At 35.8% G+C, this 67,680-nt stretch overlaps 1 protein-coding gene across 1 annotated transcript; it reads left to right on the top strand.

Moving 5' to 3' along the window:
• Nucleotides 1-18,073: 18,073 nt before the first annotated feature.
• LOC121729813 (homeobox protein B-H1-like) lies at nt 18,074-55,037 on the top strand. Its single transcript, XM_042118444.1, has 4 exons — nt 18,074-18,206; nt 37,852-38,077; nt 53,266-53,490; nt 54,171-55,037. The coding sequence occupies exons 1-4, from the start codon at nt 18,074-18,076 to the stop codon at nt 54,412-54,414; spliced, it is 828 nt and encodes a 275-aa protein (XP_041974378.1). The 3' UTR covers nt 54,415-55,037.
• Nucleotides 55,038-67,680: the final 12,643 nt, after the last annotated feature.

Raw genomic sequence — 67,680 nt, 5'->3', positions numbered from 1 at the left:
ATTTTATTTAATAAACGTTATCACTTATCACCAAGTACTACAATCAGATATTTCACATTAATAGGGATATTAGACTGTCCAATTGTCCACCTGCCATGGTAGATATAGTTAATAGTACAGTAGCTGATACCTGTTGTACCACTTTGAACTTTATTACCAACTTATAAGGTAGAGTGTACAGCAAACATTGGTATACAATCTGAGCAATGAGCAGGTGCTGTTATCACTAAAGCCCTATAACGAATAACATTATTAGCAGAAGTTGTGAAATAACAAAAGTATGTTTAACAATAATTTATTTGAAAGAAAACTACCTTAGCTTTATTTCAAAATATGGTATGCTATAAAACCTTATGGTCTCTTTACATATTTCTGTATTGTGTAGCCAGCGGGGCTAAAATGGTCACATTTAGCAATTCCTCTCAATCAGTTAACAAATCAATTGTCAAAACTGTCAAACTGACAAATGTCAAATCAGTACAAAAACACAGAAATGAATTGCAAGCAGAGTTGCATTTTGCGATTTTAGAAAAATGAATCATAATATTATGATTCATATCATGATTCGTCAAAGCGGCCATTTTAGCCCCGCTGTACATGGTTTGCCTAATCTATAGTTTTTAATATTATAATTTATAAGGATAAAGAGTTTGTTTGTTTGAACGCGCTAATCTCAGGAAGTACTGGTCCGATTTGAAAAATGATTTCATGTTAGATAGCCCATTTATCGAGAAAGGCAGGCTATATTATATTATCAATTTATCACTCTAAACTCTAAAGTCTAAGGTCCCGGAAAATACCGGGAAAATTATTCGAAAGTGCGTATGTCACGAACTACTGGATGAATTTTTAAGTTATTTGGCACACATGTAGAGTAGACCACGAGACGTAGACTATTTTTTACGGGGAAAATGTACGGTTTCCGTACATTTTCCCCGTAAAAAGCGGCGAAGCCGCGCGCGACATCTTCTACTATAAAAGTTAAGAAGAATAATGTTTGCAAGAAACTAAATAATTTGGTAAAGTTAATAAAATTATAGCCATCTGCACTTCGATCACTAGTGATTGAAGCATCTGCAGCAGTTTAAATCAAAGTGAATTTTTAAATCAAGCAATATGCACATCTTACAATATTAAGACAAACAGATTATTTAAAACTGGATGACGAGCGTGAAGAGATGACAGACAGACAGACAGACAGACAGACAGACAGACAGACGGACAGACAGACACACTTTCGCATTTATAATATTAGTATGGAAGTATGGATTGCTCTACTTAATTTGTAGGTGAACAACTTTTTGTGCAGCATACTTTGATTATGTTTATGATAAAAATACTTTTTGTTGATAGTCATTAGAACAAGTAGAATCAATTACAACTAGATATTAGCGATCTGCTGATTAATTATTAGATATCTATCTATGAAGCTTCGCGCATATAGTGACAGGGCGCAGCGGTGCGGGCCTCATTTTTCATACACTTTTTAGGGTTCCGTACCCATAGGATAAAAGTTCGACCCTCTTACTTCGATGTCTGTTCACTCTGCTGTCCGTTGGTCTGTCTGTCTGTCTATCTCCAGGCTGTATCTCAAGAACCGCTAAAGCTAGGCTTCTGTCACAGATTGTATATCTGTTGCCGCTATAACAACAAAGTATACTAAAAACAAAAGTTAAATATTTCATACAACAAACGTGATATTTTTGCTATTGTTTGCTCGATATCAATAATGGCAACAGGTGAACATTTCAACTTGTTGGCACTTGAAATGTTCACAAAATACTCAATTGTATTTATACTTTAATAAATAATAATAAAATTAAAATAAACTAAATAATTAAGTCATAAAAAAGCGGCCCGCCCCGTTGCGCTCCGTCAAAATGTGCGTAAAGCTTTAAAGTGTACTGGTTAGGGAAAAATACATACGATCATAACCCGTTCTAATATTCAAATAATTTTAATTACAATGTTATCTATAGTTTGTTTGTAATTAAATTTTATAATCTACTTCCGTTAGCTCACCTTTGCACAAAAAGCGTTTGACTTGAACCTACTAAACAGTTACTTGATTATAATATTATGTTTTGTTTTCTAAATTATAGAAAATGTGTGGCAAAACTTGTCCTGCTCTAGATATCTTTCTTCATCTATAGAAAAATGCACAAAATCTGTACTGAAATCACAATAACATAATTTCTTACTTTGGATATTTTATAATAATTAAAAAGTTTTATATCTCTATACGCCGCTGGGACTTTAAAAATATGTGGTACAACCAAAGAAAAATGTGAGGTTAAAATAATTCATCTAAAAGTTTCGCTGCCGACTGTACCAAGGATCAACGGCGGTAAGTGGGCACTCGTGCTTTTCGAGCCTATAATTTGACAATATTTTGTGTCATTTGGCCTTTATTATTACTTGTGGCATTACGTGTCCGGGCAACACTAATACACGGCCGATTAAGGCCGGAGTAACCATAGGGTCCCCTAATTCAATATTAAAAGCATCCTACGTGATCCGCCACTAATAATAGTCTAATTTAAGAAAATGTCCCTGAGAAAACGACGGAATGTCACCCTATTTATATGGTTTTTTTGATAAGTGAAATGAAATGGCCTTAAATGTAATTTAAAACACATGGTATCGTGCGATAGCTATACTTTGGTGTTTTTTTACTCGAAATAGAGGTTTTGTGGATCGCTTTGTTTTGTCATTTTCTAATAGTAATTTAGAGACAATAGGTTGACATAATTTTAGTCTGCTTTAAAACTTCTCAGCTATTTTTTACATTAACAATGTGAAATGTTAAAAATCGCTGAGAAGTGAAACAGGCCCTAAGTATGTGAATTTCACATACACACAGTTTTACCGCTTTCTGATAAAGTGCCTAATAGGCTATTCACAACTTTTTTGACAGATTCTCCATACTTGATATGTTAAGTTAATTGGTGGATAGCCTTATCAGGAAGTGGTGAAACAGACCCTTAGCCCTTAGCCTACAATTTTGATATTTTGGGACCGCATTCAGGGAAATTTTGTTAGTTATCCATATTAATATAATGAAGATTTTGACATAAACTACATACCTACATTTTGTGTCAAATACTTTATTAATTCGTAGATCCTCAAAATTCCGATATATTAATATAAATATACTGAATCTACGTCGCATTATGTACATTTCAATAAATATGAATCCAATTTATATTTGAATGGCATTTACGTTTGGTAATGCAGGACCGCACTCGAGTTGTTGGGCGGCAGGGCGGCGGGCTAGGGCGGCTAGGGCGGCCAACTCCCAGCCCATGCATACTAACGCGCAGTGTAATAAGTACCCTGCCATGTTTGCCCGAGCCTCGGCGGAGCTACTCGGGTATAATCGCGTTAATGTAATTTCATAGCTTCGTGTTTTCAATTTAAATGGTTATTGCCATTTCAAATCATGTATCTGCAATCTCTATTTATAAGTTTTTGTTGTTTTAAGGTATAATTATAGAGGCATAGGATTTCATTCTAATGCTAAGTACTGACATGCGGTTTTGCTCGATAGTCTTACTCCAAAGCGAGTAATAATTACTGTGTGGACCGCAAAACTAACAGCTCGAAGGCTCGCATCAAGCCGGATTGATGGAATGAAATATATCGATTTAGAATAAAACTATCGAGCAATGCTGAATGTGTGGACGAAAGCCCGAGCCGCGGGTTTCGCTCGACGTAATTGCTCGATCGAGCAAAACCGTATGTGAGTACTTAGCTTAACTTTGATATCCATAGTTACGTATCCATACTAATATTATGAATACGAAAATGTTTATCTGTCACCTCTTCACGCTCAACTCTCAAGCCTCTGCTCCGATTTTACTGAAATTTGGTATGTAATGGACAAGGACATACTTTGAGTCCCGAGAAAGGAAATAGGATACTTTATCCCGGAAAAATGTTCGGTTTCTACGCGATGAACCGGCGCAGTGGAGTTGCAGGTGTCATCTAGTCTAACATAAAGTTTTTTGCCATTTAAACTTTAGAAAATATAGTAGATTGATACAAGAAGTAGGTTCAAAAGTATAATTTGGAGATTATTTTAATATGTTAGAGCGGCCATTACACATTTACACATTTTAGTCAATAAGCCCGTAATAAAGAATTTAAATATAAGATCTCGGAAAAATGATAATTAAAACTAAAAATAACAATACAATAATTAATTCAAACATCTCCATTGAATTAATTTTGCATAATCTTTATAAATAATAATAAGTAACATAATCTCCTTTACAAAAGAGTCCTAATTCTAGTAAAAAATAATATTTTGACTTATTTATGCTAATATTAGTTAAAAAGCGAGTTAATTTAGAAAATTTGTTTATATTAACTATAATACAATATCAGGATTTTTTAAATCTAAGTGTACTACACTTACCATAATCTAAATATAATATATTATATAACTCAAAGGTGACTGACTGACTGACATAGTGATCTATCAACGCACAACCCAAACCACTGGACGAATCGGGCTGAAATTTGGCATGCAGGTAGATCTTATAATGTAGGCATCCGCTAAGAAAGGATTTTGATAAATTCCACCCCTAAGGGGATAAAATAGTGGATGTAAGATGTGTGTGATGAAAGTGTTAAATAATAGTAATACTTCTTAACGCGAGCGAAGCCGCGGGCAAAAGCTAGTCAGAAAATATGTGACATTCTTACTAGGAATGTTGATAGTTATTACTTATTATACAGTAATGGAAAATATAAAAACGCAAAATTGTGACATCTGCCCCCAAAACCATACCCCGTAACGTAACCATCTAAAAATTTGTATTTCCAACACCGTAAGGAAATATTGTCGAATATTTTCCGGCATGTATTCAGATTTCCGAGTACCTACCTAATACTCGACTTTAGGATAGAAAAGCGTTTACAGTTTTGGGAATTAAATGTTTATATATTTATTCATAAAAAAGCTACAGAAAAATTAAACGTTTATGAATGAAAAAGCTACACGTAAATAAATTTTAAAAATTACCACTTTTTAGAGAAAAAACATGAATTCTATGTAGGTTTGCCGATCTTATGTTTATTTTTGTACACACTACACATTCGTATGAATACTGCCGTCGTCAGTGTTCGTATGACGTAGCACCTGTATATCCGGTGTCATGACACAATTTCACGGTGTCGCTCGCCGTCATTAAATATGATCTCGATTCGGAAAACTAATTTCATATTTTCCACTAAGTTAGCTTTGTTAAACTCTTTACGTCATAATTGCTTTTTTGATTTACTTAAATCTTAATTTGTTAATTCCAATAATAATTTTGTATACTTACGTAAAACGAAACACATCGCTAGCGCTGTGTTTCGCCGAGTGAGTGAGTTTACCGGAGGCCCAATCCCCTACCCTATTCCCTTCCCTACCCTCCCTTATTCCCTCCCCTATTACCCTATTCCCTCTTAAAAGGTCGGCAACGCACCTGCAGCTCTTCTGATGCTGCGAGTGTCCATGGGCGACGGAAGTTGCTTTCCATCAGGTGACCGGTTTGCTCGTTTACCCCCTTTTTTCATTAAAAAAAAACTACTATATTCTTATATTTTCATACGTATTATACAGGATTAAAATTTTAAGCATACGTATTAATTATAGGGGGCGAGTGGCGACTAACCCTAAAGTGTCGATTTTATAATTCATTTTTGTACTTGAAAATAAGCCCCAAATTGTTTCATTTTCTAAAATTAGATACTACATTATATTTCCGAGAATTCAATCTGAGCAAAAACACGATATCTTAAAATTTTCTCGATAGAAAAAAATCACAAAGATGCATCTAATTTTCACGAATTTTTCATTTATTGCCATAACCGTGCATTGAACTAATTTAATATTTTAACACATTGTATAATATTCTATCATTGAGAGATCGACCTAGCAGATTTTTAAAATGTTGTATATTACATTTTAAAAATAATTACATACGAGTTATTGAGAAAAAACGAATTTGGCGATGAATCCGCGTCGTCCTTATTCACCTGGCATATGGAAGACGGGCGTGAGTGTGAAGAGAGGACAATGTTTGATTTTTTGGGTTAGTCGCCCTCTTAATATACGTGTCTAACGAATAGTTCAGACTTCAGATTGAAATTATTCGAAATATTTTTGTAGTGCTGTAGCTGTAATAACATTTTGTACTACCAGTACCATTGCATCGCGCTTAGGCGTGAACTGAGCCTAACTTTACCTCAAGTAAGGCGGTAGAGCACATAATATAATGCCACTTTGTAATCTATCTAGGTTTCAACTATTGTCTTAACTCGAGACAAAATGTCTTTAAGTACATGTTCTTTGTGAATTTGTACTGCACAAACACAATGGATGCTGCTCTTTTGTCACGCTGGCCGACTTGGGCTAGGTCACATTTAAAGTTTGTGACGTCGCTATTTAATACCTACACCTTATAATAAGGTTATGAGCAAAAATATACTAAGCTAAGCTAAACCGAAAAAGAGCTCAAGTAGACTTTACCATGGCGGCCTCTAGAAAGTTTGCGAAACATCGGGTTTAGGAAAAGTCGAGACAAAATACGTAAATGGTTAAAAGTTTAAGGATATGCTCATAAGTGCCACAAAAACGCGCTTGTTCAACCACGGAGCAGGATCAATTCTTCTTTTTGAGTTAGCAAACTACGTGATGCCTGCAAGTGATTGCCCGCTGCTTTTGCTTGCAACAAGAAGTAGGTGGGCAACTTCTAGAAATTTTTGATAAAAAAATCATCAACAATTTAGTACGTAACTTACACGATTATCTTAATATTTTCAGATTTTCACCCTGATTCGTCCATTTGCACCTGTTGATGTCTATTTTTTGTGGGCGGAACAGGACAACCCTTATTCTGCAGGTGAGTCCTCCACACCTGTCAAGTTCTATCTGTACCTATGTATTCTTAAATTTATGTATATTAACATTATAAGATATCAAAGTTCCAGATTGTTTTTTTGCCCAATAGATCGGGCAAAAAATGTAACAATATGGAACGAATGTTTTGTTTAGCAGTGTGAATTTTTTACATGTCGTAACTTTTTAAAAATTACAAAGAGAAAAATCTACTGAACAAATTCTACCTCTGAAGACTGAAGAAGAGCTCAAGTACGCTGGACGACTGACTCTATCTCTATTTCGATAATAACAATCAATTCGTTTTGATCATAATGTAAACAATAATTAGAACCGAACACAGAACTTTGTCCTTCTTTTGGAAGTCGGTTAAAAATTTAACAGAATATAAAACGTCGTAATGGCGAACAAACGGACAAATATTGATTGTACATACGTCATAGGTTGGGCAATCCGATCTCTTGGAGCGTGAAAATTTAATGGCTTCGGTGTAATGTGCATACCTGTACCACAATATAAGTATCATACAGTAGCATAACTCGGTCGGCTCTCTCCTCTATATTCAGGGGCTCTCTTTACAAAATAGAGCCAGCAATATGGATTTTCCCCCGACGGTTTCAAAACAGATATTTTAGTTTAAAATACTTCCTGCATTTCAAAAAAATCTTTTTTTTTTATTCTCATAATTCTTTTTTTTTTATGAAATAAGGGGGCAAACGAGCAAACGGGTCACCTGATGGAAAGCAACTTCCGTCGCCCATGGACACTCGCAGCATCAGAAGAGCTGCAAGTGCGTTGCCGGCCTTTTAAGAGGAAATAGGGTAATAGGGGAGGGTAGGGAAGGGAAGGGAAGGATATAGTTGAGGGTAGGGAAGGGAATAGGGTAGGGGTTAGGGATTGGGCCTACGGTAATCTCACTCACTCGGCGAAACACAGCGCAAGCGCTGTTTCACGCCGGGTTTCTGTGAGAACGTGGTATTTATCCGGTCGAGCCGGCCCATTTGTGCCAAAGCATGGCTCTCCCACGTATAAATTCACATTATTTCCAAGATGCTTTTTTACTAAAAATGTTTCTTTAAAGGTTCACATTCATGGTGAAAACCACGCAAGTCAATAATAATTTATTATCATTAGCTCGCTTATTGCTCTAAAATGTATATATTTTAGAGCAGTAAGCAAGCTTTTAAATGATGATAATTGCTTAAACGTATATAAGATTGCTACTTAAAGTTATCTGAATGTACGCTAGTTCTCTATAATATGTAAGTGCGCTCGATTCACAGGCGGCATGAAGTTAGTTAGTGGTCTACTGTTTATGTATTGTGTATTTGTGTCTGTAGCCTCATGTAGACCGTTCACATGATTGCCTCGGCATAGGCATTCTATTAAACGGCTGATACGAATTCTACAAATTATTTCACACTTTACATCGCGTCTTAATTATTTCTAAGAATATAACTGACGCAAAAACATAATCGTACCTATATACCTCCATTAATGTGCCAGTTTCTGTTTAATAAGCAATATATAATTTATTACTTGATTTCTGAGTTTTCTGACTAAATAGTAGAAATCATGTTACAGACCATGAAATTCATTATTATTATAGCGAAGGTTTGTATACTCCTATGTTTGTAAGTACATACTTTTTCATGATCTTCGACATGGCATCATTTATCTCGATAAAGTGCATCGTTCTAAATTCCAATACATATGTATTGGAATTTAAATGAAATACTACCTGCATTTATCTCGAAAAAGTACATAATTTATTATATATACATTACAATCACTCCTATGGGATAATGTTATAATAACAAGGTTAAAAGTTTTGAATTATTTCGTCATAATCCTGTCTGAAACTTCCACTGGAGATGATTAAAATTAATAGTACCATCGAGGAAGTTGATTCCTATGCAATTGACAGACCAACGTTATTCGGTCGAATATGTCAATTCAATGTTAATTGAGATCTGTCAGCTGGGTTTGACGTAACGCAATAGGTCCCCGATTTGCATAGGAATCAACTTCTCTGATAGTACATTGGAAAAACATTAAGAATTTTCGCTGATTTTTAAATTATTTTTTCTGTTGCTCTTTGGACGGGTTACTGTCAAAAATAGACATCTTATTTTCATCCTACAGTAACAGCCTAGTGCAATATTATAGGTATCCTGTTAACTTGGAAAATATTAAGAATTAGCTATACAACTCCCATTAAACGCTTAACAGCGTTTACGTAAAGTCTTTCTCTCGAGAAACTGATAAAAAGTGAAGCAAAAAGTAAACTCATTACATCTAAAAACTTGTAATTTATTAGACACTTTTCTATTCACTGGAAACTCAGCTATTACACTTTATAATCAATTTATGTTTTATATAATTACAACTTACGTGTCTATTTTATTCATTGTATATTTTTACACCTCAATTATGTTGCTTGCATTTCTAAGGGTCGGTTTATATGCCCAAATGCGCGGTTTAGCGGTTTCGCCACGAGATCACAAGTATGTAGGTAAATGCAGGTCGACCGCGCAGCCACATAAAATATAAGAAGTTGAAACACTTGAAGTTCACTTGAAATCATCAATTATTATATGTGTCTTTTAATATTAAAATGATAAATAAATAAAAATTTAAGGGGGCTCCCATACAAAAAACACAATTTTTGGCCTATTTTTTCTCTATAACGGTCCTGCACTCATCGTGCGCGAGTCCGACTTGTACGAGTAGTTAGCCGATTTTATAATTAATAAGGGTATAAAATTTTAATCTTTAAAATGTTCCTGTATTAAAATAAGTTATACGGTTATTCTTAATGTTACTTTTTCTGTGTTTTCATTCACGCAAAAAATTTGTTGCTGCCCGCAGGCAAGAACTAGTTCAGAACATTAATATTACATCACCACTATATATTGATAAAAATGTAATGAGAATCATTAGTAAGCATCGTTGAAGTTATGCATAATGGGTATGTATATTTTGTGCATATTTGTGCATAAACCGAAGTTACTCAAGTATTTCGTTACACGCTGCTAATGTGATGAATTAATCATCGAATCTGTTAAGTGGAAGTCTATTCTACTCCGCTCTACCAATTTCGAACTTTATAGCTGAGAGGTACGAATAATAAAAACTAGCTGAGAGATAATCCCCCTTACTAATAAACGTTGTATAAGCTTTGAATAGTTATACAGTGTTTTGTTCCTGTCACACATGTGACATTTTTAATTGGTTTGAAGAAGACAAAACACTGTATAACTATTCAAAGCTTATACAGCGTTTAGTAAGGGGGAATATGTCAAATACGAAGAAATTACACGTCAAATATGTAGGCCGATAAAATGCTTACTTGTGGGAATTAAGTTCTGGGTCACCATACATGAGCCATCCATTTGGAATTGCTACACGAAACGCATTTAAAAAAATCATTTGGATTTAAACGCGTCATTTTTGGCCGACCTTACCATGCCGAAAGCGCTATTGAACATAGTAACTAAAGTCAAAATAGAGATTGAGTAATAATAATTATAATTCACAAAATAAACTTTAATTGCAACTGATACATAAAATTAATACCAAAATTTCATTGTTAGTTCTATTGATGTAATTTTTACTAACAAGCCAGTAATTGGTTTGATAGCATGGTGTGTAGCAACTAGCAACTGGCAACACTGATATTCCTAACACAAATCAGATCTGATCCCCGACAGACACGCAAACTCATGCGCAACAATTATGAACACTTAAATACTTAGTTTTTACTACATCATTGTTCTTGCTACATTTTAATTGTAATGTCCCAGATGTAGCAGATTTATACTGGTAATTGGTATACGTGTATGTGCGTTTGATACCGTATATTTATTATTTAACCACTTACTAATAAAAAAAATGGATCAGCTAAACAATGTTTTTTTCTTGTTTGTTACATTGCTAAATGCGCTTGTCAGAAAAGGAGAAAGCATTATACATATTATAGTTTAGCTTATTCATTGTGCATCCTATTTTATTCGTAAGGGGGTCGATATTCTTTGAATATAAATACTTGAAACTTTGCTGGATTATAGTAAGAAAATGGGAAAGTATTAAAGAGACGATAAATAATATGATAATAATATGTTATCTGAGGCAACCGTTTTTGTTACTGTGTTTTCATTACCTATCAACTTCGGCTACTTCACATTACATATATCACATTTTGTCATGAATGTTTTCCGACAATGTAGGAAAAGCGCTAGCTGGTAACACCAGTAATCGAGTGAGTTGCACAACGATCGAAACGGTTAGATCTGTACCCATGGTTACGTCATCGTAATCTTGGTGGAACAAAGAGTGTAATTAAATAAGTATTTGTTAAGCTACGAATAAAAACGTTACTAAATTAATGTGCACCACTGACTTCCTGATAAGAGTAATTATTGCAATTAACGTACGGTCTGCAAATAAACGTTTTTGCTTATCCACTGAACTCGAGTAATTACAGTTTTTTGGGTTTTTTGGACTTTGTGCCTTGTTAAAATAATTGTTTTAATAATAGAAATATAAATTTACCCGATAGTATCTACTATGAACGGCTATATAGATGTTATGGCATGCGGAGTCCAATACACACCACACCTGCAACACCTGAAAGACATATTTTAAGTTTGAAAATTGATGCAAAATGGAAATTGAATCTATATCGAGTTTTTTTTTCAAATAGGACATATTTTGTACACCAGTTCCAAAGTACTTGTATGATTTAAAGATATTGTGTCTGTCAAGATTGAATTTGTACCGTAAACAAAATGTTGGGTCTGCCGCTGGTTCACACCACAGTTTTTCGAACCGCGGTTCAAAACAGCGAAGGATTGTTTTTAATTACCCGATTCATACCGCGGTTCGAAACAGAGAAGACCTGTTTTCGAATTAGTGGATTCGAACCGGAGTGTAGATAGTTTTATTATTACATATTCCTTTAAGTACAGTTAAGCTTAACATAATTAAGAAATCAAAAATATTAATTTTAAGTCTTAAGAGTTAAGACCAAACTAAAGTAAAAATATGAGAGATGGGCGCAAAAAATTCCTGACTTAAAAGAATAGGTAACATCATAATAAAGTTATTAGCGGGTGAAATAACCATCGATCACTGCCTGAAAAAATTAAGGGCTTAAAATTAACTATATAATAATAATAATTTTACTCCTTTTGATTGTTTTACTACTTTGTTTTTTTTATTATTTTAATTTTTCGACTAAGATTTTGTACAGTTATGTAATTTTATTTTTTTTAAATTACATTAAATATTATTCTTGTTGATTTGTTTAATTTTTTACTCAGATTTTATACAATTATAATTATAGTTTTAATTATTTTTGTAAAGATTATTTTCTTTTTGAATATTTAAAATTTGCGACTGTGATTTTATGCAATTAAAACCTTATTATTATTATTAAAGTTTCCCATTTTTTATGATTTTGAAAGAAATGTAATTTCTTTATTAAAAATGTGTTTTTATTCCTTTTTGAAACCACTTTTCTATACGTCTGTAAAAATAAATAAATGAGACTAAAAAAAGTTTGTCACAATAATTATTGGCTTAAATTCGTGGTCCGAATCCACCCACAGCAAAAAATAATTAATTAGTGGTTTCACACCACTCCAATCATCGCGGTATGAATCGGGAATACAAAATATTTCAAAAACGGTTCTTCGCTGTTTCGAACCGCGGTTCGAAATTCTGTGGTGCGAACCAGCGAAAGACCCAAAATTCTAACCAAATTGTTTAAGAATAGGAACATTTAATTTGAAATAGTAATATAATTGAACACAACAATACACGTGTAAATTATACCTAATATTTATTCAATTCAAGTGAAGTCAAGTGCGCAAAAAATATGAGCAATTAGAGTTTTTTGCAGTCGCTACTTTTTATAACGGAATGGGGGAAAATCGGTGATTTCTGATGTGGGAATTTAATATGTTTTTATTCGACGATCAACTTTACAACCAGAATTAACTGTCGGTTTGCATTATAACCAACTTAACAATTATTTTATTGTCAATCATCGTCATAACCATATAATACTAAAACGTGAGCTAAAAACCATAGATTCATGGTGACATGTGAGAGCTATACTTCGGCACGAATGGGCCGGCTCGACCGGAGAAATACCACGGGCTCACAGAAAACCGGCGTGAAACAGCGCTTGCGCTGTGTTTCGCCGAGTGGGTGAGTTTTCCGAAGGCCTAATCCTCTACCCATTTCCCTTCCTTACCCATCCTTATTTCCTACCCTACCCTCCCCTATTCCCTTCCCTACCCTCCCCTATTATCCTATTCCCTCTTAAAAGGCCAGCAACGCACTTGCAGCTCTTCTGATGCTGCGAGTGTCCAAGGGCGACGGAAGTTGCTTTCCATCAGGTGACCCGCTTGCTCGTTTGCCCCCTTATTACAGTAAAAAAGAAAGATTCTAATAAGAATTTAGATTTTTTGGGCAAGTACCTACGTTAACTATTTCCTTAAGTAAGGTTAAAGGCTATAAGTGAAGTCGTCGAAGTCGTTAAGTAGAAAGTACATATAAAATTAGGTATATTTTGTTTGTACTCGTTAATTCAAACACTCAGTTAGTTTTTGCCTTCAACGAAACTTCAGACCGTATCTAGAGTGAACCATTTAACTTCCCATTGGTCAAATTAATCGCTACAGTAATTATGTAAATAAATTGGTTTCCCAGAACTCTACAATAAACACCGCTTTGATAAGTCGGATCATAATTAAAACAATTCCATAGAAATCGATAAAAAACTGACGGAAAATACCGGGAACGGACGCGCCGATAAACGCTCTAGTTCACTGTTTCATCGCGGATAATAATTTTATTACGACTCCGTATTATCATATTTGTACCATAAATTGCAAGTCTCGAGACAATGGTCTGAATAAAGACCGTGTCGGCGACGGGCGCCGGCGCTGCTGTCTCCGGGTGCGACGACGTGATTGGTTATAACTCCAACTTGACAGCTGATCCACCAATCGCTGTCTCTCCTCTGAATAGTTCATGAGTCCGTCGTCCGACTTGTTCTTGAGCGGTCTTTACAGTTTTTCACCGATCAGCGGCGGCGGTGAGCGTGAAATTACTATCGCAACAGCAACTCGCATTTTATCGGCTCCGGGAATTGTATTCAATGGACTGTCAGTGTTCTGCGAGTACAACTATTAAAGAGTTAGGCGAGCGTGAAATGAAAAATTCTCGAACCGAACGCGAACGCCGAGAATTTTTTATTTGTTATAAACTGGGTAATGGTTATCTTGACCTGCCTTTTAATTGTCGGATTTTGTGAGTTTACTCAATTATGACTCGGCAATTACGATTTTATGATAAATAGTAAATGGAAGTGCTTATGTTAATTGTTAACTAAACTTTATAGCATTGAACAAGATTATGCGAGAGATAACAACGCTCCGTTTCCCCCGCTGACGGTCGGCTGGACTTGAGGATTTATAGGGCGACCACCGCTCGAACTTTGTATCATGCTGGTAGAGCGGTCCTTTCATATGACTCAAGAGCTAGTTAGCAGCTAGCTAGCTGAGGGCCTAGACAAGCGGCAAGCGATTATCGTAAACATGCCATAGAATGTCCTACATAGTAACTTAATATTACTTGTACTTAGTTCCAAAAACGTAGTTTATAAGATGAACGCATTGTTATACATGGGATTTTAAAGATATTGGGCTCTCCAGATTAAAATCAGCTCATTGACATAATATTATGACTATATAAAGATAAATGCACATTGTAGGTTTGTTAGGTTATATATAAAAATGTTTCTTTAAATATTATCACGGACTTTGCCGGCGCTGTTTGATTTTAATATAAATAATTAACAACACGTTTTAACGAGTGTAGATAATTTTAATTATTTAAAGAAACATTGCCGCCTGCGGCGAGGCGCGGCGCGGGCGCGCGTAGAGCGGTGGATAGCCAAGCGGAAAATACTCAAATATTTGTTTCCTTCGTCTAGTAAGTATTAAGTATATTATAACAGACAAAAATATAATACTTTTTGGACCCCTTAAGCGAATAGGCATGGTGATTATGGATCTTGTGACAGCAATTCAACTAGCGATTGACAGAAGATATTGTATAAAGGCTCATGGGCGTACCCAGGATTTCAGCTAGGGGGGGGGGGGGGGGGGGGGGGGGGGGGGGCATCTCTCACATTTGAGAAGATAATCGGTCTTTAAGTTTCCAACACTTCATTTTGCGCAGAGTAGGTAACACGTTTCTTATTCCCATTTGCCAGGAAAATGACCCCTACCGGTACACCCATATTGTACCGGTAGGTTTGTACCTTGTTTCCACTTTGATTAGTGAAGGTGCGAGTGTTAAGTATTTGCGTTAAGTGATTAGTATAAAACAAGTTAAAAACAACTCATTAGTGCGACTGATTAGTAAATAGTAAACAGTCAACTCGCACTAAGCAAAGGGAGTAGAACCGTATTCTATTTTTTGGGTGCCTTTTGCCTGCTACTAAACACGTGGGGCACGATTGTTTAGTGTTAAGTGTTTGGTGCATTCACGCATTGAATGGAAACTCACTACCGTCAACCGTTGTATAATTGCGCAGCAACTAAACTATATTGGACTGGTACTCCCACGAGCACTAAACCCTAACAACTCGCAAAAATTAATAAACACGAAACAATCGCACCTGCACTAATCAAAGTGGACACAGGCCTTAATAGCAAACAATTTCGTAAACTAAAAACTGATTAACAGTAGATATGTATTTCTGTCTGCAAAATATAGCAGCTTGCAGTGCTGATTGCCAAGCGGAGCAGTAACTTGCAGAACGGAGTGGTAAGTGCAGTGCGGCAGAGAGCAGTGTATATTGCGTTTAGAGTGGAGTAGTAGCACGCAATGGCACTAGTAGGTTACAGAACTGACTTGTGGTGTGGAGTGGTAAGTTGCAGCTATGATTATAGAGAGGTATGCTTGCAGCGTTGAAAGGATGCAGTGTCAAGTGCCAACTTACAGAGCAGAGTAGCAGATCGAAGTAAGTCAACTTCAACGACGGGGCAGCTTGCAGTATGAAGTGGCAAGTTGCAGTGATTGGCAAGCGATCTGGCAGCTTGCAGTATGAAGTGGCAAGTTGCAGTGAATGGCAAGCGATCTGGCAGTTTGGAGTATGAAGTGGCAAGTTGAAGTGATTGGCAAGTGATCTGGCAGCTTGCAGTATGAAGAAGCAAGTTGCAGTGATTGGCAAGTGATCTGGCAGCTTGCAGTATGAAGTGGCAAGTTGCAGTGATTGGCAACTGGCAGCTTGTAGTATAAAGTGGCAAGTTGCAGTGCTGACTGCTGAGTGGCAAGTGCACTGCGTCGTCCGGAGTCAGTGCAGCGTGACGTAACAGTAATAGCCGTTTACTGCAGCTTTTTGCCCGCGCCCATTAGTCGTGTTTACGAGCTGCACCGCGCATGCAATACACACATACATAACGATAATAAAACTTGAGCTGGTTACACACTATGCGTAAGTCTGACGACGGTATTATTAATATTATTTCCGCGTTTCATACCTGCTAAATCTTAGCACTGCGATAACTTCATGGAAGAACCTATATACAAGGACAGCAGGGTGTAACAAAACTACGTGATAATACTTTAAGGTGTATCTAGTCCCTATACATATAGAGTTCGTTGTGAAAGTAGCAGCGCTGAAGGAGCAAAGTTTTTTTGACTTTGTATGGGCAAGCGCCCAGCGTTATGAATTTTCCAATACAAAAGTTTAAAAAAGTTACTCTTTTAGCGCTGCTACTTTTACAGCAAAACTATATAGGAGACCCATTCACATCCTTAAGTATTATCACTTAGTATGCATGTATAATGTATATCGAGGGATGAAGCGGAGGTAACCCAAAAATTTGACCAAATCGGTATTGTTTGGCTCTTTTGACATTTGTAAAATGACACATTAACTCACGTTAATGGCGTAAGATTGACTTGCATGAAGATTTCAGACCTACGCCGCCTACGCGTTGCCAAATCCTCAGTTTTAGCCCGGCCGCACATTGTCCGAAATTTCTGATCAGAAACAGTTGAACGTCCGCGCTGTCTCTTACATTTTGTACTGAGCCGAGTGAGCTCGAACTCGCCGGAAGGATATTTCGGATAGTGTGCGGCAACGACACCCCACACGGTCGGATGGACTTGAAAAAAAAATCATCCCCGCTTGATGTGTTAGGGAGGTACCATAAAAAATATTTTTTAAGAATTTATAAACTATTTTGTCGGCATCATTAATATCTGCATTTAATGCCGACATACATTTTTGTAGGTCCTATATTAGTGATCGAAGGGTCCATAGTCTCTGGAGCAAAACCGCGGACAGACATCACAGACATATGGACAAACGGACGAACAGACCGAAACCCTTATAGGGTTCCTTGTAGACTACGGAACCTTAAAAAGTTAACAATAAATAAAACTATTACACTCAATAAATCGAATCAAAAGAACAGATACTTACAAATAAAGCACTTACAAGACTAAATTTAGGCCAAACAAACCAATTAGGGCCGTATAGAGACGCCAAGTTGGAGTAAAACACCGTCATAAAACGCGACATCCCACAGCGAGGACGGTTTATTTTCCTATAAAAGCGTTTTATCCACGTATAAAAGCTTAAATCCGCGCGGAGCTTTCTCTCAGCGAGTCGGCAAAAAGAGCATTAGCGGCCCCTCGGCCCCCGCGGCACCGGAGGGGGTCGGCGGGGGGCGGGGGGCAACATGGCAGCGCCACGCCCCCCGCCCCCCGCGCCTCGCCATTGGACGCCGCCGCGCGCGCCCACTGCCGGCGCCGCCTCCCGCCGCCCGCGCCGGCCGCGCTCAGTTCTCGCCGACACTTCGTGCCGACCGCCAGTGTAGCAGTAGCTTGGCGCACCACCGCGACTATCCCGGCGATAAATCCGCGCGACATTGACGGACCATCCCCTGTGATAGACAATCGTGTTACATGCTGCCCATGCGAGCTCGTTAGGTGGCGATTTTCGTGTGAACTTTCAGTAAAAGTGTAAAACTGTCGGCCAAAGTGCATAAATGGTTAGAACATTTTAGAGATTCCAAGATTCAGGATTGCGATGCGGGTGCGGTGACGGGCGGCGAGGTGGGGTGGGGCGGCGGGGCGGGGGCGGGCGCGATGACGGTGCAACGAGACGAGCGCGAGCGCGCGCCCCGCACGAGGTTCATGATCACCGACATACTCAACGCGCCCCGGGACCTCAGCGCGCACCGCGACTCCGACTCCGACCGCTCCGCCACAGACTCCCCAGGTCAGTTCCACAGACTCCCCCGAAAGAGAGAGAGTCCGAATGTATCTCTATCACGAGATAGAGCTAGGTAATGTCAGCCCACTATAGTAACACGCCACAGGCATCCCTAGGTCAGCTACCTAGACTATCCCGATACAGAGAGAGCCATAGGCTAATTGTATATCTATCAAGAAATAGAGTCGCACTATGTCATTTCAGCTCGCTCTAGTTAGACTCACTGTTTGTGTCGCTAGGTTATCCAACCTAGGATAAGAAGTTCACTGATACTGATTTATTTATAGTATTAATTGCACTGGACTACAATAACTTTAGTTATTTATCTTTTAGACCACAAACTTGTGTAGGTCTAAAAGATAAAGTCTAGTATGAAGTAGAAGATTTTCCTATGTTCTATACAGATTACAGAGTCTTAAGAGGCCGGGCACCATCAAAATTCTCATACATACGTAATACTAAAATCATTTTCTCATACGAAAATATTTAACATGTTTGAGTTATTTTTCAGCTTAAATTAGTAACTATGTATCTAGCCTTTCTGCGTAAAAATTTTCTACAAAATATTTAAACACTAAAAACTATTTTTAGTGTTTAAATATTTTGTAGTAAATTTACTATTATTTATATATTTCTTAGTATATTATTTTACGAAAGTTATAACTCAAGGCTGGATGTAGATTATAGAGAGCTGTATCGTTCATAGAGCTTAATCCCCTTATTAAATTAAAAACTCACTTTATAGTTTTACATTATTTAAATATTATATACCACTATTTAGAGCACACGTTATGTAAAGCCTTTCCAGAAGTTTCAGTTACTTGTTTTTATGTTTCACTAGAAAAAAATATTATTTTAGATAGAGCTTATGGTCCGAATCATAACAACTTCATATTTTAAATAATATTGTATTGTAATAATACTGTGCGCTCTCTGCACAGTAGGTACGCCCATAATTATTAAGTACATTCGATCTTTAATTTGTTTTAACTATTTTATATGTGTATCAACGTATGTACGGTGTACCTTAATAAAATAAATAAATAAATAAAAAGGGAAGAAGTATCGAAACCGATTACAAGAATATCGTGATAATATGTCGCTGGTTAGAAGAGTTCCTCTCTATGGGTTACCTTTTGTAACATCCCTTGTCTAAGGTTTAGGGAAGTGATGTAATTTTATAATTTAAGCCAAGTAAATTATAAAATTACTTCACTTTCCTTAGACTCTATGGTACTTTTCTTATTACTTTTTTTACTGTAGGTATAATACCTAAGGTATAAGCCTAAGAGCCAAAGAGATGATATGGATATTTTTTTGTATCCCTTTGGCCTTTATTACTACTTAGATGAGAGTACCATGTACAAAAGTTATAATAATGAAGTTTAAAAATTGTTAAAAAGTAACCTACAAATATCTAAAACCCTTAAAAACAGTAGATGTTTTAGTTAAAAAAACGGTTACAAGTAACAAGGCGGTTAAATTTATCCATACGTAACGTTGTGTTATTTGACAGATCAGTTTTATAATCCATATTTAATATTACAAATAAATATTATTATAGGTTTGAAATTTAATTCGTTTTTATTAATAATAATTAGGTAGCTTAAAAAAACCTAACAATCACTAATTAGGAAATTTACCTAAATAATTCATAAAACTACTTAGTTAAATCTTGATAAGAAATTAATTAATTAAATAAATATTAAATATCATAATTATTCATTTCTTGAATTATAAAAGGCTTTTAATTATAATATATTTGGATAATTTTAGAGGTAATAAAATTTTTGTCTTTGTAATGCGAGCGTGGTAGTCACATAATTAAATAACAAATACATAAAATGTGCCTAGATTTAATGTAAGCATTAAAAAATTAAACAAAAAAAAACTAAAATTTTAAACTTAAATGCGCATTGAAATATTTTTAACGATTAAAATTATTATTGTTCAAGAAAAAAAAGTAAAAATTTCAAGTTTAGAACTTTTGAAATTTAAATGTTTGAATTTTCAAGAAAAAGAGTTCAACGCGAACGCTCGGCCGCGTCTTGCCAGCCAGCTCTACGACGGGCTCGCCGCGGCAGGCCTACGCCGCGCCGCACGCCTTGACCTGAAATATCGATGACTTATCGATAATATAATAAAAACTGCAGCTCCTTAACACCCATATTTTATGTATTTATTCATCTCGATATCCCCAGTACCGAGAACTGTCGCGAACAGTACACGCGATACTCTTACACCGATCGATTATAAAAAGTACATTCCTCACCAGCCTTGTCAGTAATTATACAACAATTGCAATATTTTTTTCTGTAACAATTATTGTAATAAAATTAATTGTAATTTGTATTGTAATAAAATTGTTGTGAGAATCATTCGTCATTAATAGATATTTAGGTTATAATACCTGCTGACATGAAACCGATTTCAATGTAAGCGGGTAGAATATCTATTTGTTTTTGGAAGAATAGATTGATTCTTAAATTCTTTGACAGCAATTAATTTAATATCAAACAGTAATATTTTAATTTTTAAGTATGCATGACACATATTATTAGTCGATATCTAACGGTAAGATAAAACAAACAAAATGTGTCCTGTTGTTTCTTTATAAATGGTAGGAAAAATTACAAGAATAGAAGGAAAAAACATTAAATGTTTTTGTATTGTCTAACAGGCCTAAAGGTAAACTGTATGATAATATGATATTAATATTATGTAACACATCAATCTATTCATGCTTTTGATTAGCTAACGTCAAATTGTTAACCAATAACAATGTCATATAGATAAACTTAAAAAATGCGCAAAAATCGGTCAATAAGTAATGTTTAAGGAAAAATACGTAAGTAAGAAGCTAGAATATAAAATTATCGAACTAAGTATCACTTGTTTGTCGCTCGTTGAACAACATTATATTACTGGGAACATGAGATAGGTATGTCAGATCAGTGGTCAAAATCAAATCAGATGTTTGCTCGGTGTGACCTTAGAATCACGAGGTGTATTGATGTATGGATGATTGTGTGTATGTGTGTGTGTGTGTGTGTGTGTGTGTTCTTGTGTGTTGTGTGTGTATAGATGCAATATGATCTGTGACGGCTTTTGTCACATCAACACCACCGGTCCGCTGGACCGTCACAAATGTTATTTGACTAACATTTTTGGGCCTTCATTTTTAATACGTTCTAAAATTGGTTTAAGATTTTTTTAACTAATTAGATGAGTTATTTTGTTTTAACTAGCCTGTGGGTCTACGGTTTCAAATTGTTTATACGTATTAGTTGTTTCCTTTTTTTAAAATAACTTTGCGTTAGATAAAACTTGAACAAACTCTCCGTTAAATGAAGATGTTAAAGATTCAACAAACTAATTAAAGTTTTATTATATTAGCCAATATGTGTGTTCGACATATTTTCAAACTTGCTTTCTTTTCTTGCTAATAAGGTACAGTTCCCATGCAAAGAAGAAGTCAACAGGCTTATAAAGTGTTAATTATAACTTGTGATACTAAATAGACAGGTTGATGAACACAAATAAATTAAATAAAACGTATAATGTCAACTATAAATACAACTCCGAACCCCTGCGAGCCCTTACGAAACGAAATTAATCCTCAAAGGGACTCAAAGAAAAAAATGACGTTATAATCAGCTTTTTGTCAAACGTCAAGTTGCCCTTTTAAATTTTTTAAACAGCTTACTGAAATCATAAATGTTTTTCGATTAGAGGTGCGGAGTTTAATACATTTAAATAATCCGCGCATATTATAATTACACTGCTCGGCAGGGGAAAAAGAACAGACGATTCTATTTTTAAAACACATTTTAAACAGCCTTACGAACTTTTTGCTAAATGTTACCCAAAAATCGACCAAGTGCGAGTTGGACTCGCCCATGAAGGGCTCCGCAGCAGCAATAAGGTTTATTTTTATGAAATTAAAAGGATTTTGATTTATTTTTATATTTCAGTTGATTTAATGAAAGTTAAATTAAGTTTAACCATTTTTGACGTTCTTAGAAAAAAAAGTACTTGCTAGATCTCGTGCAAACCAATTTTCGTTGGTAGTTTTTCTAGTAATGTATATCATAATATATTTTTTTAGACTTAACATGCCCCCCCTACTTTAGAAGTTAGAGGGGGGGGGGGTTCACACATTTTACCACTTTGGAAGAGTCTCTCTCGCAAACTATTCAGGTTATAAAAAATGATAGTAGTAACTTCAATATAATCCATTTGCTGAATTGATTGAGAGGAATTGCTAAATGTGACCATTTTAGCCCCGCTGGTCACATAGAATTTTATTGTGTCTTAAGAATTGAAAAAAATCAAACAGTTGCCACAGCAAATAAGCGATTGTACATACAAATAATTGAAGGGAATTAAAACAGGTTCACAAGAGGTTATTAAAGGTTTACATAGAAAAAATACAGTAATTACTGTGTGCAAGTGTGAGTAACAATTTAACACAATTAGTGTATGTTAATAACACAGGTCGCGGCCACAGATATGTGACGCAGATCACAGATAAATTACTCCGGGGCTTTACTTAATGTACCTCCATAATAGAAAAAATCCGTTTTTTCTGAACGTTGCCCAGTGTTGTAGCTGGGTAACCAAAGACCTTAGACTAAAATAAAAGCCCCAAGCAAAAAGTCTCGCTTTCAAAAAGCGGAAGACTTAGGGCCTGTTTCACCACTTTCTGATAAGTGGCGGATAGGCTTATCTGACGGATATTAGAGTACATCCTGTAACTTTTAAAAATCTAATTATTTCTTTGCTCCCGATCTGAAAGATACCTTAGAAAAAAACAGCTACAAAACATAATATAAAAAAATCTCAAGAAATATGTTTTAAAAATATGATACAGTAGACTACAGAAATTCATTTGGATTCAAGGATGGAATTTTGCTACTTTATCTTACTTGACGCCTTATTCTGTTTGATTTTCTTTGTAACTTGTTCAATTTAATCCTTTATTTTATTCTTAGTATCCATCTTAGGGCTCTCACACAAAACTGCGGATTCGCATTTCATTTTTAGTATGTGTTTTGTCGCAGATTTTTGCGGTGCGATGCGAATTCGCAGTTTGGTGTTCCGAACCCCTAATAATTATGGAAACTAACGCCTCCGTGGTCTAGTGGTATAGAGCGCGGCTCTTGACTCGGAGGTCGTGGGTTCGATTCCCGCGTTGGAAACATGTTATTTCCAAGTTTGGTTAGGACAATGCAGGCTGATCACCTGATTGTCTGACAAGTAAGATGATCCATGCGTCGGATGGGCATGTAAAAAGTCGGTCCTGCGCCTGATCTCTCGCCAGTCGTGTCGGTCGTCCGTCCCACTGGGTTATGAGAGTAAAGGAATAGAGAGTGCTCTTGTGTACTGCGCACACACTTGGGCACTATAAAAATTACTCCTGCGTAGCTGGCCTGGTTTCAATGAAACCGGCCACCGTCACCGAAACCGGTGTGGGAGCTATTATTATTATAATTATGGAAACTACATAATATTGAGATATTTGTAACAAAGTTGACTCGTTGAGTTAAACCGCTCGGTGTTAAGTAAGCTACTATAGTAGCCTATTATTAATTGTGGTTTTATTTGAACCTTGAAACTGCGAAACAAGTGCAACACTATGTGTCGCGATGCTCAGCGTCGACATATACATTCATCCATCGAGAATGACGATCCCGCGAAAACGTGAAAGTTTCTAAAGTCTCTTGGTATTGGCAAAAGTAACAACTCATATAACTCCTGCAATATTGATGTAAACTTAATTAATAGACACTTCTCTTGTACTTCTAAATTAGACCCAGATGTTAATTGCAAACCTTAAACAAAATTTCCCTCATGCAGATTTCCAACCCTGAGCAGTTTCACTTTGTCCCATTTACAGAGTGCGAAGTTAAGAGACACGTCATAGCGACAACCTCAAGTGCAGTTGGTGATGATGGTGTCAGTCGCAGAATGATCATCCCAATCCTAGACATAATTTCACCCGTCCTCTTGCATATTTTCAATTATTGTATATCAACTTGTTCTTTTCATGGTACTTGGAAATCTGCCCACATTATCCCCTTACCAAAATCCTCTCGTCCTAAAGCTGTCACTGATTTCCGTCCAATATCCATCCTTCCTTTCCTATCCAAAGTTCTCGAGCGACTCCTACATCACCAACTTACAAAACATGTTACCGATAACCACCTCCTTAGCGCCTACCAGTCAGGATTTCGTAAAGGTCATAGTACCACTTCGGCCCTGGTTAAGGTGGCAGATGACATTCGAGCTGGTATGGATAAAAAGATGCTTACCATTCTAACTTTACTTGATTTTAGTAACGCATTCAATTCTATCGACCATGATGTACTTATTGCTTTGTTAGCGACTCTTAACTTTTCTCCCTCTGTAATCCAATTACTCCGGAGTTACCTTGGGGGTCGTCGGCAGAGAGTTAAAATTTCGGAATTCTTTTCAGACTGGACCGACACTACTGCCGGTGTTCCTCAAGGTGGCGTCCTTTCCCCATTACTCTTTGCGCTTTTTATTAATTTTATTACATTGTTTATTTTTGCCCATTTGTACGCAGATGATCTGCAAATATCTTGATGCGCTACCTGCAGCCGTGGATGTTATTAACCGAGATTTATCAATTATATGTAACTGGAGCAGAGAACATGGACTTCTGATTAACCCTGATAAGTCTCAGTTAATAATACTTGGCAGTCCGGGGCTCGTATCAAGAATTGACTGGGCCACTCTTCCCTCGGTATCAATTAACGGTGTAACTATACCATATAGTAAGGTTGTGAAGAATCTCGGCGTTCACTTTGATGAGCATCTTTCCTGGTCATATCAACTGAAGGAGATTATTAGGAAGGTGTACTCAACGTGGCATTCCCTAAAGCGACTTCGGTATTTACTGCCAGTACCTACTAAGGTAGCCTTAGCGGAATCGCTATTTCTGTCACTCCTCGACTACGCAGATGCCTGCTTCATCAACTTGACCGAAGACCAACTCAACAAACTGGAGCGCCTTCAGAATATCTCAATCAGGTTCGTTTTTGGCTTGCGGAAGTTTGATCGCATATCTGAGTTCCGCAATAAACTAAAATGGTTACCAATCCGCCTTCGACGCAATGCCCGTGCACTTTCCTTCCTCTATACCATCCTATTCGATCCTAACAGCCCTAAATACCTGAAGGACATCTTTAACTTCCGTCGCCCTGACAGACAGGAGCTGCGTTCATCCAAAAATCTCCTCCTAGATATCCCTATCCACCACACAAAATATTTCCATTCCTCTTACTCCGTACAGTCCGTTCTACTCTGGAACTCTCTCCCTACCAGGGTGAGACTCTCTAAAACTTTGAATACATTTTAGTCCTCCCTTAAGGATTACTATCTAAAGATGTGATCTTAGTATGGACTGATATGGCATGAGTCATGACATTAATTTATTTGGTACTGTATATACTTTCATGTGCCAATATATTACGTAAATTATATTATGTATATTATAGTATGTATATAATATTATATAATCATATGTATTATATTATTAATTATTATATAAAATATATATTTTTGATAAATAGTTATTTTATTATAATATTTTGTATGTATGTATTGTGTGTATGTATTTATTTCATAGGATAGTATTTATATGTAATGTATTAATGTTAAGTCTTTAAGCTTTATTTTTAATTGTAATTAGATAATATACTTTAAGCACAACGCCCTTTCTCCAGCAACTTTTTGTTTCCCTTCTTTCCAAAGGTTGTCTGGAAGAAATTGCTATTTAGTAATAAGACCGCCTTTGTGTACTCGTCATTTTATGTGTTTTTGTCGTATGTTTGTTGTTACTGTAACTGTGTGCACAATAAAATATATTCATTCATTCATTCAGATTGAGGTGCTCTCAGAACTAACCAGCCAGTTATTTTCATATTATGTTCGTCACTACTTGGTCGTTCTTAAGCTTCTATAGAATACTATAGAAAAATCTATTTTGTGAATAAAAAGATAGTGTTCATTTTCTAAATCATTTTCAAATCAAAAAGATGAAAATATAAACCGTTCATTTGATGTTGTCATTCAGTCTTTACGCGGAAAGTACCTACCTACTTGATAAAAACATCTTTGCCCTGACAGTCCACACCTACAGAGTTTTTTATTTGTTAAAAAAGCAAAGTTTTTTTTAGGATTTTGCGACTGATGATGATGCAAGATTATATTAATCGCTGTCGGCAAACAAATCAAGTTTTACGGATTAACAGCTAACCTTAAACACAATCACCGAAAATAAACTTTATCACGTTGATTACAAAATCGATTTTTAATCGCACATCGATTTTATCGTGATGAGGTCGTGACGAGTCGTCGATTCGGCGACAATATAAACAGGGCCCAGTTTAAACTTTTCTATACTCGTCATTTTTCCATGAAGTTTCCATAAAATGATCCTTAATATAGCGGACTTAAGGGTGTTGTCAGGGGTAAAATAAGTGTGAACGGCATAATAAGGTCCCAGGCGGGCTTTGTGTCAGCTTGACAGGCGATGCGAGTTCTATAAAGCTCGATTAAAATTATAAAAGATTACGTTTTTGTATCGCTCAGAGTAAGGATTAGTATCAGTAGGTACGGCGATCCCGAAAGAGTCCTGTTTACTGCTACCTGGGACATCATATTTTTATTATAAATTAAATTTTAATAAATGTTAAAGCATATTTTTTGATATTATTATATTTATAGTTGTTAGCCTAATTTCATCCGTGTAAAATTTGATTACACAAGGACTTATAATTTATAACCATAAATACTAAAGTTAATATACCTAGCGGAATAGAGAAACAAAGGCCTGAGCAAGCGAGATGTAACACTGCGTGGTAAAAAGAGACGTGTGATACATGCCAGCAGAATCAATTTTTTTCATCTTTTTGACGTCCAGTCGGCACTTATCGGCACGTTGACAATTTAATATCTTAGAAAGATGCTTGTGTAAGTATATATACGGAAACAAAATTTCACACACAGACGTAAATCAATTTCGGTTTCGTTTGACAGCTCGAGATTGTTGCTCTATTCCGCTAGGTAACTATATTAACTTTATGATTATAACCTTAATTTCCTGTTCTGAGGTTATAACATAATAACTACTAGAGAGTAATACTTTAGTCGAAACTTGTCTTCTCGAAAAATCCTTTTGTTAGATAATTTAGTAAATAATATTACAATTAAAAAAAATACTACATCATATTTTGTAATTTGCTCCGTATAAACAGTGCCGTAAATAGGGTGGTGCCACCGGTGCCCAGGCACAGGGCGTAGACTCTGGGAGGGCGCAAAAATGGCCAAACCAGGCAGGAGTATTATTTTTTCGGTTTGCTCCCGATTAATAGTTCCCGCTGCGCCCCTAGAGCACGATTCCAACAGTAAAATAGACCTATACATTGCTTTGGGTAATATAATATCTAAAAAAGCAAGGGCGCAGTTGTAAAAGCTCGCACAGGGCGCAAAAAAGACTGTTTACGGCACTGCGTATAAAATTTAAAGTTTTCGATCTAAATTCAACCATGTCAATGTGGGACATCATATACCCTACGAAGTTATAACCTACTGTTATAACTTCCTTTAACATAAAATGAAATGAAGTAGAATGCCTAGTTTAGAAGTAAAAGTGTAATACCACTAAGAGGGTGACTTTAGGCGTGTAATCGCAATTTGTGTCCGAGCCGGGCCCGATATGAGTACGAAATCGGAAAATGCATGATTTTTCATTCGATTTAACATCGATATGCGCGCCCATGTTGCTTTCTACTCGATGAGGCGTAAGTAAACTAAATAATATCATAAATACAGTTATGTTTTGTACTAAAGCTGTGTAAAAGCTCAATACGGTGAGCTATAATGCTATTATTTTTGTTGAAATTTAACATGAAAATTAAAATTTAAAAGGGAGGAAATTGAGTGTATGACGATGGATTGATGAGAACGAATCAACTAATAGAAAGCTATATATTATGGATAGCTTGACGTTCTTGTCCAGTCTTTTAAAAGTCGAATAAAAAGTATACACAACCGAAGATCCTCAATTTTTGTGATTCAGTTAAAATAATTTTTTAAGCAAGTCGAAATTGAAGGAGTCGCATCGGAGTCGCGAGACTTTTTGATTTAAAGATGAAAAATATCGCTTTTTTTCTAAAATAAGGGGCCAGATGAGCAAACGGGTCACCTGATGGAAAGGAACTACCATCGCCCATGGACGCTCTCAACATCAGAAGCTGCAGGTGTGTTGCTTTAACACTATTCAAAACGTTAAAGTTAACGTGTACGATTACGCAGCTCTACGTTGCAAAAATGATACGTCGCGTAAGTATTGTTTACGGTAATAATTTGTGCAATCATTAATTACGGGAAAACGACGGATAATGACGCGTAATTGCCACAGATACGTGACATTAAGCGTTTAACTACAAAGTCCTATGTAAAAATACAGCAGATAACTCGCTATTTGATCTGTAACTTACCGCATTTAATATCCATACTAATATCATAAAGTCAGTCTGTCTGTCTATTAAGTACCTCTTCACGACCAAACCGCTGAACTGATTTTGCTGGGTATGGAGATACTCTGAGTCCCGGGAAAGGACATAGGATATTTTTATCTCGAAAAAATGTACGGCTGCCGCGTGATAAACGAATTTTGGCGCTACGGAGTTGCAGGCGTCATCTAGTAGTATAGGTAGAATGTACAACACGGTCAAATTAACTTGACGCATCGAAATATATAAATAACATGCGAGCTCCATAATGACGTCATCAAACCGTGCATCTAGTTAATTTGACCGTGTTGTAGGTGATTTAAAACAGATAGAAATATACTTACATAAAATAATCAGGTTTTTATATAGATTGTTTAAATGAAGCATTTTTTAAATATATTTTGCAACCTTTCCCGATATTTTATTATATGTAAATATAGTAAAATATCGGGAAAGGTTGCAAGATGTTTGTAATAAGATCTAGGTAATAAAAATATTTAGCTAGGTTTTATCCCTGGGAAATTAGTTATAACTTATAATTATTTTCAATTACTGAAATCCCTTACAATAACCTGCTACCTATAAATAGAAATAGTTTGATTATTTACTTCAATTTAAATAAGCTTTAACTTAGGAAAACCTTAGGCACCTACCTATAAATTCATGAATGATCTGCCTTAAAATGGCAAATTAAAGCCAAACCGGTTTAAGTCAGAAATTCGTAAAATTAAAGCTATATGAACCATCAATTTGAAACTCCTTTCTAAATCATAAAACATTAGCCCATGGCGAAATGCAGCTGTAAGTAGAGCGTTAGCAGCTAGAAGTAACAACTAACAAGTGGGTGCTCCCATCGATCGTGAACAAGCTGTTAGCATACACTCACGTCTGATTGTGCAAACGTTCGAAATGTAACTATATTATTATCTATCTATCTATACATATTATAAAACAAAGTCGCTTTTTTCCCTCATGTCCCTTTGTTCCCTTTAATCTCTAAAACTACTGAATGTAAAGTAAAACAATTTATGAACTAAATTGAAGGGCCAGTGTATTTTTTATCGGTTTTAACACGTAAGTTTTAATTTGGTAGCATTATAGTTGCCTTAACAGAGCTGCTATTCCTTACAATGAACGATGTAGGTACGTCTACAACAAAGTACTCACGTTTGTTTTTGCCTATTTTTTCATATTTTATTTTTATATAAATATAATATACTTAATTTTATATAATAGTATACCTACGAATAATAAAAACTATTAGTAGTATACACTACAATTTTACTGACAGTAAATATTTAAGTTATTAAGAAATTATAATATTTTGCCATGAAACTAAAATTTAGAATTTTATTACTGTAATTAAGATCAAAAAATAAAACATTAAATAAATAATTTTTCCTTTTAAACTTCCTACTCGCATTATAATATGTTTTATTATTCAACACTGTACATTTAAAACATTACTTAAGAACAGTAAGTAAAATTACTTTGTTATATTGGTAATTATTATTACCAATTAATTAATTATTAGTTTCATTATGATCAATAATAAAAGGTAATAATAGAGTTAAATTAAAAACGTTGGTACTTTGTTTAAACATAATCTAATATAAAAATAGGCTTCATTTGAATAAATGCGTGCTTCATGCCTAAAATACATACATTACCTTTTAATTAAAATACCACTTGAAACGTAATTATATAAACATTACTTTAATTAAATTAACACTATCGTATTATCATCGAGGCCAACAACTCTTTTAAAGCCATCGCTTATCTAGCTTTCTAATCTCAGCGCAATTTATAAAAAAAAAAAAACTTACTATCCACAATAGAACAAAGAAAAGCTCGCGCAAACTTTATTGTCGGTTAAAAGTCTTATCAGCCCTGTTATCGAGTAAATGAAATTTCAACTCATAAATTGTTTAATTTACGAACTTACTATCTTTAATGATCGCACCCAAATATTTACAAAATAAATTAATGGTATTTTTATGAGTTTTAGTGGATTTAGCGCTTTGGGATTTTTATTTGAATTTTTATTATGTTTTTATTAATTAAGGTGTTGATTTTAATTATATATTGTGACCTTCCTTTAACGTTAATAAAATATGGATCATCATATTACGTTTTAGCACAAGGTAGCATTGTGTAATAATGGATGGATATTGGATTTAGGTGTAACTGAAAGTTTTTTTTAAGAGCCCATCCAGCTCTTTATTGTTGAGCAAAGACCTCCCCAACACCAAGTTTTTCCTTTCATCTCGCTCCAACGGCTCCAAGGCCAACCTGGCTTGTATACATATTAGTTATGTCAAGTTTATCGCGCTATCTTTTTAAGTAACTGAAAGTTATACATTTTCCAAACCGATGAAAACTTATCAAAAGCAAATCCAAAATATTTTTATCCCAAAATCAAAATATACTATAAAAGAATACAGGCTATTCTAATTTAACGTCGACTCTACTTAAGAGGGCGACTGATCCCAAAAATTAAACATCGTCCTTCTCTCTTCACACTCACGCCCGTCTTTCATATGCCAGGTGAAAAAGAACGACGCGGATTCATCGCCAAATTAGTTTTTTCTCAATAACTCGATAAATATACAACATTTTAAAACTCCGCCAGGTCCATCTCTCAATGATAGAATTTTATACAATGTGTTAAAATATTAACTTAGTTTAATGCACGGTTATGGCAATAAATGAAAAATCTAGTATCTAATTTTAGAAAATGAAACAATTCGGGGCTTATTTTCAAGTATAAAAATGAACTATAAAATCGACACTTTAGCGTTAGTCGCCCCCTTAAGAGAAAAGACAGAGTCATAAAAACCCCATGCCACTTCTAGCTTACTAATCATCAATTAATTAAATTATCATGTAGCAATATTAATGTACAATTAACAAGTTTTTTCGATCAACAACAAGTCTGTATGTATGTTTAGCGACCTTATTCGTCCGCCTGTCACTTAAGGACGCCCCACGCAGTAGATATAATAAGTTAAGCTGATAATTGAATATTAACTTACTTATGACTGCGTGACTGATTCTCTGAATATTTTACTGATCAATTTCGTTACATTAAGGTCGAAGCGGATATTCTTATCTATTATGGTAATTATAATGATGCAATGGATATTAGACACAAGTTATAGTACTTGGGTACATCTAGTTATTATTATTTTTAAACAAAAGATTAAAACCGACTTCCAAAGTAAAAACAATACTTAGTAATTTTCTAAAATGAACTAAAAATTATTAAATTATTCTTATCCTGTACTCAGTATTTCTGTTCTCAATCTTCATTATTTTGAAGTCGGTACCAGGCACCAGCTACCCTAATCGCCAGGTCTATGACAGAATTTAACTGCAACTAATAGGACTGGTACCGACTTCAAAATTATGAAGATTTTACACATTCAAATGCCGTTGAAACAGTATACCTGTAATTAATATAGAGTTTGCTACTTTACTGTAAGTCTGTGGAACACTCGCTCTAGTCTATACCTGAGCCCCTAGCCAAGATGTTTTCCTTATCGCTTCTTTATATCGCCGATTAAAATGTATGGAATTGACATAACATGAGTCGAATTGTCACTTATGTTACGTCGCTTAATAATATGTCAATTCCAAACATTTTGATCGGCAATTTTATAGAGAAGCGATGAAGAAAACGTCTTGGGTAGAGGCTCTGGTAAGCGAGGGATTAGCAGTGAGCGGACATGTTTAGTGTTTACATAATAACGGCGTTAGGTGTCAACTGTCAGCAGTGAGCAGCTCTCTGTAATCGATACATTACTTTCACACACACACACAGACACACACTCACACCTACAATCATTATAATACATAGTTACATATACCATAGTACCATCGAGGAAATTGATTCCTAGGTAGTTGAGAGACCAACGTCATTTGGTCGGATCATGTCAATTCAATGGTACCTAATAATTGTTATCTGTCGGCTGGGTTCGACGTAATGCGACCAAACTACTTAGGTCCCCCATCTCCTTCTTCTTACTGGTTGTCGCAATTAAAATGAGCCCAAACACGAAACCTCTGCTCTAAGTTGGCGAGGAGTTGGATATCCTATTGATTACCAGGTGATGCTGCAGCACCAGGTCAACTTTCCATTATTATGTGTATACGTATATTGTATATTCACAAATGTCATGAAGTAGAATGAAATATAAAACCCATCAAACGACGTTGCCAACGGCCTTTCATGAACCAGATAAACCCTGATTGTTCAGCACTGAACAGGCTGATGATGATGAATTATATCTAAGAACACTCTCGATCATGTCAGCTTTTAAACAAAAAAAACTAGATCAAAATCGGTTCACCCGTTTGGATGCTACGATGCCACGGACAGATACACACACATACAAACAGACAGACAGACAGACAGACAGACACGTCAAACTTATAACACCCCTCTTTTTTGTCGGGGGTTAAAAAGAGAGAGGAGACTGGAGTATACTTACAGCGCTCAGCGATCGTAAACTTACCTACTTGAAATTCAAGCATGTTTTGTAATATTAACACTTTTTAGCAATAAATATCTCTACATTAAAATATTTATAGTTTTAATTATAATTTCTCAACACCTATAATAGCCTTCGGTTAATCAATATAATGAGTAATGACTAATGACTAATCGTAGTTGAAACAGTATTGTTACTTGTTCGTTTAGCTTGTTATGTCTGATACTAAAATGGTTTATGTAAAGTTGACTTTATCAAGGGTCAACTCAGTTATTTCAAGCTATTCCATTGATTGTTATGACTTTATTTTAAACAAATTATATGCCTCATCAAAATGTCAACACTCAACGTAGTTCAATGTGCTTTAGGGCTTAGAATAGACTAAATAACGCCTGCAACTCTGTTGCGCAAATCCTGCCTATTTCCAGGATTCAAATAAATTTATGTAATCAATTAAGTATTAGAATAGAAAGTAAACCATACGACTAAAAACTAAGATCAGATATGAGATAACAAACACTATTTATATTACTATTTAGTAATTCATAGCAGCAACAAGGAAAAATACAAGAATCTCAAAACAATTTTCCTTCTAAACATAAAATCACTACACAAAGGTGAACACACCTCGGTATTGAACATTCGAAATGATAATTTATAGCTCGAGATAAGTTTATCTTGAACCAATATGGATACCAGCTTAACCACAGTTTTCGTTTAACTGATAAATGTACTGACTGGATTTATAAGTTTTCTAAAATTAGGCTCGGACATAATTTTATAACTCGTAAATTGTATTTTTTTAAATAAAACATTGTTATTTAACATGAGACAAAGTGTAGACAGCCACAAATCATTGGTTCGTTTTGGTTGCTTGTAAAAACCAGCCCCGGATCTTCAATTTTTTTCAGGCGCCGCAAAAACTGAAAAATGCCGCCTCCCCTACCTACTTATGTTTATTTTCACCTTTATCATCCATACAATTTCAGCTATCAATATTATGTAGGATATATAATATAATTAACAGGGTAGGGTTTAAAGGCGTGCGGGAGCCGGGCCCGTATTTGGAACGCGCAGTCCGCGATCAGGGTATCGGTCAAGTTGATATGGCCATGAAATTGCTGTACTTTTGCTATTATATATTTTATTACGTGGTCAATGATGAGTTGTCCATTGGTCCGTGAAGTATTAGTAAATTTGGCCGCCACCTGAATTTATTTGCCGCCCGGGGCACAGACCCCGGCTTGCCCCCCCCCCCCCCCCTAGATCCGGGGCTGGTAAAAACTATAAAAAAAAGCGCATCACAATAATATTATAGTCAATGTAGGTATGTTCATTACTTATTTTAATATGCACCACTACCCGCTTCCTACATCTATATTAACTCACTAGGAAATGCAATATAATTACAATTCACCGAGAAAAACATGGATTTCGATTAATATAATTTCTTACGGTTCAGTAAACGCGGCGGTTGGACCTTATTATGATGAATTATTGGCGACCCTAATGGATGGTCGTAATTGCTGTGAACATTGCGGGGCGGGCAGGCGGCGATTGTCAAGGCCCGATACGATATCGCCAGTGTAAAATGTCATAACTGCTGGGTACTTAAGTGTCGCGCTGTTGATTTTTCTATGTTTGGAGTTATTAAAACCTTAATGCCGATGATGATATTATTATGATCTATTCTTACAAGAATATAGAGCTTACATTTCTTGACCTAATAGAGTCTCTATTAACCCGTCAATCCTTAAGCGGCAGCCGGCTGAAAATCTATTGTGTCTGCAATACCTACAATGGAGGAGGGGTTTCCAAACTGTGCGCCGCGGTGCCCTAGTGTGCCGTGGAAAGGAAAGAGGGGCGCCGTGAGTCGATCCTCCAATAGCCTGCCTCAAATACTCTATGTCCCTATATAAAATCACAAATATTATAAAATAAAATTGTAATATTTATTATTTAAGTAAACCAGTTAGCTGATGATTTAATGTCTTTTGTTTTTTTATTATTTACCTCATTTACCTGCTTAACCTAACTATAATCATCAAAGATGTTTACTTATGTATCATTTTGTAATAGCTCGGTAGAGTAGGGCGTCGTGACAAAATATTGTGACATGCAACTGCGACGCAGGCTGAACATTGAAAAAGATTAGGAACCCTTGTTGTATAGAAATAGCCTTAAAATTGTCGTGTCTCAATTGAGCAAGACCAAGTTCGAAAGCTCTGACTTTCGACAGTGCTTTCAATGTAGCGTCATGGTTGGTGGATTTTAAAACAACTGAGTGCAACTGCCAGCAGCTTATTATATTTAGTTGTAGATACTTTTAAGCGACTTCCAAAAAAAAACTTTTACTTTACATTTTTCGCATATCTTATGGAATACAAGTTATTTGACGAACGATTAACTAGACTTGCCTAAGGCCTAGGAGGACAAACTATATGTCAGTATATGTTTAAACGCACACTGTATCAGGGCGTTAGTGCCTGGGTGGTAAACCACAGCTCCTACACTCGGCTGCGCTAATTCCCCACGCATTATAGCTTTAAACTCGTGTCCTCACTACTTACACAGTATACAAGATAAACAGTAGAGTAGAGTTTTTTTTATGAAATAAGGGGGCAAACGAGCAAACGGGTCACCTGATGGAAATCAACTTTCGTCGCCCATGGACACTCGCAGCATCAGAAGAGCTGCAGGTACGTTGCCGGCCTTTTAAGAGGGAATAGGGTAATAGGGGGGGGGGAGTGAATAGGGGGGGGGGGAGGGTTTGGGCCTCCGGTAAATTCACTCATACGGCGAAACACAGCGCAAGCGCTGTTTCACGCCGTTTTTCTGTGAGAACGTGGTATTTCTCAGGTCAAGCCGGCCCATTCGTGCCGAAGCATGGCTGTCCCACGTGTAATGTGATTTATCATGATATAGACATCGAATACGCAAGCGTATCGTTTCGCAATCATGATGGCTAAAAAGATCATCAAGGGCCAACGTGGTAAGCTTGTTAGCAGCTAGCTACTTCAAGTTATCCGAAAACGCGTTTATGTGTGCAATGTGCATGCGTCTGATTCAGCCGGTCTTATAAAATACTTAACATTATTATATTATGTATGCTACTTAATACTTATACTCTTGATAATACGGATTATATATTATTAGACCTCGTGATTCATATCGAAGTACATCTAAAGAGTATTTAAATAATCTTAATACAAACTAAACTAACTGTCAACGCAGAGATGGGCTTAGTCAGTGTCGTCACAAAAAGTTGAAGACAAAGATTAAAATTGATCAGGATTTGATTGGGTATCTGTTACAGACCTTTAAAAAATTGGAACGCTAAGGAGAGTCTGGTATTAACTAAAGTTAGGTAATGATTTTTGTATGTACATAATGACATTTGTATGTTTGATGTGTTTGATCAAAAAGAATTATAAAAGTTTGAAGTGTCTATGTTATTGCATTGTAGCACTCAAACAAATAAATCAATTTTTGTAAAAAATGTTGTGTAGGTTTTTGATAACAAGTAGATTTTCGAAAACTTCTAGTAAATAAATACTTCATCATTCTTTACTGCTATGACGGTTATCTAAAATGTAGAATATTCAAACAAGTTTTTTAAAGCAAAACGAAAGCAGTGTTAAGAATCTTAAAGGAAAACATAGAAATGTAGCAAAACATCGTTTACGCTAGGGTTAATAAGCATAACAAGAAATATCTGAGGAAGTGAGGGCCCGACCGCAGAAGCCCGACAACCGCGCCGGAGAAACGAGTTACTTAAGTTACTAAGCCCGGGCTGGAGCGACTATAATATGCTCGCTATAAGCTGGAAAACTGACCAGTTAGTGTCTAGACCTTAGACTCTAGTGCTAATCATAACAGTAACCCGTCGATCGTGGAAAAACGAGACACAATAGATATTCTATTGTGTCTCGTTCACCGGTGAGCGTATGGGGCTTGATGAATTACTTAAATGTCCAAACTGATACTGATTTCAAGTAAGACAATATGTATATGTCGATGATGCTAATAACAGTCATGATCAAGTCAGTCAAATGAAACGTATTACGAAGAAATTGTTTCGTAGGTAGTTGACGGGTAGACTGCGTCATTTGGTCGGTTTATGTCAATTCAATGTAAGTCGTGATCTGTCGGCTGGGTTTGACATAACGCGACCAAACTACGTAGGTCCGCCATCTGCCTATAAATCAACTTCTCTGATAGTACATCAAAATTTAATAATCCATTTATGAAGGTACAGAAACCCTTTTTAACACACAAAAATCAAAGAATCTAAATTTTATGATAAGCCTATATTTCATCAAATAATTTTGGATTGAACACCTTACTTTACGTCCTGGTGGCTGGTATATTTATGGTGTGTTACCATGTTTGTCGCTATTTCACGCAAAAACAACAAAGAGGTTATAGGGTTATAACTTAATTTACAGAATATTATAGCCCACGCCCTAGGCCATAGATTTAAATCGTTAGATGCGCCAAATAAATGCGCACGTGCGAATGGTATATCTATTATCTAACGATTTAAATCTATGGCTTAAGCAAAATTTTTACAGGCATCAGACACACATCTAACAAGCAACCTTATGTTTGCAGGAGTGAAAGATGACTCCGACGACGTATCGAGCAAGGGGTGCGGGGACGCGTCAGGTCTCGCCAAGAAGCAGAGGAAGGCCAGGACCGCCTTCACCGACCACCAGCTCCAGACCCTGGAGAAGTCCTTCGAGAGGCAGAAGTACCTCAGTGTGCAGGACCGCATGGAGCTAGCAGCAAAGCTGGGCTTGACCGACACGCAGGTCAAGACCTGGTACCAGAATAGAAGGTAAGGTTTGCTACTTACATTTTAGCATCACAATATTAGGTAGTTATACCTTTTCACCTAAACAAATATGCTCAATTTCTAATAGGCTTCATGGTGAATTACCCAAATGATAGATGCAAACAGAGCTAAATACCTAACATTAATATCTTAGCTTTTGTTAAAATACCTTTGGTAATAATTTATATGGTAGAAAGTATAGAAATTTTAATACATTAAAATATAGAAAAACTAGCTGTCCCGCAAACATTGTTTCGCCATATAAAGTATATCGCCCATTCGCGAAGTGACTAAATCTATTATAAGTTTGGCACCATGGCAACGTCCATCGCTATCCCGTCGCACAAACAATTGTCGCCATCAGTCTCGAGTTGTAATAATTAACTATTTTATTAATTATTATTAATTATTCAACAATTTATGTTCTTATCAATATAAAAAGTAGCCAGTAGCCGATTCTCAGACCTACTGAACATGCATATATAATATAGAATTTGGTAAAAATCAGTAGAGCCGTTCCGGAGGAGTACGCGGCCTAACATTGTGAGTTGTGACACGAGAATTTTATATATAAGATGAATCCTTTTATGATACTGAATCTGCAACGTCTACATAACCACTCAATTAACATTATAAAGTAAAGCTTTATGATGAATGATGATTGATGATAGAGTAATAATTTAGTAATAAACGTGCATTGTCTGTTCACTTTATAATTGCTGTAAATGATATAATTGCTTCACCTTAGCAACGAACAATTAAGCTTCGTTTGTTCGTGGAAATTCATAAAAATGTTCGCGTTACGAAGAAAATTGTGAAAAATCATATTAATTATTCTACCTCCCACAACGTTACGTACATAATAGATACGTACGGACACGAAGAAAGCAATTACAGAACTACACAGCCCGAGTCATAAGCGGCGGCGACCTACATCAAAACAATCAAATTAAATTAATAATTCACTTCACAATGTTAGACAAATGAATGTATTTGATTACATTTTTAGAAAGTTTCGTTTAGCCTTCAGTTCGATGAATTATTGCTCTTTTTGAAGGGATCACTGTTTCGTTGATAATTTAATTATTTTTTTACATTTAGCTGTCGATTGTGTATCAAATTAGTTTTATTGCTAAGATTTAAATGTAAAAATTCAAAGTTACATAATCTAGAATTTTTTCTTTAAATATTTTCAATAAAGTAAATTTGTTATTTCCAAGTTACTAAGTTAAAGTTTTATATACAGTTATTGTAACTAAACCGCAGTTTTAAAAGTCGTTGGATGTCAATAAACCCGATGTAGAGTTGTGGTATTGATGAAAATTGCGTATTTTAAACTGGCGGATCACTTGGCGATAGTCCAGGTTGAGTCACATCAAGATAAAGATAAAAATCGCTGAATTTATGTTTCCGAATTCTTCATTCATGTTTAAAATATTCTTAAAGCTTTATTAGTCATGACTTTGAAAATAGATTTTTTCGCCTTTTTATTCACCAATAATGTAGGTTTTGTTTTAACTCTAGATACAAACACATAAAATGCTTTGGAATTAGCAACATAAGTGAGCTTCTTAGTTTCGAAACCGGTAAATCATCTAAAGTCTAAGTCATAATGTAGCCAATTTAGAAAGAAAAGTATTTTTAATTAATTTTACTGTGAGATGTCGCCTTTAACTTGAACCATACGGTTCCAGTCGTGAGATAGTCGGCTAACAGCGAATAGCGCCTCGTCAGTGATCACATCATACCGTAGAATGTGCCATTTCAATCTATATATTGTTTTATTGCGAGCATTCACTGCGCATAATATTATGATAGCATCAACATCACCATTGGAAAAGTGAGAACATAAAATATTATACTCTCTAGCTTTGGTAGTAGACAACACGTAGTGATTATATTCTCTTTGGTAGACATTACTGAGTTATCTTTAGCTTAAAATAGGCATGATGACTATTTTTTTTTTCTTATCGGTAATTGAAAGACACTTAAAAAATAGAAACATCGTTGAAGGAATGACTCTGATAGCTTAAAATTCACCAAGATATGACAATTCAAATATCTCATAAAAAAGACCTGCCCGAAACGCTCCATACAAAGTGCTACGAAGGTATGACGTCAGTCTTTCGTAGTTTTTATGCATCGGGAGACAACTTTGTTCGACAGGTATATTAAATATTGCGTTTATGAAAGTGGTTTCATAACAAAAGTTGCTTTTAATTGCATAAGTTATCGAATTGTATACAAATATTAAGAAATTTAATTTAAAAAAAAATTCGACTTGAATATCCAACTTTGAAGGCGCATAACAAAAAAAATACAAAGGCTATCAAGCTGAAATTTTGGGAACACTTATTTTTTACCGTGATTTCTTTATTTTATTAACAAAATTCGCTAATCTTGTCATCATCCCTATTATATTTGTGTGTTACGTTCACACTTTCCGACTTCATACTTACTAATATTATAAATGAGAAAGTGTGTCTATCTGTCTGTCTGTTACCTTTTCTTTCTTATACTTTGAGTTCCGAAAAAGACGTAGTTCTCGTGCGATAAACAAAATTTAGCGCAACGGATTTGGGTCATCTAACTCAAGTAAATAATAAACTTACGTTATTTAGCTTCCTACAAGTAAAAATAAACCGAACTGCCGAAGTCGAATAATGAACGAACTGTCAATAGCAGAGACAAGATGATTGAAGAGATACAGAGAAAGGTGTTTGGGTGATAAACTTTGGAGATTAGAGATAAAGCAGCGAGGAACGCTGATAAATAATATTTTGATATATTATCGAGTGTCACTACTTCTGCTACCAGTGTAGCTAAATCGATGATAACATGTAAAATCCATTAATTGTTTATCAATACATGCTGGATATTATTAAGAAAATGTGTCAATGCCCCATCGCAAAGCTGAATGGATTTAGACGTAGTATGATGATACTTTGAACCGCAGCAAAGCATTTATAATAGTTTTTATCGCAACAGAATGTACAGTTTTTTTGCGCGATAAACAAATTTCTAGACACGATTTCCGCTACATATTATATCCCTTTACTAAAACAATTAATATAAAATATTTACACAGCGAATGTTATATTCCAAATTCCAGAAAAGAACAAACAGTAATTGTTCTTTTCTGGAATATTGAAAAGTATAAAACTATTGGTATCTGAATTCTGAAGGCCTAAACAAGCGGCAAGCGATTATCGTAAACGCCAACGCTAACGCCACAAAATGTATGGGATTTGACATTAGTATTCGCTAGCGAAGCGATGACTTATATTATGTCAAATCGCATAAATTTTGTTAGTGTTTAGGATAATCGCTTGCCACTTCCCACTAGGGCAGGTAATAGGTATAACGTTTGACAGACATGAAGATCGAGTCTTGAAGAGTTAGGGTTGATTCAGACCGCAACGCGACGCGTAGATGCATTTCTAAATTAGTATGGATTTGACAGATTCGCAAGACGTCTGACGTAATTAAAATCTGTCAAATCTATACTAATTTAGAAATGCATCTACGCGTCGCGTTGCGGTCTGAATCAACCCTTATACGTTGCATATTTTTTTTATTAGGCTCATTATATATTATGAACGTTGCATTCTACCAAGTACCAACGATTTCATCTTTAATTTCTAATCAAGTTTATGGCGTTGCTGTTCCTATATTATGTTATCACCAATCGCAGTTAAGAGCCGTAACAAATATTAAACCTAACTGAAAGTATGATTAACTGGGATTGCAGAAATAATTGCACCCGCTAATCGCACATTTACTTAAGTAATCTCAATGCGATTTACAAATAATATTTAAATTATTATATTTAAATTATTATAATAATTAGATAAGCTTTTAATTAAAAATATTATCAGCAATGTGGTAATGTAACTTGTATAAATTTAGAGATATATGAAAATGTTTGCTAAATCAAAAAGATCTAGTTTAGAAAATTATGAGTTTTTAACGTAGTGTGTCTTTAAATAGTTTCACTTGGCAGTAAATTAATTCATAATCATTGATTTAGAATAATCAGCGAATCTGATGTAAACTAAAATTTGAAATGTGGTTTTATCTCAATAATATAATATTTTAAATCATATTATATTCGTTAAAACATTATGCACTTTGTCATATTTTGTTCCGACTACAAAAAGGACAATTTGAAAAACAAACACCTATTATTATTAGGCGGTCGCCGCTGCCACATTTTCGGCAAAAACGCACACAAAAACGCTTAACGACTTCGTAATAAAATATGAAATGTGTAATCTAGTGGTTTGTAACTTTTTTATATCCTTGGTTACTTTTTAATTTTTAAGTTATTTTAATACTAGCTGATGATACCCTCAACTCCGTTGCGCCAAAGTTTATTCCGGGATAAAAAGTAACCTATATCCTTTCCCAGGACTCAAAGTATATCTCCATACTAAATTTCAGCAAAATCGGTTCAGCGGTTTGGACGTGAAGAGGTAACAGACAGACAGTTTTTCAGATCAGGCCAACTTTCGCATATTTGATAATATCAAGTAAATAAGTATAGATTAGGTATAGGCGGGTCCAGAGTTTTACTAGTGTCTAGAATCTACATACATACACAAGTAAAGGCCTAGGTAGACTAAGTATGTATTGAAAAGTAGAGTATGAATGTGCCATAAAAGTTAAAACCACTGAATACTTATTGTACTTTACAATATTATGTTATAAGTACCTTACTATGAAATTAACAACATAGAATTTAATAGTTTTGCTTATTATTTCGCGTTATAAAATATTTAAAAGTTTTTAACGTAACATAATATCAAAACAGATTTTAAAGTAATTCACCGTTTTGCGTGTTCTTAACAATTTTATATTCAGTTAAAATTAATTAACATAAAATCTAATTTAGTTATTTATAATATATGAGACGTTATGATATTCATTTAATTATGATAATTTCTCTTACGTAAGTTGAAATACTTAGAATTCTGCATTCAAACTATGGCGACAAAACCTTATATTTGTTAATTTTAGTTAACGCGCATAATGAATTTTGACAACTAAAATAAGTACGTTTATTCGTTGTGTTTAGAATATTTAAAATTATTATTAAGGTATTCATTAAAATAAAAATTGTAATAAAGTGTATGGACAGTCTAGGTATAGTAGATTTTGCTTCAATGGACATTTAAACCACTTTTTGGATTTAATCCGCGCTTTTTCAACAGATATATTACTTGATAGACAAGAAAATTATATTATTTAAATAGAAAAATTTAAGCTTGAAACATAACAAACCTACGTAAATATATTTTACTAAGTTCAACAATAAAAGTTTGTGCATATGTTCGCACCGCCCACTTGGTTCTTTGAACTGCTCATGACCAAGATCTCATAAAATATTGAACTGAATGTAAATTGTAAACAATATACCGGACAATCATTGTATACGTCAATTTATCTGTGTGTCTGTTACCTTTTCACGCTTACTTCTGTTAAGGAATGTATTGATCCCGAAAAAATTTACCCCTTACTAATAAATGGACGAAAGATTTAAAAAAGGAAGGTATACACTATACAATCCGAAAAAATGTAGAGTTTAAGCGTACTAAGCGATACATCACATAACAAAGTTGCCAGCATAATCCCGTTTAAAAGTTAATCAAAACTATCAGCATCAATATTTTTTGATGCAGCAGGAAAACTAAAACCAAATCAATATCAACATGTTTTTGTTCAGTTTTTTGTTCGGTAATTTTCGTTTAACCAATGTTTGGGTTACGATTTATCGGTTCGTGAGGGAGTGTGAAATCGGAGTTAATAGAAGAATGAGACAGCTCTTGTGTGCGGTCACTTTGAACGACGTTTAGTAGAACAAACAAATGGTCTACCCCGCCCGCGTCGCCCAAGAAGGCGCCTCTCATTTTTAATTACTATTTGTAAATCTTTGTAACTTGAGCCAGAAGTTTCGAAGCTTTGAAAGCTGAAAGCTCTAAAGTATAGTATAGCTTTAGGACGTCAGCTAAATTATTGTAGTAGGTACTTACTACATGCTTACCTGCTAGCCGATTCTGTATCGTACATTTATGAGTTAATCACTGAGTTAGTAACGAAACGGAGGAGTGAGTAACGGAAAGTCTCACTTTTGTATACAAGTGAATACAAATTAAAGAGACTTTACGTTACTCACTCCTCCGTTTCGTTACTAACTCAGTGAATAACTCACAAATGAACGATACAGAATAGGCCAGCTGATCAAACATATTTTTTTTATTAACATTAATAAACATAGTTTTTTTACAATTTATAACAACAGAGTTAGGTACCTTAAAGACAGTTAAATTTATAAAAAACAGCGTTCGTCGATTATAATGTTAGTTATGTAAAAGAACTATACAAATAATTTCCATAATTATTTTCATTGAACCCATCAATAAATTATGAATGTATTTTTAATGTCACTAAAAGTATAGCAGGCAACCGCGGGAGTCGGGACATTCGATATTTATTGTAAACTTCTGTACGACTCTACCATGACTTTTTTTCCATAATTAAACGATATATACACTCTTATTGCGCTTGAAATTACTCCTATTTAATAAAGGGCACTACAAAACGTGTAATTATTTAAATAAAATAGTATTTTATAGCATTATCGAACATAAAATTTACGAACGCCGCCGCCGGTAGAGTCATTAAGTCGGCCATCAAATAAATATTACATTATTTTATTACTTATCATATACTTATCTTGATGCGTGTAAAATATAATAAATAAAACTAATTAATGACATTATAAGGGAAAGTTTTATTACAAATTATCATCACCTTGCAAACTGAAAGTTCTGTAACTCTCCGATTAAGTAAGCATTACTTAACAAACTGAAATTACGACTAATCATTTATTTTAATGTCAAATCTAATTTGTACTAGATTGCAAAGTCAGTGTTAAAAGGCAAGATAAACAAAGGAGAGAAGGCATAAAGTCTAAAGATTCAGAATACATTATACAACAAGAAGTTATAAAGGTAGTGTTGATGATGGATTTTTACTGCACAAATTAAATGTCTCATCTCCTTCTGTTAGGGGCCATTAACAAACAGATCTGTATAACAGGGCGGCAGGACGTGTGAAGGCGGCCACAGACTACAGAGCGGCAAGTCACGGCCGCAGCGGCGCCAAGCCAGGCCATTTATTAAGCTTCTGCCGACCAAATTGATACTTTTTACGACACTCTTCCATCGCTTTATTTACTTAATTTTATAACCTCTCAAAAAACGATGACTCTCAATAATAGCGTTTAGCTCCTTTGACTACCGCCGGGCGGCGTGCCTCGCGGAATTGAGTTGTAAAGTCGGTGCTCCAGATTTTAAATTGGAACGACTCGACATTTAAATTTAACTTTTTGCTTTAGCTGGTTGTAAAGGAAAAAACTTAAATTTGAATTTCGATTTTTCATTTCCTTCTACTTTACCAGCGTTTTGTACGTAATAAAATTTGGAATATTATTACCTATTTGTTAGCATAAATATGCAAAATATATTTCCATCGTAATCAAAATGCTTTTAATGAACATTTTGTTAAGTTTTTCTCACAAGAACGTTCGCTAAGTAGGTAGCTGACGAATAATTTTTCCATTTTATTTCAACGGAATGTCGAAAAGTTTTCCATAATTTTAGATTATTTAAATGCAAATTTGTTAAATTGTGTTCCCCCTGTTATAAATATTATGAAATGAGCTGATTTTCAGTCGTTTCTAACATTATAATTGTGTTTATAATAATATTTTAGGCAAGTATTTTTCACCTGCTTTTTAAAGGCCATAGACAAAACGAATGTCATCAGCAGATGAACCTCTTTGAGGCCATAAAACAATATTGCTTAAACCGATTCGCAATAACTCATTAATTGAGGCTCGCAACGCGACTAATAGCTCGTAATAGTGGTTTAGCTATCAGTCGCGATTCAGCTATGAATGTTTAATGTCGGCCGGGTGGCGTTTAGCGGCGTTTACCCGCCGCGGTGCCACCATTATCCCATGACGCATACCACATAATGACATTCGGTGACCGTGTACACTCGTGACGAAAAGCGATATCCCGATACAGTCGGTGATAGAAGTTAAATATGAAAAGTATTGAAAGAGAATGATGTGATAATAGAGACATATCCTTGGGATCAAAATCCCCTAAATACAGACAATTCCGAGGTACCTAAAGATAAAGTTACTAGTCTAAGGGCCTGTTTCACCACTTCCTGACAAGTGACGAATAGGCTATCCACCAATTAACTTGACAGATCAAGTATGGAGAATCTGTCACAAAAGTTGTGAATAACATATTCGGCACTTTATCAGAAAGTGGTGAAATAGGCCCTTAAAATAGTATTTAACCCGAGTAATCTATCTAGATGTTGTTTGTTAAAGATGGATGGATATAATAAAAATATTATGATTGTTATAAGTACTATCATTCACGCGTAGTCACGTGGTCTAGTCTAGGTATTCAGTATTAAGCTACTTTTATCTCCAATTATTGTCCCTGTGGGACGACCCCCCTACCAAAATACCAAAATACTTAGTATCTTAAGTGGTAATAGATACATAGACATACCGACAAATACAAATACACTATCGCATTTATAAATGTATGCTCTATTTGCGTTGAGGAAAATCCCGTAATTTTTTGCGTTTACGAAAACGTTGTTATTATAGCGGTTACCTAATTGGACAATTTTATCAAAATGTATAAAAAACATTAATAAATACTGTGTACTATAATTTTCTGTGTTATTTCTTATTGTGTAATTGATGTCTTTGATCCAAATCGTACGCGGTACGTTATTCTGAGAAAATAACTAACGTTCGACACAAGCAGAAGATGTATCATGTATTATTAGGCATGCTATGCATACACAATAATATAATATAATAATATCTATGGACGCTTCACACCACCTCAGTCTGGCGCCGTGCTAAGTACCTGAAGCACTTGTGTTACAGGTACCAGACAACGGAAATATATTTAATACTTTTACTATACATATAATTGATTCTTATTATATAATTTACATATATTTAATACACATCCATGACCCAGGAACATTGAAATACTTTTTGTTCCGTCGGCGGGATTCGAACCCGCGACCCCCGGCTTGAGTTGCCACACACTTTAACCATTGAGCCACGGAAGTCGTCAAAAAATACAAAACTACACATCTCCACATCGCAGGTAGAGCAATTTTACAATTAGCTGTTGCGCGCAACTTTGTTGCGCTTTCTTTAACGAAACGGGAACTGCGCCCGTAGCATGGCCACAGTAGAAATACGAAAGTATAGACAAGTAGCTGAGATAAATTGAAGGCGCCATTCCGATCTTTACCGCCGCTAGCCGCGATCGACAAAAATTCAATTAAAATGCCACTTTATGACATAGAATACTGCAGTGTACGTCATAAAGTAAGTAGGATTTTATTTTTAGGACTATAGTCTTTGTCATAAATTGGCATTAGCACGGCACCTTCAGTTTATCTCCGCTGATTGTCTATACTTTCGTATTTCTACTGTAGCCATGCTACGGGTGCAGTAGTACATTTCCCCGGGACAAAGCTATTCTACGTCCTTTCCCGGGACTCCATACCAAATGTGGGAGAGCCATGCTTCGGCACGAATGGGCCGGCTCGGCCGGAGAAATACTACGTTCTCACAGAAAACCGGCGTGAAACAGCGCTTGCGCTGTGTTTCGCCGAGTGAGTGAGTTTACCGGAGGCCCAATCCCCTACCCTATTCCCTTCCCTACTTTCCCCTATTCCCTTCCTCACCCTCTCCTATTACCATATTCCCTCTTAAAAGGCCGGCAACGCACCTGCAGCTCTTTTGATGCTGCGAGTGTCCATGGGCGACGGAAGTTGCTTTCCATCAGGTGACCCATTTGCTCGTTTGCAGGGGGCAATTTATTTCAATCAATCAAAATATTTCATAAAAAAAATTGAATCTACATCGATCAGTGGCTTAAATAGGAGGAGGCTACAGACAGACATTCATGTTTCCGCATTCATAATAGTGTGATATGGATTTTTGTTGTTTCACCACTTTCTGATAAAGTGCCGAATAGGCTATTCAGAACTTTTTTGACCGATTCTCCATACTTGATCTGTAAATTTAATTGGTGGATAGACTTTTCGTCACTTATCAGGAAGTGGTGAAACAGGCCCTTAATGTGTTTATCAGAGGTAGAGTCCAGACATTAGCTGGTAATAGACGGAGGAACAGACATACCAACATGTTACACATACATAATATTAATCCCTTGATCGTGGATTCCTGGAAATCTATTGTTATCGCGGTCGAATATGACCGCTTGGGAGTTGAAGCACCAATATTTTATATTATATATGTATACATACCATACCATAGATAATCATAAATGTAGTACCTAATTATAGATATATATTGCTTGCTACCCAGCTGTACGGAGATAAATTGAACGATTTAGACGATTATTATTGGATTGCAGATATTTTTACAAACGCAAAACTCTACAAAGAAACGCTTCAACTCTACGCTACTAAACGCTTCCGAAAACTAGTAACTCTAAAGTAGAGTACTGACAAGTAATGACATACCCCAGCTTCCAGGAGCCGGCTAATCGTTTATACGGAACCCACCAAATTACACCTCGCAGAGACACGATACCAAGGACAACGGGGTCGAGCGGTTTAGCCAATCATTACTGCCATTTCAGTTTTTATCCTAAGCCTTAGAGGAGTAGTAATTTGATTTTATGGCCGATGATATCATTCGAATGCTACCAGATCGTTAGCTAATTCTAGGCTACGATGTCCACCTAATTTGCCTGAGCGATCAGGTTTCGATCCTTTGATTTATTTATCAATCGATGACTAGGCAATGATATTCTACTTATACAGATCTGTTACGTTCATACTATTTTCCGTCTTAAATCTCTTCCGAACAACATTGACAAAAACAGATAAGTGAAACAAAAGATACAAAATGCCATTTACATAAAAGAGACAGACTAAATAAAAGACGACCCAATTGGGTCGTATTTGAAGCTTCACAACGCGCGCGGTAGTAACATATCTGCTTTGAGTTTTTTATTATTATATCATTGTGACTAGGTATAACTCTTGCGAATTGCGATACTTAGAATGCGGACGCTGTGATTCCAGCTTCAGAATTAGTGCATGATTATGAAATCCATTGATAAAGTGATTCTAGGCTACGATGTCCACCTAACTTGCCTGAGCGTTCATGTTTCGATCCTTTGATTTATTTATTAATCGATGACTAACTCTTGCGATAGTTAGAATACGGACGCTATGACTGAGACTAGGTTCAGAATTAGTGCATGATTATGAAATCCATTGATAAAGTGAGAAAGTTATATGAAACGATTTTGAACAACATAATAATATAATAGTTAGTTATGTAACCTTACATTGCCTGACGTATCTCATTTCTACACACGCGAAAAGCGAAGTTCTATTTCGTAAATCGCTAGATAATGGTTTACATAAAAAACTTTCCTATTTGTACGTTTTATTCGCAGTCAAACTTGTAAAATAATATTAACATAGACATAAAAGTGTCGTATACAATGTTAGTTATCGAGCATAAATACTTTGTAGCGCTAAAACTGCCACCCTCACAATGTCGCAGACGATTCCCATAAGGACACTCGGCGCGGACACGCCATCGAACTTTATAAGTGGCGTAAGCGACGACGGCACTCGAGCGGCCCGCGCCGAAACGGCTCAAGCGCCAAATGTAAACGCGAAGTATTCGGATCGATGAATTTACTCCTTGTTTGTTTGTACGAGCCGAATTCGCGGCACGTCTCCCGAAAACTCAAATCAAGATAAACAACCTCCCCCGCGGAGACGTAAGCGGAACCGTTTTATCGTGCCATTCTCGCCTTTAACTCGCCCGCTTAGAGCCCGTTTCGGGGCGCACGCTCCGAAATAACAATTGAATCAGTTCACGCAGCATCAAATCACTAAACCACTGGGCGGAGCGATCTCAGACTCCTCCGGGGGACGAGGGATAGAGACGGCGAGAGCGGCGGCGCGCGCGGTAGAGCGGGACGGACGATCGTTTCCGAAGACGTCTCGAGACGCCGAATTCGAGTGCGCTCGACGAGCTTTTTGTTCGTCGCCCGCGGCAATAAAAAGAATAGTGTCGCCGAACAGATTGCCTCTCGTTCGGCACTCGACAATTAAATAAGTGCTGCGGCGAGTTCCCCGCGCCCCGACTGACCCGTCACCCGTCATAACACATGATTAATGCGAGCGCGGACGAGACGCTTTCTATCGATCAAGTGTCGGCTACCGATAATTATTATAGCATTTAAAATAAAGTACCTTCGGACCGTAGCTGAGTACTTAATAACGTGGGTGAAGTGTAATCTGCTTCAACATGAGGTGGCAGCTACCTCTATTATTGTTACAGAGAAATAAACATAATTATAGTACGTGAAAGATATGTCAATATTAACTCTAGAGTAACCATATCTTCGGGTAAAAGTAGAAGCTATAATGTTATGTCGGTACACGTTAGCATTAAATGACACTGATACTTACACCATTTAGGCCCGATTCGACCAAACTTGAAGTTACACGAGTGTGACTATACTGAGAATAATTTTACTCCTTCAATTTACTCCAGGATATTATCGTTTGCGTTTCACCAAGTTACTCGAAGAGTATGAAATAAAATGACAATTATAGTTCACAATGACACCGACCGTGACAGTTGAACCCTGTTGTGCAACTATTCTCAGTTTAATATTTACTCCACCAAAATAGCCCGTATAAATATTTACTCCCGTGTAATAACCTTATTCTTGGATTACAAGTTGAAAAAACGCAAAACCAGCTTACTCTTAGATTAGGACACAGTTATACTCGAGTAAAATTTTACTCTCGTTTGGTCGAATCCGCCCTTAATAAAAAATCTCAGGTTTAAATTATTTAAATTTAGAAAGCAGGTGGACAGTAATTATTGTACATTTTGAAAGAAGCTCCTAGACAGAAGCTCATTACATGTATTTATTGCTATTTTAATCAAATTAGGTTTCTGAAAATACCATACTTAATTAAAAAACATATGTACACATGTCGAATTAGCATTAAACATTATTAAGTACATCCCCTAATTTACATTTAATAAAATTAAATGATCCATTTACAGAAATTAATTAAGGAAATAACCAGTGAAGCGTCTTCTAACAGCCGCGGCACAATGGCGCCCTCGTGAGTCGTGAATTATTATTAAATGACAATGCTCATCGCAATAATAATCCCCTTCCAAATTCGAATTAATAAAAACCTCACTCAATGACAATAATAGACCACTTTAGCGATACCCCGGGAATTATCTCTGTAATTTAATAATGCTGTTTTTCGAAGTTTGTTTTATTTTTAATAATTATTATTAAACCGGCAAATTTAATTTAAAATTATTATTAAATAAAATCGGCAGAATTGTCAGAAATGCGTCAAAAAGACTTTAATAAGTATGAGGCACTTTACTCTCATCAAAATTAAGGTACAAATCAAGGTGGAAAATATATTTATAAGTAAGTATACTAGCTGTCCCGGCAAACGTTTCTTTGCCATATAAAGTATGTCGCCCATATTATTTTATTGCAGTGACTAAATAATTATGTCACCATGGCAACGTCCATCGCCCCCCGTCGCACAAACAATGGTCGCCGTCAGTCTCGAGTTGTAATAATTTACTATTATTTATTCAACAAATGCGCTTATCAATATAATAAGTACCCAGTAGCCGATTCTCAGACCCACTGAATATGCATATAAAATTTGGTTAAAATCAGTAAAGCCGTTTCAGAGGAGTACGCGGCCTAACATTGTGACACGAGAATTTTATATTTATAAGATTTTACATTACAACCGAAAAGCTCTCAACAACTTTTTCATTTTATCATTAGTACTTCCCAGTCCCTTTCTACTGATAAACATTTAAAAATAGAAAAAATCAACGAAAATATTTTAATGAATGTTAATATTATAATGAATACCAAGTGGATATAGGTACTTTAATAAAAACTAACCGTTATTTTATGCACTTACAAACACATCAGGAAATTAATTTAATTACGATAGCATTGTTATTAAATTATTATAATTACGTGAATACTCAAAGTAACACATAAAACGGGGCGAATTTTAAATTTTAATTACAATAAATTCTACTTTCTAACGCATTTATATTTTAATGTGTCTATAGAAACCTTGACTAGTTTTATTAAAGTCGTTGGTGAATTTAGTAATTTAATCTTTTATATGTGGCTTTAATTATGCATAAATAATAATCGGTAAATAGTAGCTAAGAAACCTTTTTTTTTTCTTCAAAATAATTGGTAATTATTATTTTAGTATTTCAAATAGCTTCCTCGGATAACCCTTTGCACATTATATGGGGATGAGATCTCTATATACAGCAGTTTTTAATTTAAATTAAGCACTTATTTATTCATACAAACTCTACACTCTATAATGAATCGACGAAGCCGCGGGATCGCGTTAGTAATGCTAGTATACACAGTTCACCCCTTTACTTTACAGACTCAAATAAATCAAATTATATCATCAAACACGCTCGGCTGAGCGAACGAGTGGCCAAGACGTTTTGTCAAATTTATTATTTTATTTATTTTTTATTGCCTAGTTTTTGTGCCATCCTTTGTACTTTAGAGTGGTCTGTGACAAATTTGATGACATTTGGGGTCGCGATGGGGTTTTTGATCTATGGGATGGGGGTTACGACGACAGTTAAAAATTTTAGAGTCGATTTGCAATATAAATGTTTGCGGAGTATTGTGGCGAAAGCTAATGACCCTTAAACGATCGGTTTCGCTAACTGATCGTCAGTTATGTTATAGACGATATCGGAATATTTTTTACAGCAATAATAGTTTGTGATTCTAATAGCACTTTTTATGGGAATATATTGTTATAAAAGGAATTGCAATAGTTTTGAACTGTGTTCAATCAAATCTAAAGCTTTAAATTAATGACTATCTGGGTCATTTATGTTCTCTGCTTTATCTTATTTCCCGTCAAGAACAAGTCAAGCAAAGCGCAATCAATAAAAACGCACTCTACATTTCATTGGATCAATACTGGCTGCCATAGACTAACTTGGTTTTTTTTTTCAACAGGACGAAATGGAAGCGGCAAACAGCCGTTGGGCTCGAGTTACTAGCGGAGGCGGGCAACTACGCGGCGTTCCAGCGGCTGTACGGCGGCTACTGGGCTGGGGTCCCCGCTTACCCCGCACAGCCCGCGCCCGCTGCTGCTGACTTGTACTACAGACAGGCCGCCGCGACAGCCGCCGCTGCCGCCTCCGCCTCCGCCAACACGCTACAGAAACCTCTGCCATATCGGTAAGTTGGCACTCTTATAAAATGGAGGCAAAGATTTCTGGTGCAAAGTGATTATAGTCGTACATGGACCAAAAACAGAGAAGTTCCTATATCGTTTTCGTTTCGAAGTGGATATAATATTCTGCCGTACGTAGCAAAACTCGGTAGATTCCGCTTTTTTCGTTTTTTACTGAGTATTCATGAAAATAATGGATGATAGTTAAATTGAACCGATAAAAATCACAGTTTACGACTGTTCATGTTGGATTATTAAATAATTTACAAGCAATTCAAAATGGCGGATCGTTAACGTATTCTCCTTTCGAATGGTATAATGGTAAAAGTCATTTTATTACGATAATTTGCATTGTATTACAATATGACCGAGAATACACAATTAACACATATTGTTTTTGTGTTTAGCTGAGTGCTCATTGGACTATTGTATGTAAAACCTAGTTATTTAACCGTTTCACATTTATATGAGCTAAGTAAGTAGATTTAACGTCATTTTGTTCCCATCGCATTAAGTACCTACCCACATAAATCCGATTTTGTTTTTTATAAATATAAAGTTACTATTTCACCTTATTGTTTGTAGCATCAATGTTAGTGGTAGGTAGTTAAAGAGCTCGACCAGTATTCCCACTTTCAGAACTCTAGAACGGAAAAAAATTTGTAAGAATATTTTCTTGTTACAGGTTATACCCTGGCGCGCCTCTAGCTGGCGTTCCACCATTGGGCCTCGGTCTACCGGGCCCGTCAGCACACTTGGGGTCCCTGGGAGCCCCAGGCCTCGGGGCTCTGGGGTACTACGCACAAGCGAGGCGCACTCCCTCCCCCGACGTGGACCCCGGCAGCCCCGCACCTCCCCCGCGATCACCCAGAGAGCCCTCCGTTGAGCGGCACTCCGACGACGACGACGACGAACCCATCCACGTATAAGTGACAGTGACATTTAGTGAATTCCAGTGACGTCATGCGTGTTCAGGGTTGTCAAAAGTGAACATTATTTATTCGTTGCACATTCCTCGGTATCGCGTCGGTGTCAATATGGATCGGACGACTCGTCCTGTATGTGATATTATAAACCCAGAACTAGTTGTAACCTAATGTAAAATAGATATGGATGTCGTGTAGCTACGTATAGACTAGCTTATTATTGTATAAAACTACGATATAATTTATTACATTACAGAAAAACTTTTAACGAGAAACTCAAGTTTCGAACTTCGGTTGTTAATACTTTTCGATTTCTGCAATATTTACTCGTAAAACAAATAAAAAGTTACTAATTTAGGTACGTGCTCAATGGATTAATATCGATTCATCGTTTTGTACAGAATATAGTTTCGCGTCGATACAAAGTAAAAATTGGTACAATGTGCAGATTGTGTATAATATAGATTATTTAATTTAATATGTATTTGTTAGTATTAAATACAAAAATAATAATAAGAACAGGTAGCATACCTGAAGCTATTATAGTTATATGGCGAAATGTACTTATGCAATCTGAAAAGTGGCATTTTATGTCCAGATAGATTTTGTGGTGTTTTGTAATTAAAATGTTGTCAATTATTTTGTTGTTTTTGTTTTTCATCTCCAAAAGAATCTCGGAAACTTTTGTCTCACATTACCTAATTTTTTATGTCCAACCCTGATGATGCCAACCCTAGAAGTCAACCTAAGGGTCAATTTACATCGCCGCGGAAATGAATGGAAGCGACTTTGTACAACGAAACTGTTCATAGAATAATGAACTGTATATCAACAGTATAACACACAAATTAACTATAATATTATATAATATTAAATAATACGAGCCAAAATCTTGGACGCGCGTCTTCCCCGGAATTCTCGAAAATTCTCCAGTGTCAATTCCCTCGTATGAGGCGAAATTGACACTTCCATTCCGCGGCAGCGTAAATTAAGCCTAAATGCTTTCATTTTCAATTTCAATGCTTACTTTCAAGGAATGATGACATAATATTATGTACGCAATAGTAATACACAAAAAAGTACATCTCTTTAGTGTGACATCAAAAGTGTATCTCTTTAGTTAAGTAAGAAATAAAATAGTCAATTAATTGATTGCAATAAAGCATTGCTGTTAAATAACTCTAATAGCAAGAGGCGATCTCGAAGTATCGGCAATTATAGCATTAATGGACAACTATTTATAATTAACTATAAATAAAAACAAGGGAAGTGCAAAACAATTATCTAATTACGCGCAATAATCACGATATTTGTTCGACATTATGCGCTCGGAGCCTGTTATAAATACTAGCGTTAAACAGTCGGTAGCGTTTCTAACTATGCTCGGTCACGCCATGTCTTACTCACGGGTAATAGGTCCTAGTGATGCTCCATGGCGGAGAACTCGACACAATATCGTCAATGTAGCAATAAGTAATATTGCAGCCGCTAATTTCGAAGTTCGATATCGTATCGCTAAGGAGTCACTCAGGACTCGGGGAGCTTGTAATTTGTTACGTCAAATCCCATACTTATGACATCTAACTTTGCTATCTAAATTAGCGAATGCGATTCGACTCTGATATTTCCGCGATTTCGTGCATAAGGAGGAATTGAGGAGGAGGCATTGCGGAGAACTTTAGTTTCAGCTATAGTATGTCGATACATCCAGAGACGTAGAAAAAAAATCGTTAGCAAAATAATGCCATTCATTTTCTAGGCCGATTTTAAATAGAGTTGTAGGGGCGAAAATGCCAATCAATCTCTTTGATGGATAAAAGCTGCACTGAAATTGACCAACTATATGGATTAAACTTCCAGCCACGAGCTCTACATTAGCTTAATCAATTATTCAGTTAAAGTCTTAACCAGTTCCTATCGATAAATGAAACAATTATATTTATTTATTTAATAATTTATGCACACATAACCAGTTTACATAGAAAACTTAGAGCTAGAGATACATTTTAGTACAAAGGTACTACTTATTCCAAATTGGAAACTCTTCCAGTAGAAATAATTATGATTAAGCTACAGTTTCTAAGTTAAATGACAGGAGCTCAACTGTTCGAAATCGTTTTTGATTCGCTAACTTTAACAAGTCAACCAATGAACAACGCTGTTGAATAGATTAACTCCCGTCACGCAAAAACCGATCACGATTCGAATAACTCGAATGATACTCCTATAACTCGAGCTATGGTACTCGATGATAACTCATTACAATCTGTATCCCATCACTAGGGCCGTGTTAAATTGTGTGTGCTATCTCTATTCGCTTCTCACTGTACCGCTTCCGGTACACATAGCTAATTGTGTTACACTTATTTTTTATTAATTCAGCACACTACATTCTGATTCAAAACTAACACAAAAAGGGTGGAGGCAGATTAATAGAACTGTAACTAGAATAATTTTAATAAAATCGAATTAAATAAGTTAAATCCATACTAATATTATAAATACGATGTGTCTGTCTGTCTGTCTGTCTGTCTATCTATCTGTATGTCTGTCGCTCTGTCTGTTACCTCGTAATGCTCAGACTGCTGAACCAATTTTGGTGTTTGGTATGGAGACACTTGGAGTCCCGGGAAAGGCGTGGGATAACCGAGTTTTGATGCTACGGAATTGCAGGCGTCATCCAGTTATAGATAATGGACATATTAGCTTGGGTTAGGTTATTCGCATTTTATATAAAAATTCAAAAGGTTTTTTTTATAAAGTTTATTTACAATTGACTAAAGTATTAGATGGTGCCATTTTGTTCGATAACTATTTGTCATCTTGTTGGTAGGGACTTTATCCCATTGCTATAAAAAATTTGGAGCTTCTGATGAAAAAACTGCGACAAGTGGATTTGGCAGTCCTCTTGTGATACCAACCTGACACTGCCTAAGGAATTCTGTAGCGACCGAAAGAGGTAGAAATCTGAAGGTGCAAGGTCAGGACTATACGGCGGATGCATTAACACCTCCCAGCCAAACTCCCGTAATTTTTGCTCAGTGGCTAAAGATGTGTGAGGTCTAGTTATCATGGTGAAAAACCACACCCCTTCTGTTGATTAATTCCGGCCGCTTTCTCTCAACTTCTTGCTTTTATCTCATCAGTTGTTCGCAGCAACGTTCAGAATCGATGGTCCTGTCTGGCGGTAGCAGATCATAATGAATAATGCCCTTCCATGCCCACCACACACACATCATCACCCTGTTGCGAGTTAACCCGCGTTTCGCCACAGTCTGTGAAGCCTGACCGGCCTTTGACCACGATCCTTTTCCCACGTTCTTGTCGTACGTGATCCACTTTTCATCACCAGTTATCAGCTTCTTCAAAAATGGTTCAGTTTCATTACGTCGTAATAAAGAATTACAAATTAGTACACGGTTCGTTAGTTTTCTTTCAGTGAGCTGATGAGGCACCCAAATATCGAGCTTTTTTGTGTACCCAACTTTTTTCAAATGCGCCAAAACCATTTTGTGGCCAATCCCCAGTTCTTCAGCTACATAGTAACTACTAATATGCCGATCTTGCTCCACTTTTTCAAAAATGGCATCAGTTTTGTCAGTAACAGGGCGACCAGAGCGACGTGCATCTTTGATATCAAAATTTCCGGATTGAAAACGCTTAAACCAAATTTGCGCTACTCTCACAGACACTGCATTAGGTCCATAAACATCACAATTTTTTTTCGCGGATTGTGTTGCATTTTTACCTTTTTTGTAATAAAATTTTAAAATGTATCTAATTTCTTCATTAGAATCACTCATTTTAACAATAAGAAAAACAAATGAAAATCTCACATTTACCTAATTTGAATTTGGAGTATTCTGTAAAATTTTTTTTTTTAATGATACCAAATTCAGCCAGATACAAATTGGTATAGCCCAAGAGATTTTATGAGAAGTTCATACATACTATAATGCGAAAAGACTTTTTCCCCAATCTATTATTTCGCTATGCAACAGACGCAATTATTATTTTTTTTCAGATTCCTTGGCCTATTTTTTTAACCCTACAAACACAACAGCTTGATACCAGCCTAGCCTACAAAATTAATTGACTACTTAAGTAATTTAGTAGCACTTTCTCAGAAGCTGTTGATTATTATAATGAATCAATAAATAAGTCAACCTTTTTTTTAATGTGATAGATTAACACAGAACAATGAAATGGAAATTAAGTAATATTAATTATTAGATTTTTTAAATACCGTCATTATGACAACTGATCTATAGCATGAGGCCTTTTTGACATTTACATGCAAGAACGCTATCAATCTTATGGCTCTTTAACAAGTTTCTTACGATTATTTAATGAGGCTTCATGGAAAATTTTATAGATAATGTATTTGCAATTATTTAAGCCAATTGACTGTGTATTTATTGTTAGTCCTTGCTTTGATAACACAGAAGAGAGAATATTCGAATACAAGAAGTATTTTTTGAGATCCATACCTCTTAATAATTAAAGTTAATTGGGATATTAGGTAAAGTCTTTTTTCAATTAATTGTGTTAGATACTTTCGTCAACGAAGTTAAATAATAATAACGGACGCATTTTTATCGAGCATAAAGGCTCTGATAATCCTCAAGCTCTGTAATGAGTAATCTAGTAATTTCCCATGAGACGTTTAATTGATCACGATTAGAACAATACAAAGCAATCAAATTTTATGAACGTTTGTATAAATAATGCAAATGATCTCCACCTTTATCTTAAATAACACTTACATCCTTGGCATCTTTACATAATCGTTAATCGCTCCATTTTATTCTAGAAAATGCCAAGTGCGTTAGGTCTACGCATAAAGAGTTCCGTATACCTCGAAAGTTATTTTTATTTTTTATCAGACTCTAAAAAGTTGCTGGCTATAATGACTAACCTAATATTTGACCTATATTATGTCACAGTTTTAACCAATTTCCAAAAAGGAGGAAGTTCTAAATTCAACTCTTTATAACAAAAACATTTTATTCATTTACTAATTGCATTATACACCCTAATAGAAACAACACAAAATTATAATTAGTAAGAGTGATTAATGAACTTACAGATTGTTGAACTTGTAGGCCTTATCTCAAATACGTACATGTTAATTTTATGCTCTTAAATACTCTACAAAGTATAATACTCTACATTACGTAGCTTTTTGGGTAATTTTGATTAAGATATAATATTTTTACGTACTTACCTATTTTCAACTAGTTCTCTATAAGTTAACTATCTATAGCATGAAATAGTTCCTATTGTTATTAATTTAGCGAAGAAGATAAATATATTCTGACTAGAGAAAAGAAAGAAAGAAACCAAGAACTAAGAAGATAGTTTAAGGTGAGGCGGATTCACGAGCTTTTTCCTTCACGTGGGTTTCTTAAAAAAATTTTGCTTCGTCGTTTTTTGCAATTTGCTCATTAAATGCATGTGCATTTTTTGCAGCCAATATGCGTTTTTTCTTTTGCACATTTTGTTTCGGAAGCAAGATAGCACTCTGTGAGAAGTTTAGGTTAGTTACACACACAGTTTTTCTGGAGTATCAGAGAACAACAAAATATTGTATAGCTGCTGAGTCGTGTGTGGATGTTGTGTAAGGCTTTTTGTTATACATTTTTTTTATGTAATAAGGGGGCAAACGAGCAAACGGGTCACCTGATGGATAGCAACTTCCGTCGCCCATGGAGCATCAGAAGTGCTGCAGGTGCGTTGCCGGCCTTTTAAGAGGCAATAGGGTAATAGGGGAGGGTAGGGATGGGAAGGGAAGGGAATAGGGGAGGGTAGGGAAGGGAATAGGGTAGGGGATTGGGCCTCCGGTAAACTCACTCACTCGGCGAAACACAGCGAAAGCGCTGTTTCACGCCGGTTTTCTGTGAGAACATGGTATTTCTGCGGTCGAGCCGGCCCATTCGTGCCAGTATGTGTTAGTACGTGTATAAACCTTTAAAATTATTATAAAGTTTTAACGGCTTCGAACTATTGCCGCGCTAAACACCGTTGACATTCGGCAATTTTCCTCCACCGTATGAAATATTTTTACCGAGCATAAAACCTATTTAAAAAGCAATCAGTCAGCGGGCGCTGATTACCCGCGGGGCACGCTACTCCATGTTCACAAAACGGAGCAATTAACGACACCCCACGCCACACCACGCTACGCCAAGCTACCCCACGCCACAACACGGGGGCTGGCCGCTGGCCGACTTGATCTAATCGCAAAACGACCGTTTTCTGGAATCGCCTTTACAAACCATCGCGTGCTTATCACGCCTTACATTATGCTTAACCCTGACAAGAAATGTTTGTGTACTTAAATATAGAATAATTCGTGTTTACACTGCCGATGAAAGTTCAAAATGATAAGATCAGAAAATGGTGTGATTGTGGATTCGAAATTGGAAAAGTTTGAATTTTTTTAGTGACTCATTATCATCATAGGGCATAGCAACTGAACTTCGTTCGTTGTTCGACCCAGTTCGTTTCCCATCAAACACCAAATATAATATAATATTCTTATATTCGTTCAAAATCTTATTACCTAAGCCCTAATGTATACAGTATATAACTTTTATTTCCAAACACAGTAGAATAACGGTGCGATTGTATTCTTTAAAATCTAAATTCTTACTACTATTAAACATTGAGTTTAATAGTAGTAAGAATTTAGATTTCTTATAAGGCTCTCGACTTTACACTAATTGCATTTATAAGAAGGCTTCAAAGAGTAGTCCGTATGTCCCTACGAGCTCGTACCATGTATTTCGACTTTCAGAAAGTCAAACATACGGACGATTTAAAATCTACTTTTAAATAAAGAAGTAAAGAACTCGAAATAGATAGAATCTAAAATGTAGAACAATTTCCTAACAGTGTACAGACAGAAGTCCAACGCCGCGGTAACACGCAATATAAATATTGATGGCGGCTAAACGATCGCTAATCACGAGTATCGCATTAGCCACTAGTAAATATATTTACATAATACTGACACTCGATTAGAATTGCTTATAATCGATTCCCGATTGTTTTCGATACTCTGTACTGATTGTTCCTTGTTAACTTTTTACAAATGTGACATAAAGAGCGATAATAATTATAATGCGTAACGAGCGGTTATAGGCCTCTACACCGCGAAATGACAAGCGACGAAGTAACGATTTATCTAAATAGCAGAGCGGTCGCGGCGACACCTTGATAAGAAATTAAAGTTCATTGTCAGTATTCATCATGTCTTTGTCTTTGAATTACCCATAGCATAACACGATTGGTCAACTTTTATAACACAGAATAATCAATCAAAAAAAACCCCTGAAAAAAAAGGGATTCTAATTTTGCCAACAGAGGAGAGTGATTTAAGCTTCTAAAATTTGTACATAGATTGGTTCAAGCATACACTTTAATTTGCCCATAGCTTATATGAAATACATTTATGGTTTTTAAATTACGCGACAAAAACCATTTTGTCGCTTACGCCCTTTCCATTTCTTGCTGTTCCATTTCTTGTTTTCTATGAGAGGCCGGCCCGGCCTCTCCTAGAAAACAAGCAATCTTAGGCCGGTATAAATAGTCAGTACCCAAGATGCATTTCGGTCTCAAGACGCGGTTCGGTTCTGTGATTGGTCCAATTTTGACAGCCAACCAATCACAGATCATGAACCGTGTCTTGAGACCCAGATGCATCTTGAGTACTGACTATTTATACCGTCCTAAAACATATCCAACACGGTTTTTTACTTTAACGCGGCGTCACCTTAAATAGAATTGCTTGCGTTCACACTGTAGCCGCCAAACCGTGCTTTCGGGCGGACACATCACACAATATATAAAACGAATCTAAAGCTGAGTTACAAGAACTGAAGCCGCCAAAATTGAGCGAGCGTAACCCAAACATGCCACCTCTATACCTCCCAAAAAAACCTTCCTTTTTCATGCAGAAAAACGTAAAAATACAAAGTAAGATCATAAAACCGTAAAATATAAATTAAATAACAACAAATGATAATTACATTAAATTATAATAATGTTAAGTGTAACAATTATTTGATTCTTATCAGAATTAAGAGTCGAATATTTTGTTGGTTAAATTTTCGTGTTAAAGATAGCGTGTAAGCCTTTTTTATCTGATACAAGGAAACCCACGTTGTTTTATCACAGAAACGATATAGGAACGTAGTAAACACAGAGTAAGTACGGTCTTTGACAAGCCCGATGTACCTACTTTTTACCCTTATAATAAAATCAAAACTTTTTGATTTTGATTGATACTGACTAGCAACTGTACATATTCTATTCTGAATTGAAAGACACTTATCTTAATATATAAAAATAAGTCGGGTTTTCCTTCCTGACGCTATAACTCCAGAACGCACGAACCGATTTCCACGGTTTTGCATTCGTTGGAAAGCTCTCGGGCTCCGTGAGGTCTATAGAAAAAAATCACAAAAAATTTCAAGAGAAAAGCAGGAAAACGGGAAAAATCATTTTATGGCAAAACAACGTTTGCCGGGACAGCTAGTAGACTATAGTTATGTAACTTATGTATAAAAAATATTAAAAAAATATATCGTATACAAGTTTTAAAGCGTTTTAAACAGTTTACATCTAAATAAAACTTTAAAGTCCACCAAATTAATATGACATTCCATTTCTTTATCATATGTTTTCTTTTTAGGGTTCCGTAACCAAAGCGTAAAAACGGGACCCTATTACTACGACTTCAATGTCTGTCTGTCCATATCTGTCTGTCCGTCTGTCTGTCTCCAGGCTGTATCTCAAGAACGGTGATAGCTAGAGAGTTGAAATTTTCACACATTACGAATTTCTGTTGCCGCTATAACAACAAATACTAAAAATAAAATAAATCAAATATTTAATGGCTCCCATACAACAAACTTGATTTTTTTGGCATTTTTTGCTCTATATCAATAACGGCAGCTGGTAGTCACTTGATATTTTCACAAAGGTCTTAAATATATTATGTCTACTTTAATAATCAATAATAATATAATAAAATAAAGTAAAAATTTTTACTTAGGCTACCATACAAAAACACAATTTTTGGCCTGTTTTTGCTCTATGACGATACGGAACCCTTCGTGCGCGAGTCCGACTCGCACTTGACCGTATTTTATTATTTTTAATTGGTGGCATACCAGCCACCTGAGTGTTGCTCAAAATTCATCAAAATGATTTATAACAGAGCATAGGTACTTACATAACCATATTTTTATATATAAATCACTTGTTTGTGGTAATTGTTATAGTTCATTTATTTACTCATGCATATGAGCGATTAGCAGATATTGACTTGCTAATAGCTTATTAATACCTTTAATAGCATATTAAGAATATTATTAATAACCTATTTGCATGTAATTGTGGAAATGTTAGGAATGATCTCTACATTTACCTATATCACCATTAACGTAATACTAATTCTACCTCAACGAATGATTAATGATCTCATTAATCGTTGTTTTTTATAAATCAAACAATCAAAACCGCTATTTACCGTCCTGTACACGCGTCACTCGCATTTGGAGTCGTCGACAGATTTTGGACTCTACTGCTATCGTGATAGGAGTGAAAAGTGATAAAAGGGTATGTCGGCGAATGTACAGTCGTGGTCACAAAGCCTAAAACCGCTGGTTAATGAGTAATTATGACCGGCCGGATGCAGATAGTATCTACGGCGGCGAGGGGCGACTGACCATTGATTTAATGCTAAACACCCGTTAAATAACACAGTTAAAACTCCGTAATAAAGTTAAATAAAGGATTGTGTTTGTTTTGCCAAAAACTGTAGGTGATGCTGGATTAACAACACAATTATTCTGTTACTAATAACATGATCCTGAATTTAAAATACAATAATATACATAGTAAAAAAAATTGAAGGAACGTATTCTTTACAAGGTCTTAATAATATTGTCTTTGTCTGAACGATTGAAAAAGTCAAGACAATTATTATAGCGAACAACTAATCTAATCTAATATCTATGGATGCTTCACACCATGTCAGTCTGGCCCCGTGCTAAGTACCTAAACGACTTGTGTCACGGGTACCAGACAACGGAAATATATTTAATACTTTTATATTATACATATATTTTAGATTTTTATTATATTATACACATATTTTATACACCATCCATGACCCAGGAACTTTGAAAACTTTTTGTTCTCTCGGCGGGATTCGAACCCGCGACCCCCGGCTTGAGCTACCAACAGCCCACCAACTGAGCCACAGAGGTCGTCAACTAATAGTTAACGACCTCTGTGGCTCAACACTAATAGTAACACGTTGCGTGTTCTTCCCTCATACTGTGATGTTTTCAACGTGCCAGATGAAGAGAAGCAGACTTAAGGGCTCCCACACAAAACTGCGAATTCGCATCATGTCATTTTTATTATGAATTTTGGCGCAGATATCTGCGATGCGATGCGAATTCGCCGTTATGTATGGGATCCCTTAAAGTCGCAATAAAATTTTCTTTGTAAAGGATCTAGACTCTAAAGTCTAGCTTATTAAGCTACTGCCTAGCACATAACGTTTAAAAACAAAACACGAAGTAAACGCGAGTTAGAAACAATTATTGAGGCCGTTAGTCTCGCCATGATACGTAATTAGAGCGATTTGAATAGCAAAGCGGGGCCATTTTTACTCCGCACGATCGCGATGGTATCAGGTAATTAAACGAACGTTTAGTTTACGCCGTAAACTGTACACAGATTTTATACAAACACGACACAAAAAATACGTCATATATATATAAAAAAAGATAAAAGAAAAAAAAAGAAAGATAAAGAAACAAAGAAAAGGAAATGGTAAGAATAAGTCCTGAGGGCTGAGAATGATATGGGGCCGAGGAAAAGAAAACACAGCAAATGAGCAGCATGAGATAATGAAATACCCATTTGAAATGTCAAAATGTATAATGTTATGACATTTTTTTTAGTCTCAGGGTTTGAAACATATAATATATATAAATAGCAGCCTATCCTCAACTTCAATCGAGGGCAATATATCCGGGCGGGGTAATCAAAAAAAAATATTTCAAATAGGTATTAGCGGGCCCCTAAACAACGACAACGGGCTAAACAACGACAAATAAAAAATTCCTTAACAATAGTCGTTATGTGAAAAACTGGAAGCTAAAAACAGTTTTTTTCATAAAATTAAAGGTCATTAACACCTGATACCACACACATGAGTGATTCCAACAGCAGACAAAGTTTGAGCAATTACTCAAAAATGACGCAGCGTTATTTAAATGGGCAACTGTTCAAAGTATTTATTCAAATAGATAAATTCCGTCAGTAAACGTAAATAAAAACGTAACAGTAAATAAAGTCCGTCAAGAAAGTGTCATCCCTTTTTTCTTAGATTGATTTGAAAGGGATGACACTACGATGTTGCCACTTTTTAATTTCTTCACTTTCTTGACAAACTATACTTTGAACATCAAATGCATCCCTAGTTCGATAGCGAAGTTAGATGTTAAAATTGACTTGACATGACAATTCGTTAAGTTTCACGGCGCTTGCGATGCGTTATAATGTCAAAATTAGTTTCTCGCGCGAGTAAAGTACATTTTTCCGGGATAAAAAAATATTAAATGTCCTTTTCCGGGACTTTATCTACATACCAAATATCAAAATCAGCTCAGCAGCTCAAGCGTGAAGAGGTAACAGACAGACAGACACACCTTCACATTATAATATTAGTATGTATTTCGCTGTCGAAACTAACAAATGCAACTCAGGAGTTACACAGTTGCCAGCACTCGCCTGTATCGTGCGTTAGATGTTATCACTGTAATTAGCCGATACACCCGCGCTCGCCGATACCTATATTGCACGCTCTTTGTGCAGTTTTTTTATAATTAATTCTGTTGTATCGATCACTGGCTTAATAGCGATGCGTTTTATTGTTCGAGTAAAACACCGTAACATTGTTTGCTTTCTGGAAACGATTATGTTGATGCAGTTTTTTACAAATTGAAGTCAGTACTCGGTATCGCTTTACATTATTGTTTTTTTAATATTGAAAATGGAAAAACATCGAAATACAATAAAGTATAGATCGGTGGCTCTCATTCATTTGATTGCTTAGATATTGGTTTAGTAACTGATATAAACAGGGCAATGAAAATTGTAAGACCGACCCGAGTTTTACAAACTGAAAGTACGAAGTGCATTTCGTGGCATCATTTTTTAACTCCATAATATTTATTATTCATAGTAAACTGACAATAAAAAGTGCTTTAAATATAGATACGCTCCAGAAATGTCGTTTTAATATGAAAGCGTAAGAACGCCAAGCCAGATGAGCAACACGCTGCTCCACCTTCCGAATGATATCTTGTAATTTGGATACGTAGTTAACTTTTAACTTTTACCCCAACTTTTTCTTTAGAAAGTATCAATTGAAGGCTACTCACAATCATAGAACAAAACTGACAAGGAAATTAGATAATGTGATAGGCGACATTGTGCTGTCACTTTTGTGTGTCACTGTACGAGCTGCCATTTTGTGAAATTACACAAAATGGACGATTTCGGTTAGCTACCTTCAATTTCATTAGATCAGCTGTTCTCAAAGTGTGCTCCACGGGGCTCCGCGACCAGTACACAAATCTTTATTTTTAGAAATGTCAACAAACACCAGCATGGAGACAATTCATTCAAAGACAAATTTCTTAAATTTTTTTTGGGAGGTCCGTCAACAGTGTCTTTCTAAAAGGTTTTCGACAGCAAAAAAGTTTGAGAACCTCTCCATTAGACTATTTCAACACGAGCCTATTTTTATTACTTTCACGTGAAACAGTAATGTGAGTTTGTGTCGCGGTGCGGCGCAATTATTGTTTATTATATAACTGAATTACACAGGCGGCTGCACCACCAAATTATGGTACTTTACCATATAAATGTACGGTGAAACTAAATGTTATGACTGATCTTTTGTGACTCATAAAATATCATAATGGTTGCTGTGGTGTCATCAGCAACGAGGCAGAATTCACGAAGTAAAAGTATGATTCTACTGAAAGGCTCTATTTGCACAGTTATTATCTTTTTGTAAGGATTTTTAAATTAATCTATTGACTAGACTGTACGGCGAATCATAGCGGTAGCGGTCATTGACTCCCTATCAAAAAACTTGTCTTTTTCTATACCGCGACCGCCATTGACAATAGACTAGGAACATCTGACACTCCATTGTCAATCGCGGTTTATATA

This window comes from Aricia agestis, chromosome 8, assembly GCF_905147365.1.
Source record: "Aricia agestis chromosome 8, ilAriAges1.1, whole genome shotgun sequence".
Classification (NCBI taxonomy): Eukaryota; Metazoa; Arthropoda; class Insecta; order Lepidoptera; family Lycaenidae; genus Aricia; species Aricia agestis.
The sequence above is the reverse complement of the archived record's forward strand: the minus strand, read 5'-3'. Positions and strand labels throughout refer to the sequence as shown.

Excerpts from the sequence above, each read along its gene's own strand:
- LOC121729813 (XM_042118444.1), top strand. The coding sequence starts at position 18,074 with ATGACGGTGCAACGAGACGAGCGCGAGCGCGCGCCCCGCACGAGGTTC. Across the intron at positions 38,078-53,265 it reads ACCTGGTACCAGAATAGAAG|GACGAAATGGAAGCGGCAAA; the intron begins GTAAGGTTTGCT and ends TTTTTTCAACAG. Across the intron at positions 53,491-54,170 it reads CAGAAACCTCTGCCATATCG|GTTATACCCTGGCGCGCCTC; the intron begins GTAAGTTGGCAC and ends TTCTTGTTACAG.